The sequence below is a fragment of the Protopterus annectens genome, chromosome 15.part0 (genome assembly GCF_019279795.1).
Source record: "Protopterus annectens isolate FY-2018-M chromosome 15.part0, PAN1.0, whole genome shotgun sequence".
Classification (NCBI taxonomy): domain Eukaryota; kingdom Metazoa; phylum Chordata; order Ceratodontiformes; family Protopteridae; genus Protopterus; species Protopterus annectens.
The window spans coordinates 222,062,465-222,134,553 of NC_056749.1; the positions used below are offsets into that span (position 1 = coordinate 222,062,465).

A 72,089-nucleotide genomic window follows, 5' to 3' on the forward strand; every position below is an offset into this window, starting at 1 on the left:
GAAATGATGGATTAGTTCTCAGAGAAACTTATCTTCAGAGAGACTCTAACTCTATGAAAAATCAAGTATGGACTCTTGATATATAAAGCCTGAAGCTCAGAAATAAGTCTGGCAGAAGTAATGGTGACCAAAAACAAGGTTTTCCATGACAAATGATTGAGGTTGCAAGAAGAGGCTGGTTCGAAAGGTGGCATTGTCAGAGCTTGTAGAACTAATGATAAATCCTATGGTTGAATAGGTTCTCTAAAAGGTGGCTTCAGATGATTCACACCTTTTATGAAGGTCTTGCACAATTTGTGGGACATAAGAGAGGAATCTTGGACACCCTCATGAAAATTAGAAATTGCAGCCAAGTGAACTCTAATGGTAAAGGCCGATAGACCCGATTGGAAAAGGTTGGCCAGATAGTCTAGTATTATCGACACTGGTGCTGAGAAGGGATCTTCTTGTTTATCTATCAGCCAACAGGTAAATCTTTTCCACTTGCTCAGATAAGTAATTCTAGTGGAAGACTTATGAGATGCAATGAGAATATCACGTACTGGTAAAGAAAGATCATTCTGCCTGGCAATCAAAGGAATTGGAGTAGCTAAGCTCTGAGCTTCAGGCTGTTCAAGTTGGGATGAATCAGGTTCGGTGGATGTGAGATCAACTCCGGGGTTGGATGGAGAATCCATGGTCGATCTAATAGGTGAGGCCAAAGGAAGGGGAACCATATCTGTCGAGGTCAATATGGTGCTATGAGGATCACCTTGCTCTTCAATGGACGGGCTTTCTTCAGAAACTGGGGAATGAGTGGAAAGAGTGGGAATGCATAAAGAAGACCTGAGGGCCAGTCATGGACTAGAGCATCCCTGGGTGACTGTCCCGGAGGGGGAATCAGGGTGAAGTAGTTGCTGCATTTGTAGTTGGTCAGGGATGCAAAGAGGTCACAGCAAGGATGGCCCCAGTGGTGAAAGATCTCCGCCGCTATCAAGGGATTCAGGGACCACTCGTGAGGTTGAAGAATGCACCTGCTGAGTCTGTCTGCTATCACGTTGGAAGTCCCGGGAATGTGCCTTGCTAGAAGAAAATGGTTGGTAGCCATCGCCCATTGCCATATCCTCATGGCCTCTTGACAAAGGGGGTAAGATTTGGTTCCACCTTGCTTGTTGATGTACCAGACCACCGCCATGTTGTCTGATTGTATCACAATAGTCCCAGATGGCAGCAGGGGATGGAATGCTTGCGATGCCAGAAGCACCACCCTCAGCTCTAGAACATTTATATGCAGATGGGCCTCCAATTCGGACCAAGTGCCTTGGACGGTCTGTCCCTGACATAGCCCCTCCCACCCCATCAGGGAGGCATCCATGGTCACTGTGGCTTTCGGTTGCTAGGGGGAAAAAGGGCGAGACCATTGTGACAGATTGTGTGTCATCCACCAATGTAAATCCTGTTTGTACCTGTGGGTTACTTAAATCATGGCTGAAAGAGGATGCTGAAAGGGATACCATTGGGTGAGCAGTAGCCATTGTAGAAGCCTCATGTGAAACCTGGCCAGGGGTACAATGGTGATGGAGGCTGCCATGGAACCCAACAGCTGTAGAACTGAGTGAGCTAAGGATTTCTTCCTTGAAAGGATTGGAATCAGTTGTTGCTTTATCCTTAAAATTCTGTGCTCTGGAATTGCAGCTCTGCAGTTCTTTGTGTCCAAGATAACCCCTATGAATTCTGTGGACTGAGATGGGGTGAGATTGGATTTTTGCCAGTTTATGGTTATGCCTAGCCTTTGTGCAGTGAGGAGAGAGTATGCCAGGGCTTCTTTCAGTAGATATCTGGTGGGGGTGGAGATGAGCCAGTCGTCTAGGTATGGAAACACCTGGAATCTTTGAAGTCAAAAGTGGGCTGTGACAATTGCCATGCACTTTGTGAACACTCTGGGGGCTGTAGAGAGTCCGAAGGGCAGTACTCTTAACTGGTAGTGACTGGCTCCCGCACCGAAGCACAGAAATCTTCTTGATGGCCTGTCCACTTTAATGTGGTAGTACGCATCTTGAAGATCTATCGAGCACATCCAATCATCTTTTTCCAAAAACGGGAGGATAGACTGTATTGTGACCATCCGGAATTTTTGTACTCTCACAAACTTGTTCAATACACTGAGATTCAAAATTGGTCTCCAGTCCCCGGTTTTCTTTGGCACCAAAAATAGTCTTGAGTAGAATCCGGATCCTATCTGGTCTGGAGGGACTATTTGGATGACTCTCTTTCTTAGCAGCTTTTCTATCTCTAGTGCTGCTTCTTCCCTTTGACTGGGTGGAACGTCGGGAAGGTTTTTTGAAGGAACAGGACAAAGATCGAAGGGGATATGATAACCTCTGGTAATAATCCTTTGTACCCAAGAATCGGTGGTTATGGTTAGCCAGGCAGAAGGGTACAAGGAGAAACGTCCCCCAACCACCTCCAGAGGAAAGGAGTTGGGCCGCTCTTCAAGAGCACTGGTAGGATTGGCCAGGGAAAGAATCCCTGGAACCCTGGCTATGCAGACCCCCTCTACCCCAAAAGGAGCGTCTTCCCTGTGGGTTTCCCCCTCTGCCTCTTCGGGAGAACTCGGCCTGTGTGTCATGGAAAGGACCCTGAGATTTCTTGAACCATATTTTCCCACTCCTTTGGTTTTGGGAGAAAGCACATTGAGGGGAAGAATAACGGACACCTACGGCAGAAAGGGTCTTACCATCCTGTTCACATCTGGCCAGTGTGCTTTTAACATTGGGTCCAAACAACGAGGAGAGAGGGATTGTGGGTAAGAGTTTAGCTCGAGTGTTTGAAGCTGACGCGAGCTTGGAAAATTGCCGGATCGGTTCCGATACCCATACATAAGGAATGAATGAGGATTAACAATATCAGATCACTACTTCTGTGAGGCCAGGTAACATACCAGGATATGTAATGGCCAGCATGAAATAGGACCTGCCAACCATCCTACAGAGGTTATTCAGTATCAGCCTCCAAACAGGTTTGTTTCAGATGAACAGAGGATAGCAATAGTCATCTCCCTGCACAAAAGTGGGACCTGTATAATTATAGACTGATAAGGTGGACCATCTTCATTTGAAAGGCTATGGAAAAGATCATTATGGAATTAATAAATAAGGCTGTAGGCAACATATAAACTCTTGATCCAAGCCATTTTCAGTTTAGTCAAGGGCAGATCACATCTGTTTCAAGTGGTTGACTTCTTTGAGAAAGTTACTGAAGTAATGGATGAGGGAAAATCAGTACTCACAGCATATCAAAACTTTACAAAGCCATTCCACATCATCCCACACTCTGGTATAGTTGATAAACTCACCCAGCTAAGTATAAATATCCATGTAGCACACTTAGTCTCAAACTGGCTCACTAATAGAAAACAGAAAATTAGGGTGGGTGTCCTTAACTCTTCCAAAAGACCTGTCACTAGAGGTGTACCCCAGGTTTCGGTCCTTGGGCCACTCCTCTTTGGCATTTACTTTTCAGAGGTCAAAACTATCATAAAGGGTTTATGGTTGACCCAAGTTTGTAGGTAACTGTAAACTTGGTGCAGTCATAAACTCTCCAGAGGGACACCAAGATCCTCCAGGAGGGCCTTTCCCAAAAAAATACCTGGTGTCAAATCCATGACCTGAAACTAAATGTTAAAAAAATGTGTAATAGCATCATGATGTCCCCTGTAACTACCACATTGACAATACACTCTTGAAAACTGATCCAGTAGTTATGGACCTTGGAACTTATTTAGATAATGAATTGTCCTTCAGTCACCATGTATCCAGTATTGTAATAAAGTCCTTTTTTTACTTGATACTGAAAATTTCTGCGAGAACGCCGATAAGTACCTCTACCAATAAAGAAATAAACACGATAACCAAGCTGTGTGTCAATCGCGTTTTAATATAACGTAAAATAATAAAGCGGACAACTCCAAACTAACAGACAAACTGATGGCAAAAAGGACAAACTGGTAGAAAAGAACAAGCAAACAAACAAGCTAGTTAAGCGCTTTCACCCAAAAAAACTGGGCTTCATCAGAACTGGCTTTCAGTTATTACATCACCAAATTTAAGCTTTTTTTGGCGCCAACAGGAAGTTACAAATTTAAAGTGATATGAGTACTGCACATGAAGGTATTTCATAGGCATAAACCTCCTGTCAACCATACTGGTACAAAACTAATATAAATACAAATGTAAATAAATAAAACTTGTAGAATACAAAAATGTCTAAATAAAACTACTAAATGCATCTGACTAATATTCTGATATGATATTATTACCACTGATACAATAAATTGTAATCTGTTGAATGAATAAAGTTGATATGAAATAAAATGTATTCTGTGCCAACAATAACATAAATACATAATTGTGTTCAATACACACTATAACACAGAATATAACTCAAAATATAACATATATTGAGCAATGCTGGACACAATGTAATCACTCTATATTATAAAAAAGAACTACATATACTATGCATAAAAAATTCCATAAAAATACATTAAAAAGTATAAATAGAACAAAAATTGATAAACTGATTACTAAAAAAAATTATTATTTAAAATATTTTGAAAAAGCATTTTAAATTTTTTTTTAAAAAAACTCTTTCAAAAAATATATTATAAAAGTAATAATGCATATTTTTTAAGTGATAAAGACTAGATGAAATAAAAAATTTTTTACATAATCTCCAAAAATGGTTTTACTGAAATGTATTCATTCAGTCCTGGGGGAGTTGTGGCATCTAACAAAATTTGCCACTTCGCTTCCTTATATTTCAATAATCCCTTACTATCTCCTCCTTTAGGGTCTGCCTTTATTACTTCTAAAATAAAAAAATTAAATACATGGTCAGACCCTTCCCTATTAATGTGTCTATAAAGAGCATTGTTATTATCTTTAGTCTTTATACAGTATAAATGGTCGTATATCCTTTTCCTAAAATTTCTCTCTGTTTTTCCTATGTAAAAACCAGAGCATTTTTGACATTTACTTAGGTATACCACCATTTTACTGTTACAGTTACCTGCCTTGCTTGTAATTCTACTCCTATGTACATTACCAAGCTGTAACTGTCTTTCTTCCAAAATGTGTTTACACTGATTGCAAGACCCACATTTTCTAGTCCCATTAAACATACTCAGTCCACTAGTTTTATTACTATTGATGTTGTAATTCTTTAATTCCACTAACTGTTTGATGTTCATCCCCATTCTATATATAAAATTGGGTCCATTACATACTATTTTGGACAAGTGGGTGTCATCAGCTAAAATGTAACAAAAATTGCTTATAATTTTCTTAATATAGTCTGTGGCTAAATTAAACTGTAAAATACATGCTCTATTAAATCTTTCAGGGTTTAAGTTTGTTTCTTCTACTGGAGATACATTCCCCACTTGTAAATCACACATAAACTGAAGAAGAAAAAGCAAAGTCACAGAATGAGCACTCTGACTAGAGGAGCATTTAATGAATACTTATATTACTTTTGTTGGGGTGCATAAGCAAAGTTGCAAAATTATTTTTTTTAGTTCTCCACATCAGGCTTACTTATGAAAACAACTGGATAGAGAATCACATTATCATGCTGCTAGTAGTGATGATGTCAATGACTAAATCGTGGGTGTTGTAGCAGCATGCATGCTAAAATAATTATTTTATTTTATATATAGGTTCATAAATTTGTACTAGGCTAACTGCCCTTGCGAGCCATGTTAACCCTAGCTAATTATCCCTTGTGAGACTCAAATGCTGCACCTTGTGTTTGTAAGGCAAACACCTTAACCATTAGGCCACCCTCCTAACCCCTTTATTAAACTTATTTTTATTTTTGATTACCTTGCAAAAATAAAAAAAATGAAATCAGCAGACAAATGCTATCCAGCTAGAAAGATATTTTCTGGATTGATTGGGTAAGTTGTAGGTTTAAACTTGATCTTTATAGAATTGAAATGGCTCCCAGTAACAGATAAGGTGACTTTCCTTTTAAGCATTCTCCTATTTAAAGTTATAAAAAATTGTTATTGCCCCCCCACCCACCCAAAGAGAAAACTGCCATTAAAAGAGCAAGCATACTAAAAAGTAAAACAAAAGAAGCTTACTCTCTTAGGAGTCACAATAGGACAGGCTTTAAATAAAAAGTAGGTGAAAAACTTTCTCCTGACTAAGACCTGTCACTTGGAATCAGCTACCTTTGAAGTTAGATTCTTACCATCTTTAATGGACTTCAAGAAAGCTCTAATAACACATTTGCATGAAGAAGCCATGTGCAAGTAGTTAAGAGGCAATGGCAAGATACCTCATTTTATTCTACAAAGCATTTGAACCAATAGTTGGAACTCAAATCAATACATCATAAAGTAAGCCATACTGTTACATGCCTATGCATTCTGTGTAATAAAAATTGCCTGTGTAATCTATACAATAACTACTACCTACATAATAACTATTTCAGCATTGTATGCACCCAGTACATATAGTCTAAACACAGCTATCTTCATATGCATTGGACAATATGTTACAGATGTAACTTATATGCAATTTTAAGGTGCTCACTAAGCTTTCCAGGCATCATATCATATGCCATTGCAGCTTTATTTACTATACCTGTATATTGGAAAGATCCTTCATAGTAAGGTCAGTGGAAAGACATACACAAACAGATATGCGAATTCTCCATTACCAATCTTGGAAGCTGGCGTTAGAAACCTAGGAAAAAGGCAAAGGGTTTTTGATTGTGATCATTTCTTTGTGTTACAATATTCAGTTAACTGTAGTGTCATAACTGATGCAGTTTTAAAATTCTGAGGTATTCTTATGAATTCTGCTTTACTTTTTGGGACAATTGGAGTGAGGCCCCACATTATTTTCAAGAAATGGTCCAACATCAAAAGGATGTTGGAAAATAATAAATAATACACATATAGGGACCCAGACTGTAATGAAGAAGTGTGGTCTCTGCACAATGTATTTTTATAAATGAGGAAGGGAACAAGGGTATTTTTGATTATATTAACAGGTGGCAAAGTAGGGCAAATTTAATTGTAATACATCAAAAGCTGTAAAACGTGTGCTCTAGGGGAAAACTGAGGTATATTTAAGGAAAAGAATTTAGCAGTGCACGTATTCCATCAAAAAGCAAGATATTTTTAATGCCCTGGTGAAACACATTATTGTTTTCCTGAATTTGAGGGGTTTAGGTTTTCACTCCTGGAAAAATAAATATTCCATGTGGAGGTGGGGAATGGAAAAACAAGTTAGAACACTCTGAATGCTGTGACAATTAAGGTTGAATGCCACAACGTACCCAGGAATGAATGAATTTATAAGTATATATAGTGTATTGAAACACAGGGCAAGTAAAATTTGAGGAGCACCCTATGTAATTTATAATGTAAACATTTTATTAATGATACATAATTGAAGTTATAATGTGCAACATAACACATTTTCATAGATATAGGCTTATTTTTAATTTATTTTATATATGTAACTATTTATTTAGTTTAAAAAATATTTTTGCATTTACAAATATTTGAATTACATTGTTTAGAGGTTATTGGTGGAGACTATAATGTAATGTTTTTAGCGTGGATATTTAAATGCATGCAAGATCACTGTAAAACAGATTTTGGTGAAGTCTTGCTGGAAGCAAGACCTGAAGCACTATCTACAGGGCTTTTTTTTAAAGGTTCTGAATTTTTTCCTGTGTGTGGTTATATTTTTTGTGGTGGTACCATATAAAATGACAAAATTGTAAGATAAACAAATCAGTTTGTTGGAGACGTAAAAAAGAAACCAAGACAGATTAGTAACACATGAATAGACAAATGTAATAAAGCAAGATCAACAGTCCTCATGAATATACCATTTCCAGAAGATGTTGATAACTATCAATCTGTAATGTGGAGTTTAATGGTTGCTGCTAGGAAAACTATTACAAAAAAAGTGGAAATGTGAATCCCCCACATTTATCTTATGATGTTTTTAATTGGCTGCTGTGTTATATAAAAAAATTGTTAAAATGAGATCAAAAAGTAAAATTAATAATTTTGGATGTTGGAAAAAATTAGAAGTCTTTTTGAAGAAATATGATAAAGAATGACATTTGATACCTAATTTGCCAGTCTAGAATATTTTTATTTGACTGGATTGTAACAATATGTATTCAAGTTTTTTTTTTTATTTCTCTCTTTTTTGTATAAAGGTATATATAAATATTTAAAACTAATAATAAATGTTAAAATGATCTACATATTCTTACCACTGCTTGGAACTGTATTACTTAAGTTGGAAAAATATAAATGTTCTAGGGTAAATATTCCTTCTGCCCTAACAAATTTTAGTAGATCAGGAAGGAAATATTACATCTCCTGTATACTTTTTACCCTACAGATGCAGCCCAGACAGACTCCTGGCTATTAACAGTGACTGGAGCCATTAGAAAGTTGTTTTTTTTTACTTTTCTGAATAGTGTTCACATCTTCCTCAGTATTAAGGGACAGGATTTTTCACCTTTTCAAGGGACTCCTGATTTCATATTACCCAATCCCTGGAAGGTTTATTCACTGTGAAATGTTCTTCTCCCTCGCTATGTCACCACTCATTTTTTTCTTATTATATACAACACCCACAGATTGCTCTCTACTGTACTCCTCAGGAAACAAGATATCAGCTCTCCCTACCACAATGTTTCACTGGGGCTGTATACCACTGGCAGGTATTAACTAAAACTTAATTAGTCTTTATTCCCATAACACATGTGCCCATCCTTTTTTGCACTCCTCCTTTCAGGTCTGGTCAGTGGTGCTCACTGATGGATTGGTTCATTAATTTGTTACTGTGCTGCAGGGGTGTGGCTGATTGTGCAGAGCAGTCATATTTTATTTAGTGATGGTAAATCATTATTTTCCTTTTAAGACTATAGTTGCTCTTGATTTACAGAACTAAGGCATACATGTTAGCCAACATCTCTTTTGTTGTATTCTGTCTCCTCAAATGGTCTGTTAGCTCTCCTATTACATTTTCCTTGCCCTTGTTAAATTACCTAGTGCATCCTTGGCTGTTCAAAGGATTATAGGAGGATACTAGGCTACTGGCCTTAAGGCCTCTACAAACCTAGCCATGTTACTCCCTTGTTTCCTTATGGACCAAGATATATAGTCTTTGTTTGCTTGTGAATCTAAGATCAGCACCAGCTGCCCCTGTCTAAGAGGGAGATAGGTGGAACCCCCATTGTAAATTTATGGTTTCCCATCCAATTGTTCAGGTTATGCTTAAATAGGGTCATTGAGGAGCTCTGTTATACATAAATGGGAGTTTGTTTCACAGCAGTGGCAACCTCTGGAACACATATCTGCCTGTCCAGCATGTCCTGCTAATATCGCAGGCTAGGTTAAGATCCCTAGAGTGAGTGAATCTTGTCCCATTGGATTTCTGGATGTACAGCAGCGTCATCAAGGCAGTGTCTCAGACTGCTCTGTAGGGCAGGCACAGGTTGTCTCTAAGCAGTCGATATGATACTGATTAAAGTGATAGTGGCTTCAGTCTGTCCATGTATGACGTGTTGTAGGGCCCGAATTTTCTTGGTGAGAAACCTCTATGGCCTCTCCAGTTTCTGCAGATGTCTGGTGAGGTACATACAAAAGATGGCACTGTACTCTATTATTGATCTGATGAGAGCCAAGCACAGGGGAGTCATAACCTCCTCAGCTTTGAATGCTATACCCTTGATTATGAGGTGTGCAACATAGAAGGCCTTCCTTACTACTGTGGACACCAGGTGATCAAAATTAAGGCTGCTATTGACTTGCTTTCCTATATTTATCACCTCTGGTTTTGAACTTATGGGGATATTATTAATGTTGCAATTAGCAGAGGTTTCTCCTTTGCTGATGGGGATGATAATGCATTTTTTTTTTCATTTAGTTTAAGTCCATGGCTTTGACACCAATCATTTGTCTGTATAAGCCCATTTTGTAATGTACAAAATATACGTAGAACACGAAACCAATGAAAAACCAAGGCACAGCAGAGCAGGAGACCACAATATATGACAGAACAGCCATGGATTCCACAAACAGATGTTTTATTGTAAATCCACTAAGTAAAAATGAATTACTTTTGATCCAAACAATAAAAAACGAGTTACTTAAGTGCTTTTGTCTCTGTCAAATCAGAGACTTCTTCAGAAGACCTTTTCATTGATACACCCTTGGTTTAAATACAGAAAGACTGTCAAACCACGCCCCCTAATTACACTGATGAACCAACCAGCTGCAACAATATATGTATTTTAAAAATCTATTAAAAATACCTAAACAAACACAGAAGAGAAAATATATATATATATATATATATATATATATATAAGAGAGAGAGACAAGAAGCCAAGAAGCAATATTACATAAAAAATAATAAAAATATTTGACAAGCTGACTTTTCACACTCATAAAATCTCACCTTTCCAATGCTTTTAATTTTAAAAAACATGAAGGAGAAAAATAATCATTTAGCCCGGGCCACTGTGTGGCATTAGTTTTTAATTGCCAAAAGGCTTCTTTTTTCTCTAAGTGTAATGCCCATGGTCCACCTCTTATGTCTGGTAAAAGACTTTCAACAACAGTAGATTTAAACGAATGATCACTCAAGTCCATGCAGTGGGTAGCTAGGGCATTTGTATCATTCTTATTTTTTTTTAATATCCCTGAGGTGTTCGTTTATCTGATTTTTTAATCTCCTCTCAGTTTTTCCAATATAGAAGCATGGACATTTTGTGCAAAATGCACAGTAAACCACTTTGTCAGACTCACAGGTACATTTTGTTTAATTTGACAAAAACATTATTAATATTAAATGTACATCCTTCTAAAATATATGAACAAAAGTGGCAAGAACCACATTTTTTCATACACCCATTTAAGGGGCCTTTAGATGTTATTTCTAAAATATTCTTGAGACGTTTTCCTTTTCTATAGACAATGGTAGGTCTTTCTCCCATACATTGTCTAATATCTTTATTATTTGAGATGACCACCCAGTTTTTCACTAAAATATCAGCAATTCTTTTGCTACAATTATTAAAAGTAGTAACAAAGGCACTATTAAAATTACTATTTTCCTGAGTGACACATATGGGTTTATTCAAAATGGGGTATAAATCATTATTGTCAGTATTGGGGTTTGAAACATAACTCAACCTTTCTTGTTGTTATTGGTGAAGCAGGGAAATAAAATAGCCCTTTCACATTTGTTAACTTTTTCCAACATAATTTAATTGATTAAGCTACTAGGATACCCTTTTTTTAAAAACATTCCTCTTAGGAACTCACATTCATTCAAAATAACTGTTGAAGGCCTTCCTTATTACTGTAGACACATGGTGATCAAAGTTAAGACTGCTATCGACTTGTTTTCCTATATTTATCACCTCTGGTTTTGAACTTGGGGGAATATTATTAATGTTGCAATTAGCAGAGGTTACTCCTTTGCCGATGGGCATGATAATGCATTTTTTTTGCATTTAGTTTAAGTCCATGGCTTTGACACCAATCATTTGTCTGTGTAAGCCCATTTTGTAATGTCTTGACATCTTTGGGGAATTCAATGATTGCACTCAATTTGCAGCCATCACCAAATTTGGTAAGCCATAGGCCATCTATTTTCACCTTGACTTCTGAAAAATAGATACCAAACACTAGGGGGCCTAGCACAAATCTCTGTGGAATACCACTGGTAACAGGTCTGCTAGTAGAGTTGGCATCTCCATTTCTGACTGTAAGTGTTCTGTTTATGAGCCAATTGGCAACCCAACTAGTGACATAAGGGTTAATCCCCATACGGGTGAGCTTCTCAATGATACCTGTGTGAGGGATTGTGTCAAAGGCCTTGGATATGTCGAGATTAGCAGTGTGAACTGTTTTGCCTTCATCCAGAACCTTGGTGATATTCTCAAAGAAGTCCACAAGGTTTAGCAGGCAAGATCTGCCCTTAAAGCCAAACTGGGTGGGATCAAATGTTTGAAGGTCACCTATATCCTTGTTGATAAGATCCATGATGATTCTCTCCATGGCCTTGCAGATAAGGCTGGTTAGGCTTATGGGTCTATAGTTCTGGGGTAAATTGAGGGACCTCCTTTGTACAACAGGATTACAGTTGCTGTTTTCCACACAGCTGGGACAAAGCATGTTCTTAGACTGAGATTGAAGAATTTGATCACTGGTTCCACTAATTTCTGTTTTATATCATTTAATAGGCAGCCTGGGTATAGTCCGGTCCCATAGAGGCTGTGTTTTTGGCCTTGGAAATTTCAGGATACACCACTTTAGGTATTCCTCTTCTTATACCCATCCCCTTCTGTAATACCGTTTTCTTGCAACTACTCTGTACTGTTCTAGAATAAATTGATTTTCACTCTAAATTATCTCTGCTCTAGTACTCTCTAACAGATGCTGGAGGAGTGGACCTGGGAATATACTCACTAGGCTCAGCCTTGTTACACTTAGCTTCACTTTGTTCTTCACCCTATCCCCATTGCCACCCACTCCCACATCATTTCCTTTCTACTCTCAGATAGCATCAGTTTCCAGCTATTATTTTATCACATCTTTAAAGATTACTCCTATAAGGATCTTCCAGTACTCTGTATCCACCAACCCCTCTGCTCATTCACTTACCACACTCTCGGATGTTTCTGTTCACTGTGTGTAAATCATTGAGTGTATTGTTCCTGTTCAGCCACTGTAGCTAGATAGCATGTGCATATAAGTACTGAGGATGTGCAAGAAGAGTGCCATTTTGTACAGTCAGCCAGATTGAATGCAGTCATGAATGGAGATGCACATGCGAGTGAGTTTAAAGTAATGAGTGAATCAGTTAGCTTAAATGCAAGTTCTAATTACAGTTCCTGACATATTTATGTACAATAAATACCTTGAACCCATACACCAATTCATCATTTATTTTGAATGCATGAGACAAGTGACATGGTGTCAGAAGTGGGATCCAAAGTTGAAGCAACTCACAAACCATGAAGAGCACAGTTAAAAGAGGAGGAATATACCAGAGTGAACTCACAAACAGGTCAGTGGGTATTCAAAGGTACTTAAACTCATTTAAATGTTTTTTCAGTCAACATACATTTGGTGATGCATTCAAAACTTTGAAAATAATTACCGAGATAAACAAAATGTCTGAAACTGCAACATACTGATAAAAGTATTCAAAATAAATACAAAAGTGTTTGAAATAATTTCCAATGTTTTAAAATGTACAAAAAGGCTAAAACTACGGCATTTCTTTGCAATGTACTACTTTTTCACATTACTAAAAGCTGTTCAAAGTGTCCAAAGTTTCTAGAATGTTTGCAGTGTTTGCAGTGTTAAAGTAAAGCCTTTTCAAAGGGATTGTTGTGCCTTCGAACATAATTACAAGTAGCTGGTATATGCTTATGTTTAAACATATTTTGTTATTATGGCAGAGAGACTTTGCATACCTGAACCACTGGTGTTTGATAACAATATTGCTGAGAACTGGCTAGTGTTTGAACAAGAATATGAAATTTTCATACAGGCTGCTTTTTCCTGATAAAGACGCATGTACAAAGGCATTCATACTTCTTAATTTAACAGGATCAGAAGCTTTTGAGAAGGAGCATTCATTTGTGTATGCGCCTGCCGTGTATGCAGGGGAGGGGGAGAACCGCCATATTGTGATACAGGCTGAAATGTGGGAAGACCATTGGTGCTTAAAATGTAAATTTAGAAAAATATGTGACACTCAAATGACTATTACAATGGAAAGGCACATATTTTACACAAGAAATCAAAAGCCAGGTAAAACTATAGCAGCATATATTAATGACTTGAGAAATAAAGCTAAAACATGCAGATTTAGTGATTTCTGAGATGATTTGATAAAGGATAGACTTGTATGTAGTGTTAATAATGATGCAGTAAGAAAGATTTTGCTTTGAGATAGTGATTTAACGTTGAGCAAAGCCAAAGATATTTGTCAAATATATGAGCTTACAGAGAAGCACGTGAATATGCTCACTAATGAGAAAAACATGTATACATTAACTACCAGTGCAAATATTGATAGTGTACAACAGAAAGCTAAGATAAAAAAGCACTATAAACTGAAAAGATTGGCTGCTACCCCAAACAACCTCATTGCTTACTGTTATAATTGTGGAGGCAACCATGAACCTAAATGAGAAAAGTGATTAGCTTTTGGTCAGCAATGTCACAAATGTAAAAATTGGAATAATTTCAAAAGAGTTTGCAAACTCTAAAGTGGCACATACTTTTATTAAAAGAGAGTATCCAAAGAAGAAAGTAGATCAGATAGAAAGCCATGAGCAAACGTTCTGTGTTGATGGTGTCTCTGCGATTGATTAAACTGTTAATACAATAGATTATCAGTTGGCAGCAAAGGGTGAAATATTTTGTACTGTTCTGATTAATGGAAAACCTGCAGAGCTTAAAGTAGACACTGGGTCCAAGTACAATGTTAGATCAGCATAAATGTTTGCCAAAATAAAAGCTGGTGAGAAACTTGATTCAGCAAAGTGTGCAAAACTTGTTGATTATTGTGGTGAAGAGATTCAAACTGATGGCACAGTAGTTCTCATATGCCATTCCACTGGGAACAGCTATGACTTGCATTTTTATGCAGTCAAAAGACATGTGCAGTCACTGTTAGGCCTCAGAGACAGTTTGAAAATGGAAATGATTACACTTAATGAAGAGATTCACCATGTAAGTCTGAACAACCATGATAGTTTTACACAGAATATTTTTTGTGAATATGCTGATATTTTTAGAGACAAGCTTGGCAAGCTACCAGTCACATACTCCATGAAGTTAAACCATGAAGTAAGACCATTTGTCAGACTAGCAATGAAGATTCCGGTAGCAATGCAGAGCAAATCAAAAACAGCACTAGACAAAATGGTGATTTTAGGTGTGATAACTCCAGTAAAAGAACCAACTGAATAGGTATCCTCCATGGTCATATCTCATAAAAAAAAGCTCAGATGATATTCAAATATGTATTTATCCCACAGATTTAAACAAAGCATTTAAACATTCTCATCATCCGATGTGCACAGTAGAAGAAGTAGCAGCTCTTATGCCAAATGCCACTATTTTTTCGGTCTTAGATGCAAAAAGTTCATTTTGGCAAATTTCACTGTATCACAAATCTTCATTGTTAACTACTTTCAGTACACCATTTGGAAGGTACAGATTGTTAAGAATGCCATTTGGGATAAATTCTGCCAGTGAAGTATTATAATGTGCAATGGAACAATGTTTTTCAGGTTATCCATGTACTATCATAGTAGATGACATTATTGTAGGGGGCAATGGTGAAGATGAACATGATAGAAACCTAAAGGAAGTTCTAGACCATGCACGTGAAGTCAGTCTTAAGCTGAATCCTCAGAAATGTAGATTCGGGCTGAAAGAAGTTACTTATGTGTGTCATTTGTTTACCAGTTCTGGCTTACAACTAGATCTGTCTAGGCAAGCAGCAGTTCTTGAGATGCCATTTCCAGACAATGTCACATCTTTTCAATGTTTTCTTGGTATGGTCAACTATTTAAGAAAATTCATCCCAGACCTCAGTGAGCTTTCAGCACCATTATGAGAGCTGACACGCAAAAATATAAACTGGTTCTGGTTGGAACAACATCAAAGAGCATTTGACGCTCTGAAATGGAAAATTGCCAGTCCACCCACATTGAGATATTATGATGTTCACAAACCAGTAACTCTTTCATGTGATGCATGAAAGCATGGTCTTGGTGCAACATGTCTTCAAGAAGGCATGCCAGTAGCCTATGCATCAAAAACTTTAACCCAAACTGAGATGCAGTATGTGTAAACTGAAAAAGAGCTTTTGGCAGTAGTGTTCACATGTTCGAAATTCAGTGATTATATTTATGGCAAACCTGCTCAAATACAGACTGATTACCAACCTCTAGTGGCTGTTTTAAAAAAGTCAGTACATTCAGTCCCAGCAAGTCTACAATACATGTTAATATTGTAAAAGTACAATTTCAATATTGTTTAAACAAAAGGCCAATATTTATTAATTGCAAATGCTTTGTCAAGAATAACTAGACAAACAACAGAACAGCATGACAATGTGAAAGCAAAGCAGACTTTGAAGTCATGGAAGTCAAACATTTTTTCTCATCACATCTTGATGAACTCAGAAATCACACAGTTTTAGACACTGTTTTGCAGAAGCTGAAACATTTTATCATAGGTTCATAGGTTCATAGGTTGGTACTAGGCTATCGGCCCTAGGGCCTATACAAGCCTAGCCATAACAGTTCCCTGGCTGTTTCTTCCCACACTATTTACTTCCCTGGACCCCTGTCTAGCAGGGCGACTGACATGATCCCAGGGTGAATTTCCTTTCTTCCATCCAATCGTCAAGGTTCCATCAAGGTTCCTTTTGAAGAGTTAAAAGATATAGAGAAGGAAACTCTAGCATGTTCTAATTGCAATAGTACTAAATCGCACCAACAAAAAGAACCACCTCAGCTAAACCAGATTCCTGAATTACCTTTGTTGACAGTTGCTACTGATATTTTTGAATGGAATGGTCAGCATTACTTAGTGTTAGTAGACTCTTATTCAAATTGGTTTGAAATTGACCTTCTTCCTTATTTAATGTCTAGTATTGTCATTACGAAATTGAAGACATTTTTCTGTCCATGGTAGTCCGCACAAAGTTGTATCTGACAATGGTACACAGTTTACAAGTCAGCAGTTCAAGAAATTTGCTGAGTCTTGGGACTTTGTCCATGTTATTAGTATTCCTGAATATCCACAGTCCAATGGATTAGCTGAGTGTGCATTTCAAAGTGCGAAATGTTTGTTAGAGAAATCCAAGAGAAATGGTACCAATATTTTTCTTAACCTACTCAATCTCAGAAACATTCCCTGAGATAACTTGTTTGGTTCACCTGCTCAGAGATTAATGTCTAGACAGACAAGAACAATCTTGCTGATCAGTAAACAACTACAGATTCCAAATCGTAAGAACAACAGAGTGGTCAAGACACAACTTTTGAAAAAACACCAGTCACAAAATTTGTACTACGATAAATCAGGCAGACCTCTTAGTCCATTAAGACAAGAAGAGATTGTAAGGATGCAAACATCTAAAGGATATGACCGAGTGAGAATTATCAAAAATATTTGTGAAGAACCGAGATCTTATATTGTACAATCAAAAGAAATGGATCTCAGAAGGAACTGAAGACATATACTCCCAGTTTCCGAACCAGTGATGCAGCAGGTTGCCTGTGCCAAAGACTCTATTTCTCAGAGTGACCCTACACTTGTTCAGATTACAGAGGACAGTGTACATGCCTCAAATAATCCTGATGCAATACCCAAAGTTCCTACTGAGAAGAATTCCCCAAAGACTGTCCCTGTTGCTAAACCCAATCAAAAATTTTATGTGATCAGATCGGGTAGAATTTCCAGACCCAATCCAAAATACACAGCGACTTGGACTTGAGTTCTGATTTGTTGTTAATATTGAAATGTTATCTAGCTTGTAGATTGTCTTGTTCTCCTGTTGCATGTCAAACAAATTAAAGAGGGAAGATGTAGATCATTGAGTGTATTGTTCCTGTTCAGCCACTGTAGCTAAATAGCACATGCATATAAGTACTGACCACGTGCAAGAACAGTGCTATTTTGTACAATCAGCCAGACTGAATGTGGTCATGAATGGAGATGCACATGTGAATGTGTTTAAAGTAATGAGTGAATCAGTTATATTAAATGCAAGCTCTAATTAAAGATCCTGACATGCTTATATACAATAAATATCTTGAACCCATACACCGCTTCATTATCTCTTTTGAATGCATGAGACAAGTGGCACTGTGTTTACAGCTGACTTTTCTAAACCCTTTCATTACATCTTCAGTTTTCTTTTATGCCACCTCATCAATTTACATAGTTGTAGTCTATTGGCAGTTTACTTCACTTTGCCTTTTTCTCACACCATATTCATTAATCTTATCTGCTCTTCTCTATTGTCTACTTTTCTCTTCTTTGCTCCCTAGGATGGACATTGCAGCATAGTACTAATCGCTAACAGTCCTTCACCTTAAATGTCATTACTGGACACTAGTAATAACAGCTTTGTTTGCTCTAGAACTCCTTGCTTCTTATTCTGCACTCTTTTTCATCTATTTAGACCTATGATGTAAGCATAAACCAATTTAAGAACTAACCTCCAGCTTGGATTTGATTTGATAGCAAACCCTAATGGCAATATATTTCACTCTAATACTTCTCATGTGTTGTGCTATATTCTTTCTCTCTTTTCTAGGGCCATGTTGGCACAATAGTCTGAATGAACAGTTTTTCTTCCTTTCTTTATGATATTGTAGTAGACTTTGGTGTCAGCATTGTCCGCAATGCTGCTTTTCATTGTGTATTCTGCCTTCTCTTCTGGTGGTAGCATAGATTAAATAAAGAGTTCTCCTTCTTCTGATGATGCAGTGGAATTTTTTGGCAGTGTAGACCATTGTGTTTGATAACACAAAATCTTCTCTACTCTTTCACCTATTGTTCATCAGGAGCATTCACCTTCCATGACTCAGGACTCTCCTGGTAGGAAAAACAAAACTCATTCTCCCACCAACATTTTAACTACTGAATTATGGTGGCAGTATAATCCACTCTGCTCTCACTCACTCCATTTTCCAAGTCCTTCTCCCTTTGCTAACTGGCTTAACTTTTTTCTTTGCACTACACATAAACTTTCTCTTGTTTTCAAGTCCCTCCACAGGATGAGTGTAAACCAAACATTAGACTAAAAGAAAAAAGTACCTTTACAGCCACCATATATGGCATGGTGACCATAAGCTCAGATCTCTTAGCCTTGATTCTAGATACAGTCTCCATAATGGTAGATATTTGGTGATTGCTGTGTGTGTGTGTGTGTGTGTGTGTGTGTGTGTGTGTGTGTGTGTGTGTGTGTGTGTGTGTGTGTGTGTGTGTGTGTGCGTGTGCGTGTGTGTGTGTGTGTGTAAAATATAAGCTATCGAACGACTGAAAAGTTGAATATTCCGGACCTCGAAATTGGTTTTGTGGGGGCTGCGATCCCACACCCCCACTAATTATATATACCAAGTCTGAGATCATACTACAGTAAGGAAAGGGTCAATTTTCTGATCTTCACTGTACTGCGATCTCACAAAACTGATTTTGAGGTCCAAAATATTCGACTTTTCAGCTGTTCAATATTTTGCATTTTCGTTGTTCTAATAGGAACCCGTATATATATATATATATATATATATATATATATATATATATATATATATAAAAGAACTGCAAACTGTCAAAAAGTTGTCCAAACACTTATAAATCCATAAAACTATTTGGACATGAAAGAAAAATCACTTCACTTCGTGTAGTAGCTTTGAAATCTTTTAATCCAGCAGTTGAAATCTTTTAATTCGACAGTAAAAAACATCCACCAAGACAACGGTATAAGATAACTTGAAATAAGTTTGAAATAAAATGGAACACTTCTATTTACAAAAATATTACAGAAATAAAATGCAAGAAATGCTGACAGATGTACATACGTATAAAAATATTAAGAAGCAAGATTTGGATAAGATGATTGTAGTATTTCAGAATACTCTTATGAATTTGTTAATGGAGAGACATCTATCTAAGGATTTATTTGATTTTTTTGAAACTAAGTATCCAACCATCCCTAGTATCAGTGGTTTACCTAAAATACACAAGACCTTGGATGACCCCCCCCCCCCCACCGCTAAGACCGATTGTGGCAGGAAGAGCCTGGATAACCAAACCACTGTCCATTTATGTTGACAATGAGCTGAAGAAGGTCCTACCATTGGTGGATAGTGTTATAAAAGACACAGAGAGTTCTTAGAAAGTTTGTCTGAAAATCAAAGACATGGATAGTTTTTCAGATTTAATTCTGGTAACCATGGATGTCAATAGTCTGTTTCAGTTATACCTAATGGCTATGGAGTGGAAGCAATTAGAGAATGTCTTGTACAAACAGGATTCAATTCCAGTCTAATTTGCTCTCTGCTGGAATTAATTCTTGAAAATAATCTTTTTGCTTATGGGAATAACTATTTTTGACAAGTATGGGGGGTAGCTATGGGCACCCCTTGCATTAATAGTTATTCAAACCTAGTCTTAGCACAATGGGAGAAGAATCAAATTTTGAATGCCATCAACCCCTGGTTTGGACATCTGGTGTATTATGGCCGTTTTGTGGATGATATCTTTCTTCTCTGGAAAGGTGATGAAAGAGAACTTGATATGTTCACAGAATATCTGAGAAACACCACAGATTTCCTTGAATTTAAGATAACTTATTCAAAGGAAGATATTGATTTCTTGGATGTTAAAGTAACCCTACGTCCTAGTCTAGTTCTACATATGAAAATACACAGAAAAATACATGGAAGAACCACTACTTTCACATAAATAGTATGCACCCAAGTCACATATTCAAAAACATCATGGAAAATCAAGTGCAATTTATATCTAGGTTCTGTACTGAAGATGCTGACTTTGAAAAGAAGCAGGTCACCCTCTATAAACATTTGAGGAATAGAGGTCAAAAGAGATCTTACTATGAGATGTGCACAACATGACCTAAGGTCCAATAAAGGTCGTCCTTATTTTAATGGAAAAACTATCCCCAGAGTTGAGACTACTGCCTCTAAAGAAAGGAAAGGTTTTGGCCAGTGTTTACAAAGATGCAAAAGTGAAAAATATTATAGGAGAACAACCAAGGTTCGTTTTTAAGAATAGAAAGAATATTAAAAGGCTGCTGTGTGGCAAGGATGGCTTTGAATGAAAAAATGTATACCAGAAGAAAGGAGCTGTCAAATGTGGGAAATGCAAAGCCTGTCCCTATATAGAAAACAGCAACCTTTTTGTGCATCCTGTATCTGGAATCAATCACCTGTTGAAAGCTAGTGCAACTTGCAATACCCAGCATTTGGTCTGCCTGGCAACTTGTCGAAAATGCTCAGTGGTCTATACTGGAAAAACGGACCAGGGTTTGAAGGACAGAGTTATACGACATTTGAGGGATATTAAGCACAAGGATTTAAAGAATGTGCTGGCTGACCATGTTGTATCTTATCCTGATCATAGCTTTATGTTTAAAGCTTTAGAATGTATTGCCACAGACTCAGGGGGCAGAGATGTAAAGAACCACAATGAAATGTGTGAAGTGAGTTGGATAGTGAACTTAAGGGCTGATCGCCCCCCAGGCCTAAATACAATGGATCCGCTCAAACCAATACTAAAGAACAGACATCCTACTATAGGCTGAGTGAAGAAGGCTTGTTATCCCTAAACATTTATGATTAGTTGCTATGGTTTTAGATCGGTTAATGAGTAGGCATTGGCTGCAGCATGTGGGCATGATTTGTTATTTAACTTTAGTTGGAGAGCTATGGAGAATATGATCTGAAGAAGGCTGAATAGCTGAAAGCGCTAATCGTTTAGAGCTCTCTTTTGTTGGAAGTCTTTTACGTTTTGTCTCTATTTTAAAATAAATATCACCCCTAAGTCTGACCATATATGCCCTCAAAGTCTGTGTGTTCTATGTATGACTAAAATTAGAACAATAACTCATACGTGTACCTTCAGGAGATTCATTGTCGAAGCATACAATCTTCTACTTCTGCACGATGCATCTCTAATGTCCCCATTCAGGTTCAGAACTGATTTGCAAAAATATGCTGTTTCTAGCTATAACTGTCTGGAATTCCTGAATTATATGTAATCTCTCTTTTTTCCCATTTCTGGAACAATTTTTGCCAACCTATTCACTTTCTTATTTGCACGTTCTTTCCTCCTTCCCTTCCCCTTCTCATCTACATTTTCTACCTTCATTTTTTTCTTTCACTATGTTTCCCCTGACCTTTTCCCTATAATACTGATTATTTTACTGCTGATGACAACTGTATTCTGTTCTTCCTCTTCTGTTAATATGTACTTTGCACTCTCCCTGTCTTCTGTATTTTAGTTACTATAAATAATGTCTCACTCCACCTCACATTTGTTTCAGTATAAATACTTCATAATCTTTTTTCATGCTAGAGTTATGTATACTTAGGTGGACTATCATATTCTGCATGTTTGTTAACAATAATATTGCAATATGGATATCCCTTTTTGCAGTGTTTCAGGTGGCACTAAAGGTGTAAATGAATATCTGACCACAATGAAAAAAATAAAATGCAAGTTATGTTTTATGATGGAACCATATAATCCAGGGCTCCAGCTACAGAGGATGTTCTATTGCTGCTCAAAAATATTTCAAATAAAATTAAAATGACAGGAGTTTCATTCATCCTTTTTTCTTTTCTTTTTTTTCCTTAAACTTCAGATTCTAGGAGTTGTACCTGTTCCTCATGTAGCTGGTCACCAGAGTCGTATTCCCCAAAAAGATAATATCTACACCCTTTCATTACCCATACAGAGATTTAAAGAAACAGCTGAATGTAGTAGACCTATGCATACAGACAGGCATCAAGGAAATGTTTTATTTTTTTATTTATTTATTTTGCATTTTATTTGCTAGTCATCCCTTAAACATGCATTGGAGAGCAGTGTAAGTGTGGGATTTGCAGTGTGAACAGTGTAGAGATGTCACTTGACTTCAGTACGATATAACCCCAACAAGATGATTTTCTCTCTCTCCTTAATTTGTCTCTAGCCTCTGCAAGACAGGAGATGTGCTCTCTGAGACACACACACTCCCATTACAAGTTTCACCAGTTCCTGTGCCAGTAATTGAACCTGAGTCATCTAGGTCATAATCGAGACGCCTCCTATTCCTGTGCAGTCCTGATCACTTTCATAATTCCCTGTAATTGTGGGACTTTCTTTGGCAGATGTGACTGTTGGCAACCTGAATATGTGACAGTCTCCTCAGTTGCCCCTGAACACAAAGAAATACTACCTATGATTTAATAATTAGAAAAGAAAAGAAACAGTAAATAAATATATACGAGCAATTCTGTGATATAATTTACACTTATAATGTGCATATGTGTTTATAATATGTGATCCCAGTACTGTATTATCTGTTTAATAAAATGATCTGTTAAACAAGACACTTGAGTATACATGTGGTTGTTTAATCATAATGCACAGTTGTCTCTTATGAGTAATTTAATTATCTTACTGCCTTTGGACAAGAATGACAAATCTATCTACCTGTCTGTCTATTTATCTAGTTAGCTAGCTAGCCATTTTTCTACATGTCTAAACTGTCTTTCGGCTTTTCCCGGTTAGGGGTCACCACAGCGGAACTCCGGTCCGCTAATGATTGGCAGTAGATTTTTACGTGCTGGCTTGCCGGGCCTAATGCACAACCTTCAACAAAGGAACACCCATTCATGCATGTCGACACACAGAAGACGCTCTAACTGAGAATCGAACGTGCAACGTCTAACTGTGAGGCGGCAACGCTACCGCAGCACCACCAGTCCTGGGTTTAATTCTCTCAACTTCTACTTGCAAACAGTATGATTTGAGCAAGTCAGCTTAGCCAAGCAGTGCTTCCAGGTCAACTCGAAAAATGAATATTTATGCTTAATAAGCTTAACAAATAACATCAAATAAATGTGTCTATTGATATAATAAACAGGTATGCGGTCTGATTCTAAAATTGGACTTTACAAACTTTTTCAGCCATGACCCAAAAATCCAGATTAATAGAAGTAGAAATAATTAGTTTCTACAGCTGAGACACATGATTTATTTACAATTCCTTAAAATGAGGTTACACTGCTATTTTCTATAAAATACTTGGATTCAGGAAGATCCTTGCTGTCTGTATGATTTTACTGAAATGGAATTTTGCAGTAGTTATGATTTAGGTGAAATAATAATCTGGAAGTGTAGTATGGTGGTGGGGGTTGACATAATTATCTGCCAATGATCAGAATGTTGCAGATGTGTCTTGTGTGCCTGAATCTTACATACTCCATCTGTATAATGTGCAGCTTTGAGCAAACCACTTATTCAAACATGTTACTGAATTACCACAACAGACAGCTGCCTTTATTTTGGTTTTGCCTAGTTAATAAAAGGCTAAAAAAAGTTTTGATTTGGGTAGGATGGCAGAACAGAAGAGCTCCAAAGAGAGTGGGAAAGGACTGGGAAGGAGGCTGCTGAATATTTCTCCAGCAGTATCAATAGTTAACTCTGCTCTCTTTGAATCATAATTTTCCCTGCTGTAGTATTCTTACTGATATGGATGTCAAAAGATACAGCTTGGTACTGGAACTGAAGAGGATGTCACTATAAGACCAAAATCCAATGATTTTTGGTAACTGTTGCATTGATAAATGGTCTTAATCCCAAGCATCTTTGCTGTAGGAATCCTCTGTGTACAATTGTTTGTTTTTTTTTTTTTTTTTGTTTTTGTTTTTGTGCTGGGACTGAGAAAGCATGGTATTTTCCAGCCCTGCATTCCTGGCTGAAGCTTATAAGTAGATTAAAATATGATATATAAGTATTCCAATCTTTTAAGCAGTCAGGCTCAGGGAAATACATTAGTTATGTTTAAATCTTCTTTACTTTGTTACCAAGAGAAAAAAAAAGGAAACAGTTCCTACAGGTATATTTGGTATAAAAATAACAGCAAAAAAAGATGTTTTTCCTAAAGTCTGTAAAGTGTAATGTAGCCTTAACACTAGCATGTCATGCTGAATTGTTTTATGAGAGTGGGGGAGGGACTGAAAGTAGGATGCATAAGAGATCTGTGAAAAAGGAAGCAGAGAAGTTGTTTACTGTAAGGTGGGATGGGCCCTTCTCATTTGAATGCAAATGCCATTTGGAGCAGGCAGTACTTCCTGACGTCAGGCAAGACCTTGGTAAACTGTTACTACCAGCACCTGGTGACACTGCTCTTTAATCATGTGTGACAGAGAGACATCAAGAGGAGCCTGTGTAGTGTAGAGAGTAAGCCAAAAAGCAGTCAAACTAACCTGTTCCCAGGGTGGGGTAAGGGTGAAATAAGGATGTCGTCATAGCAGTGCTGTACCCTCTGTCAGCATGTATGTGAGTTACCTTTTGGAAAAAGAAACCAGCATGTACCCTGGATCTCTACGTCGCCCTGGCATTAACCTGCCTCCACAGAATTTTGCTTCTGCTGCACAATATTCTGACTACAATGGATATCATCAAGTGCCAAATGTAGATTGCCACCACAGTCAGCCTTCAGGGGTATGGGGGTCTGCGTATGGCCCCCCTAGGGATGATTGGAATACTTATGCTGCGGGACCATCTGGTACTACATCTGCAAACCCCTCTCCTGGGCAGGTAGTGCCATACAGTCCCCCTGATTATGGCTCCATGCACTCAGCTGGACCTGGGATTTTATCTCATGTTGATACAATAAATGGGAACCAGATTTCACCTAGCAATGAAAGGCATGAGTCCTATGACTGGATGAGAAAAACAGCACAGTCCATTTCAACAGGTAAACATCTTCTAATTGTGCAGTTGGTGTTAATGCTGATGTACGCTGTGTATATTTTCACTTTCTAGAAATCTTTCATGGAGCATTTCAACTAAAACTGGTCACTTTCTTATGGCATTGGCCTGTCTGATTTGAAAATGTATTATTCTTGTTTCTATTTCCATAATTACAGGTGGCTTGCACCCTTAAAAAAGGAAACCATGTCTCAGTGGGCATGGGCATTTGCTGAATCAATAAAACAAAAATTTTAATTGTGGCACAGGCATTTATAAACCAAGCCCCAACGTACTAGTGTCTTGTGACTCAAAATGTAGACATTGTAGTAAGTGGAGTGTGGTGTTTTTGGTTGTAACAGCCTTCACAAATCCATGCATACTATTGAGAGGACTTTTGTTAAGAAAGATTCTGGGCAGTGACCTTAATTATTTCACTGTAAAAAGTGAAGGCTTTCTCTTAAGTGTCCATCCATATCTGAGAATGTATTATTTTGCACAAGTGAAGCTTTTAAAGGATGTGAGCCAAACAAACTTTCTACAACTTAAATTTATAACAGGAAAATGTAACAGAAAATATTTGTTCAGAGTGCCATAGCATCCAGAACTGTTCCATTTTAATGAAAGTAGTAAGTAAAAGAAAATCAAACTAAAGTGAGAAAAATGTATATTTTTTTACCTGTGCAGCAGTAATGTACATACTTTGTATCGATTTTAAAATGAGATCACTAACTCCTTTTAGCAGGCCAAAATCTAAAGAATGTGCTTCACTATAAATGTCACAAAATATATTTATATGACGGGTCTGTAGTTATTGGCAGGGCTTGATCTATAAAGGAGGTACAAAGCAACTGTCATAACCTACCATTTCCTGTGTGTTACTTTGGCCTTGCAAACTGTGTGTGTGTGTGTGTGTGTGTGTGTGTGTGTGTGTGTGTGTGTGTGTGTGTGTGTGTGTGTGTGTGTGTAATGTTACGGTGTAATGTGATCATGGCAATGGTTTACTTAGCAACACCTTGGAATAGATACAAATTTTGTCAGTTTTCTTCTGAGTTGTACAACCCCTTGAAGCAGGTACTTACATTTAGAAAATGTAGAGTTTTTTTTCCATCTTGTCTAAGTTTTAGTCATCACATAATTACTTCTAGTTGTGTGTAATCGCCTGTTGTAGTTGTGTATATGGATTACATTTTTATTGTAGTAAATGGAAAGAAGGTACACAACACAAGGTAGATCTTGCTTAGCAATTATTTACTGTGGAAGTTGTCAAAGTTAATATTTACAAAGAGTACTTTAACATGTTCTTCATAAAACACAGCTGATATAAAACTTTTGAGGTGTGTAGTGTTCAGTAACTGTAATGTTTGCATGTAATGTTTTGAGTGTACAGCAGAAAGGATATGTTTTAGAAAGTTGGCTAGAAAAATAAACATGAAGGTAGTTCTTGTTTTCAGGTAGGACTCACGGCTATAGAAAGGTTTAAAAGAATTGCTCAGGGTAATTCAGTGCAGGATAGTAGTGGTTTTCCAGCTCTGACTTACCAAGTCCTGCAGGTCTAATAAAAAGTGAAACTGAAAGAAATACAGATGGTAGCTTCTCATACGCATGCAAGAATGCCTTCTGCATAACTGTAATTTTAAAGCTAATTTCTAAGGTTTTAAATATTGCTTCATTAGGAACTCCCACAATATAGTATTGTTATTTATTTTGTAGTCATAATTCGAAAGGCTGTGTAAAAATAATCCTTTAATCATTTTTCTGTAAGTTTTCAAACATGATCCATTGCATGAAAAGGTTGCATACAATGTGACCTATCAAAACACAGTTGATTCAGCTTATGTTCAGCAATCTTAATTTTCACAGATGACTGGTTTTCTATTATTTCACAGACAAAATACACATGAACCAAAAGCTTGGTAAATTTAGGAAAATCCCAAGTAACTTAATAATTTTTGTTTTGACTTTTTTGTAGTAAGGTGGTTATTGCATTGTTGGGGGTGTTAGTCAAATGAGATTGTGTTCTCAATAAAAATAGTGTATTTCTAGTCTGAATTCACCAGGCTGATCTATTTTTGTTGTCTTCTGCAGGTATGAATTTTCACATTTTAAATAACTTTTTTATTATTTTGAAAAAGTTGGTTTTTAATTCACTTAAAAATACAAATTATTAAAAATATAAATGAATGTTTGCAATGTTAAGGCAGTAGTGATTGTGTATTCAGATAATGGTATGTCTCCATATAAATCCAAATTCTCCATAACAAAAGTGAGCAGCATTTCCTTATGGGTACAGCTGTACATCAATTGTTTTGGGATTCCTTTCTCTTTTTTCAGAGTACCAATTAACATTGTTTTATTACAAGTGCCAATATACAAATCCCTTCTAAAAAATCCATGTTTTGGTTAATGCTGACTTTTGCCAGAAAGTATAACACCATTTTTTGCCAGAAAGTGCAACACCATTTCCAACAACATTGAAAAAAGAAGTTAAAGACCAAAGACATGCATCTGGAGCATTTCTTCCCGGGCCTCCCTGAAAACAGGCTCTGTGGAACTTAGTCGGACATTCCCGGTCAACAAATGTTAAATAAATAAAAAAAAAATAAAAATACTTGGAGAAGAGTAATACTTTTGCAATGACACTTTATAGAAGCTATAACACTGTGTTACAGAATGAAAAAGTCTGCATTTCTGTGACAAAAATGAAACCTCCATATATTTTGCCCAGTACTTGAGTTCTAGAGCCTGAAGGTTCTGAGTTTAAGTTAAATAAGGAGGCTCATAATAGTTGAGGCTGACTACATGGGTGTTTTTCAAAATATACTCAGCAAGAAAATAAAAGAGAAAGAGAGAGACAACTTAACTCATGCTAAGTTGATACTTTCTGTGTTTGCAGAGCGAGTTCTTAAAAGTCTGTATGATGAGTTTAAAGGCAGTCTTACAGTAGACATTTGTCTAGATTCATGGGGAGTAGGACCTGCAGATTTCCAAATCCTCCCACCCCCAGTACTACTAAAGTTAAAATAACCAACAGCAAAGGTGTGTGCTTTACAGGGGTTTGGAAGAACGGGAGGTCATCCCCCTTATATACCTTGTAAGTAAGTCCACATGGAGGAGTTTAATGCATCTGTGTTTTATAAGTAAAGAAAGTTAGCAATACTTGGATTGCATTTCTGGATGTTTAACACAATCTTTGGTAAAATCTGTTGACAGTACAACTTTTCTGTTTTCTTAAGTGCGTCTGAGATACAAAAAATAATAAATCTTATGTATATGTTTGATATACAAAAAATAATAAAGCTGCAGAATGCAAAAAAAATCAAAAAATGCAGTTGCAAAAGAGAATGCAAATATGTATTGCATAAACATTTTATATGTTTACATTAAATCTTACTTAAACAGACATTGCTACAGGACGGATTGAATCTGATAATGGTCCATGCGGGTCTATGAGTTAGCTACCCTGGTTAAAAGATACAACGAAACAGAGCAGTATTTCTTGTTATACTAATGTGTCCAGTCACTATGTTTTAGGTAATTAATATGAACAAGATGCTGTTGTTATTTCACTGTTGTATGTCTTATTAAAGATTTAGCACTATGTTCGCATTCTGTTTGTATTACACGTGAAGTATTTTTTTCCTGGGCCATCACTGAAAGGAGGTCAGTGCTTGTTTAGTTGACCTAACCCTTTAGACAAAAGAAGGGGAAGTAGGTAAACAATCATGCAAGCAAACAGAAGTAAAGTAAAATCATATGGTCCACTTTAAACCTGGCCAAAATCTGCAGTTAGCCCAAGGCAGCTGAGCCAGTGATGGTAAAATCTGCCATCTGATCCACCCAATTCTGCACAAAAACTGCAACTATACCCATCCAAGTCCACTTTCCCTTTACACTACTTTTTTCATATATTCAAGTAACCTTTGGACCCCTAAGAAGATAGGTTAAGTGTAACAAATTAGTAGTAACTTATGCTTATAAAACTTTCTGTAAATATAATACTGTTGCAGTCAGACAAAGAAGATAATCACTAATGTAGTAACATGGTAATGGTTGGCGGTAATTAGAATTATGTGCTACCTTCACCTGACTAGGTGAAAAGCATACTCTTCCTTAGTTAACCATATCAATGTTTCCATTCTACCTTTGGTACTGGGATGAATGCCATGTTCCTTTCCACACTGAAGTACCAAGTTAGGATACCTAAGTAATCAAACACTGCAAAATAAGTAGCCCTGAAAATTAATGTTGAAACATCTGCTGTATTGAAAGAGCTCATTTCCAGGTGCCTAATGAGTACAGACTGCAGTACAGATCGCCTTTAAAGTGAATGCTGCACCATTTTTTGTTAAAATAGCTTACATAAAATAATCAGTGTACCTGCTTTAGCTGAAAAGGGAGTAATTTTACATATTCATTCCTAAGAGCAACTACTTTCCATTTTACAGCACAAACCTTTCATCTGTAGGCTTCCTTGAGTTTTGGTCCATGTTAGCTATCCTGGTGAAATGTCTGTTAAAACAGCTCACAAATGAAAATCAGTGTTACTGCTTTAGCTGATTTTTTTATTAGAAGTTTTCCTGGAGTATTAGTATATCACATAGACTCTAGGTACAAGAAAGGCAAAGGTATCCTTTCTGTTTCGAAGGACCAGAAACATAGACTAAGGGTTGCTGGGCCTGGGAAGGATCATGGGGTCTTGCTCTGGCATCCTTAGCCAGAACTAGAGAAATCGGTAGTCTCCAAGTGTAGTACCTCGCACTCAGTTCTGTGCAGCTTTGGGCATGGAGTGGGTGTAACGTACATGATTGGCAGGGGAAATAGTATGAGTGACAGTCACTGCTACTTTGCATCCTGTGAGGTACTACACTTGGAGATTACCTTAGTAAACATGTCAACACAAACGAGACATAAAAGCATTAAAAAGCGCAGCTAGGGTAGTTGTAGGCATCAGTTTATGTCCCGATCCCTGCACTATTAACATCATATATTCTCCAGAGAAGTATACTAGCTAGTTCTCAGACATGTACAATGAATGTACTGGTAGTTTGACTGTTTAACATAATACTTTAGGCACAGGATAGTCGATTTTCTTGGCGTCGTTCATGTTGTTTTGTTAGGTGAGATTTATTTACTGACTTGCTGGGTGGTGTCATTGTATTGGGGTTTGGAGAGGTGGTTAAATGCTGCTACATTTAGTATGCCGTGGTAGTGTTTGACTGACTTGAGATGAGTCCATAGTGGTATGTGTTTACTAAAAAACACGTAAAGAGATGATCTAGGGGATATTTTCATTCACAGCTTTGGCTGTTAATCGTTATATTGAGTTGCTGGTAGTGTGATGCTCACGCTTTTGTTGGGTGGGTTTCTTAGGATGAGGCTGTATATTAAATAGGAGCTGTCTGATTTTGTTTATTACTTAATCAGAGCACACATCTGTATGAGGAACGTTTCTCGTGTTGAGTGTTAAAAAAAGTCAAATGTTTCTCGCAGTTCCACACCAATGGGTTTGTCTTACAGTGTTAATGGTTTTTAACCAATATCTGTAGTAAATCTGTAATAAATATTCATGCGGGCTTGGGCTGGAGGCGTGTTCGGGGCAAGATTTGCTACTGCGCATCCTGCGAGGTACTACACTTGGAGATTACCGAGAAATTCACCTGTCCCTAGAGAACTCAAAACAGTAGAAGACAGTCAAAGCTGTGTGGGCCACAAGGGTCTTTGATCAAATTCTAGCAGTTGTGTAGTATGCACTATGAAAATAACTTTGGTTATTACAGGACAAGAAAGAAGACACAAATTATTGAATTAATCCAAAAGAAAACCTTCCCAAACAATGATAAGAATGCCCTTTTTAAAAAATAATGTTAATGTTCCCAGACTACTGCAGTTCTACAGTTACAGTATTAAAGAGCTATTCAATTATCACATTCAGATTAAATTGTGGCTTTATGTTGCTGTAATGTAAAATTTTACAATTTTCTCAGGACTTTATAACTAGCATGGTGATGCAGTGTTCTCGCAACTGTTCCCAAAACATGGAACAATAAATGAGGTACCTGTAATTCCCAAATTATTTTGCCCCAACCCCTCTGCCACTCCTACAGTTTACAATTGTAAGTCTAATATCTGTTACCTATACAAGGCTGTCATGCTAACCCTAATTTGTATTTTTTCTATTAAAAAAATGTTGCATTTCACAATTCTACATGATACTATTTGAAACATGACATTAATGAAAATTAAATTCTGATAGCTTTTTTTGGGAGGGGGGGCTCCCCCATCCCTCATGCAAGAGGCTTTGCCCTTTGTACCCCCCATTCTTATTCTTACCTCTCACTGACTGCTGATCAAATGTAAGAATCCCCTTCTGTGAATGTTTGATTAAGACAGTCTTTCATGAAGAAGTCTAAGCTGTAGTTTTTCAAAATGATTCCTCTAGTAATAAACTTTCCTTTCATAATTCTTTCTTTTTTGTTTCCTGTTCTTAAATTTTTCACTGTTTCTAAATTTCATCTTCACTTTTTCACAGCAAAATATCCCCTTTACACTTAGCTACACTCCTCTTCAATAAGATCGGGATTTGTGTTAGTCATTTACTTTTCCCCTTAACTAGTCCACTCCTCCCCCGATGCAGTAGACCACTGTGTTTGAAACCCATTCCAGAAGAATCGCCCTTGATCCACCGTATTTTCACTCTGGTTTAGGAGAAACTGGTCCTGTTGATTTATCACATGTCACAATGGATAATGAACAAAACATTCAGATGTGGTAACTATCTGAATGTTTTTTAGCAAGTGATTTTTTTATGGGTGCAAAATCATAGGTGATGGCATCTTAAGGGTGATTCTTTTGAACATATATTTTATTTTTGTTTATTTATGGGTGCAAAATCATAGGTACTGGCATCTTAAGGTTGATTGTTTTGAACATATTTCTTATTTTATTTTTATTTATTTATTTTACATTTGTTTACCAGGATGGCCCGACTGGGACTGTGTCCATTTTCAGTAGAGGCCCGGGGAGAAAAGCTCCAGTCTAAGTTTACATCCAAATTATCACAACAAGTAATAGAAATTATAAACAAAATTGACAAACAAATGAGTGTTAACACATTTACAAGATAAAAATGTAAAAACAAAAATATATATATAGTATCAAATAGAACAAGACTTTAAACACTTGAATATAGACAAATATATGGTTGAATTTGTATATGTGGAAGAACATAACATTAGTTAGGAAATTAAGCAGGGAGAATCACTTGAGCAAAGTAGTGCATATTTAGTAATACTTCCGTGGTAAGAGTTGCAGCTAGGAATGTAACTACTTATAGAGAGGCAGTGTTGTTAGAAGGGATATGTTAACAGAGTTAGTACTACAGCCAAATTGTATAAGTAATGCTAAGTTAACAATTAACCTGGAGTGTTACATGTGCAAAGCTAGGGTTCAAATAAGTGTCTTTTGAGGGATATTTTGAAATGATAGCTTATGGGTCTAATACTATGTGGAAGGGTATTCCAATTTTTAGCAGCTAAGTTCGAGTAAAGAGAATTGCCTGCTGTATTGGATACTTTGGTTACTTGGAGTAAGCCTTTGTTAGGCGATCAAAGAGTATGAATGTTAGAATACGGTTGTAGAAGGTTTTTAGGGACGGTACGTTGTCAGGATTGTGCATTATTTTGTGAGCCATTATTAACTGGTTATAATTCAAAATATGAGGTAGTTCCTTCCAACCAAGAAAGATTTTTTTAGGCATTGACAGTGATGGGTTGAATGTGTGTCAGTCCCCTAGCTAATTATTTGTTCTCATTTCTAAGCACTCACTTTCTACTGCAAATTAACCATTTCACATTTGATAATCTTAAGTCACACTTGGTACTTTTAACGTCTTCCAAAATCCAGTGTCCATTCCCATTTGGTACCACCTTGCATCTTAATTTGCAGCCTACTCACTTCCTGCATTTTTTTTTCATCCTCCACTTGTCAAGCAACTATCCCTGCAACGTCCTGTCTGTGTTTTGTAATAGTTGCCTAATTCCGTAGGTGTAGTACGCCTAATACAAATAAAGTCATTTGCTTATAGGCTCATAGGTTCATAGGTTGATACTAGGCTATATGCCCCTAGGGCATTTATAAGCCTAGCCAGAGTGTGTTTGGCTTTCGCCACCCTTTTAGATTAGTCGACTGTGCCTCTGTATAGTAGGTCACAGAAGGTAGCCCGTTTAAGGTTAGTTTACTGTACCTCTGTCAAGCAGGGGCACAGAAGAGATTCAAGGGGTAAATTTACGATCTCCCATCCACTCGTCAAGATTTCTCTTGAAGAGGGTCAGTGAGGGGCTCTGCCTAACATGGATTGGGATTTTGTTCCAGAGTGAGGGGAGCCTCTGAGATTTGAATCTGTCCCTCCAGCATGTCCTATTTATTTCTGTGCTGAGGTTCAAGTCCCTGGAGCATGTAGCTCTAAGGGATTTGGATTTCCTGAGGTGAAGCATGTCCATTAATTCTGGGTTGGACATGGCTTTATACATCAGACACAGATTGCCTCTGAGTAGGTGGTACGCAACTGAGTAGAGCTGGAGTTTCTTTAGCCAAACTGCATAGGGCATCTGTTTGAGTCCCTTGATCCTCTTGGTGAGGTACTTTTGGGGTCTTTCCAGTTGCTGCAGGTGTCGGGTAAGGTACATCCCAAATGGGGCATTGTATTCAATTATGGGCCTGATAAGTGATGAGTAGAGGGGCACAATGACCTCTCTTGATCTAGATGTGAACCCTTTTGTGATAAGGTGGGCTATATAAAAGGTCTTTCTAACCACTTTGGCAAAGTGATTGTCAAAGGAGAGATTGCGATCTACTTGGTACTTTAGTACTTATACTAGATAAGTAAAATAATTTACTTTATATTATATAAGTAATTAACACCTTGTGGTCTTGCTGTTTTTGCTATTTAAATGACTGTTTTTACAATGTTGTGCCTTGTACTTTTTAACATCTACTAGCTAAATGAGTGCTCAACAATGGAGTGCAAGCTACTTATAGTTAAATGATTGTTCTAAAAGTCTGGCATCTATGTCAATTGTCATGCCTTTTTATGTACGATAACTAATCTGTTATGTAAAATGATTTACTGTGCTATACATTTTTTTCTGGAAAAGTTCTCACATGCTTCTCCTATAAATAGGATTCCACTTACTGGGCAGATGTCCTGCTGTCCAGATTTTCACCTCATATCATTGGTCTCTTCCTCATAAAATTTGTGGTTTCCTCACAAATGATTGCAGTCACTAAATGTTGACATAAAATTGAGTTTTGGACTTCATGTCTTTCAGAAAATGCACCCTAACATTAGCAACTTAAGTTTGTAACAGTAATTTTTAAAATCTGTCCCTATTTTGTTCACCCCCCATCCCATTATTTTAGGATTTATTCAGATTTCTTGTGTTAAGAAGCTGAGAGGTATGTTAGTGCGACTTTTCTGGTTAACAAACAAGTAATTATAGATAAATAATTAAGTAAGATGAATATCTGACATAATCCAAGAGTAGGATCCAGTATCCCAGAGGATTCACGCTGGAGGTGTAATGGTGCTCGAGGCACTAATGCATCTACAATTCATTGGCAAGAGAAGTGGACAACAGCAAAGTAAGACGAAAGCTTCACATGCACAAGTATGATGTATGTTACCTGTTTATTCAGTTGGATAACCCCCCCCCCCTGGTTCAAAGGCTGTTGTAGATAGTCTTTTTGTTCCAGAATATAATCCATTAAAGTAAAATATCATTGAGAGGGGGAGAAGAAGCATAATATACAGTGAAATCCCATTTGAACATGAAGCAAATGTGCAAACTGCATCCAGACATCTTCCAAAGGACAGAAACGAACCTCAAACCCTGAGGGCGAGAGACAGCAGTACTAACCACTGTGCTACAATGCTGTCTCCACTGTGAGACACTCTTATCAATGACATACTGTATTATGATAGGAATTCTCTGGTATGTTAAGGGTACAAGTTATGCATTTCCTAGGAGCATCAACAAGGGAGTATATGCATTTCTGAGGAGGGACCTTCAGAAAGAGGGTGGAGGGTTCACAGTTGTTAATCAGAAATGTGTGGGAAGTAGCAAACCTCGTCAAAACCCTGCCCATGACTGGTTTATGGAGCATCCAAAGTTTAAGCTTCAGGAGGGGAAGCAGGCAGAGTTTTAGGTTTAGGGAGCAATCGGGAGTTTGGGTTTATGGAGGCGAGAGGGATTTTACATTTAGGAAGCAACGGGGAAACATCAAGGGAGAAGGGAGTCCTAGGTTTAGGGGACTTTAGGGTTAGGATCAGGGTTCTGGTAGGGCTACATTGTCTATAATATTTTGTACGGTGGTACATCCAGAGGGTACAAGACTAAATTATAGCCATTACATTTGTAGTCCTGTTCATTATTCATTATACAGGAAAAGGGCTATCCAGTACAACAGTTCACTATGAGGGGGTCGTGTATAGTATTTTCACAGGGGAAAGGATCCTAAAATAACTTGAAAAAAATAAAGCTGGACAAAGCTGTTGGGTTTGATGGGATTCACACGGGAACTAAACAAGCTAAATGAACTGGTAATAACCCTAACTACACTTTTTACACAAGTCACAGGAGGGGACTTGATTCCTAGACTCGAGCTGAAAATTGTCAAATTTGCAGTTCTCAGCTTTATTTATTTAGGTATTTGCTTTCTTGCTTATTTATTTATGCTGAGTAGAGTAGACCCAAGAGCCATCTTTAGCTATGATTTTTTTTATACTGAATACTTTTCAAAATAAGGTACATTAAACACTGCAGAAGAAGGGGTGTACTGTGAATAATCACATTTCATTTAATTTATACTCAGTTATTTCATAGGTTCATAGGTAGGTACTAGGCTGTCAGCCCTAGGGCCTATATAAGCCTAGCCAAAAAGGTACCCTGGCTTTTGCCACCCAAGAAAATTATTTCCTTGTGCTCCTGTCGAGCAGAGCCACAGAGGTGATCCCCGGGGTGAATTTCCTATTTCCCATCCAATTATCAAGATTTTTCTTGAAGAGTGCTAATGAGGAGCTTTGTTTGATATAGATAGGCAGTTTGTTCCAGAATATGGGAAGTCTCTGGGACAGGAATCTATCCCTCCAGCATGTTCTGTTTATTGTGGTGACAAAGCTTAGGTCCCTAGAGCATGTAGCTCAGAGGGATTGGGATTTCTTTAAGTGGAGCATGTCCAACAGCTCTGGGTTTGACATAGCTTTGTATTTTAGGCAGAGATCGCCTCTGAGCAGGCGATATATGACAGAGTAAAGCTGGAGTTTTTTGAGACGGTCTGCGTAGGGCATCTGTTTGAGGCCAGTAATCCTCTTTGTGAGGTATTTCTGTGGCCTTTCCAGTTGTTGTAGATGTCTTGTGAGGTACATACCAAAAGGGGCATTGTACTCTATAATGGGTCTAATGAGTGATGAGTAGAGGGGAACAATGACCTCTTTTTTCCTGGGTGAGAAACCTTTTGTCATGAGGTCTTACACGTAGAAGGATTTCCTGACTACTGTGGTGATGTAATTATCAAAGGAGAGACTACTGTCCACCTGTGTCCCAAAGTCTCTTATTACACTTTTGGTGTTAAGTAGACTACCACCTATGTGGTATCTCATGGGTACAGAGGTTTTAGCAAAGGGGATGACAATGCACTTTTTAACATTGAGCTTGAGGCCATGGCTTTGACACCAGGCATCTGTCTCAGTGAGGCCCTTTTGTAAGATGTCCACATCGTTGAGCACAAAACATCTAAAACATTGGGAAGTCACTATTCAAAATGGCAAAACTGCCAAGATAACAAAAGGCAAAAACAAAAGTAAGCCCCCCCGTACACCGTAAAAGTATAATCGGTAATAATGTCCACTTTATCCATGTTCCAAACAATCATCTACCAGTACGATTACAGTACCAGAATATAATGAGGGACTGAACTGACAAGTGTACTGTAGTGTTTCTAAACTGCATAGTGTGTGCATGGAATAACTGGGGCTTTTCTCCCTAGTCCAGCTGAAAGGGGGCAGTTGTGTCCATCCAGATTTCCCTTGTCAACTAATGTAAAATAAATATATAAGATTCATAAAATTGCCAGCACTGGATCAGAAATTAGTTGCTGCTTCTTCTTTCGGCTGCTCCCCTTAGGGGTCGCCACAGCGGATCATCTGTTTCCATTTCTTTCTGTCCTCTGCATCTTGCTCTGTCACACCAACCTCCTGCATGTCCTCTCTCACCACATCCATAAACTTTATCTTAGGCCTTCCTCTTTTCCTGTTACCTGGCAGCTTCATCCTTAGCATCTTTTTCCCAATATACTCTATATCCCTCCTCAGCACATGTCCAAACCAGTGTAATCTTGCCTGTTTGGCTTTGTCTCCAAACCTTCCAACCTGGGCTGACCCTCTAATATACTTATCACATATACTTATTGGATCAGAAATTAGTTGCTGATGTGGGAAAATTACATTTAGTTGTGGAACAGGTTGATACAAAAGAAAGTACTAGAGGAGCGAGAAGACACATAGCAGGAAGTACTGGAAGAGTGAGAAGACACATAGCAGGAAGTACTAAACGTATGAGAAGACACATAGCAGGAAGTACGTAGCAGGAAGTACTGGAAGAGTGAGAAGACACATAGCAGGAAGTACTAAAAGTATGAGAAGACACATAGCAGGAAGTACTAGAAGAGTGAGAAGACATAGCAGGAAGTACTAAAAGAGTGAGAAGACATGTAGCAGGAAGTACTAGAAGAGTGAGAAGACACATAGCAGGAAGTACTAAAAGAATGAGAAGACACGTAGCAGGAAATACTAGAAGACTGAGAAGACACGTAGCAGGAAGTACTAGAAGAGTGAGAAGACGCATAGCAGGATTAGAGATAATATAATGTGTCTGTTTAAATTCAGTTCCAAAAATGCAAAATGTGTCTGAGAAACAGACAAATGATGAGTAGTACAAGTAACAGAAGAAGAAATGGCACAGAGTAATTTTTATAAAATGACCTAAAGCCAAGCAACCAGTGTGAATCATCAGCTAAGGATGCTGGAGGGAATACCATTCTGTAGAGGAAGAAATATCACCAGTAGAACATGCAAGAAATCATCATTTTGAATCTCCCTAAGTTTTTACTCTTTCACATATACTCCAGAGTATAGATATAAACTACGCTTACCATTTTCTGCAAACTTCACTTTCCCCCTCATCCCATCACTTTACTGCATCATACATACCCACCAGAATTTTGAGTCTGCCAGTATTAACTTTGTAAACAAAATAAAAGCAGTAATTATGTTGATAATTCTATATTCGAAAACTCCATTGGGCCATAACTGGAGTCAGCTCCTGTCTATAATCATATGCTGCATCTGCAGAAATATCTTCAGAAAATTACTCCTCTTCACATCTGATCTTATTGACCCACATCTGACCTTACTGACCAATGCTCTTGTAACAAAGGTCGCACATTAGTGACAGTTGCCTTCATTTCTACTCGTCTGCTTGGTCTGTACAAAATGGTTCACAAAATATTAATTTTACTGTTTTTCTGAATTTTTTCTCATTATGTGGTCCTGCTCTCTTTTATATACCTAAATCTTCAGTTTTTGACAAGTTATACTGAGTGTTTGTACTCTGATGGTACTCATAAATTGTCCTACCACAGTTTTATTTATTGACAAAGTGTAAGAGATTATGTTCATTTTTTTGTCTGTATATGTTTGTATGACTGATAATTTCTGGTTATCAAAACATATACACATACTGAAGTATGTAAACATATTAGCATTTATCTTTATAGAAGGTTATTTGGTACTGGAGACCTCATTGAGGAAGTAAATACACTTGAAGTGATTTAAGAGTGAAGAGGACAAGTGCAGGTTTTAGTGATGAGTGAGTACTGTATTACATTGTAAATTACAAATATTAAAATACCAAATTTTCCACCAAATCAAAATTTCCTTTAGGTACCAGTAGCATGACCTCAGGGTTAGTATCCTCAGTATGTGAAGGATGCAGCTGTTTACATCCATCAAGTGATGCAGGCGGGTGGGGTCCCCTATACAAAGAATAGGTGTTACAAGGGAGGTGTGCACCCACACACTCTTACAAACTAAATATGCAAATAACATACAGTGCAAAAAAACAAGGTATATGAACCTTTGGTTAACTGACATAATAGTGCATATCTTGTGCTGTGATAATTCAGTAGGGAATAGGAAGTAATTCTAAAAGTAAATATTTCATTTTTTTAAATCATTATACACCTTAGTTAGGATAGAATAAGGTTGTTACCTTTTCAAAGCCCAGAGTGTGACATTTTAATGTAAACATGAGGTTTTCCAGGACAAATCATCCCACAGGCCAGTACAAAGAGCTGGATTTTAATGTCTTGCCAACATAAAAGCTCATTCTTATAAAATTCGAGTTGTTTGAACTATTCTGTGCAATGTGTATATGTTTAGATACAAAATAATTGGTTTATGCAGCTGTTAAGGAAACTTAGGAAATAATTTTGTCCTAAATCTCAAGACTTTTTTGCCATTTTCATGTCCCCTCCCGCCATGCCCATACAGGAACTGTCCTACATAAAGAGGGACAGATAATAACTCTTACATTTGTCTCATTTTGTCTCATTACATAATAAAAAAAATATCAGCTGACAAATATTTATCATATATTTAAAAACTTTTAACAGAAGCACTAGAAAATTTATCAAGGACAGAACTACTGTAATGCAAATTAGGTTACATTTGTTGACTCTTTCAAGTTTGCTGTAAATGAAGAACAGTTGAGGACATGTAAAAAGGCTTTTTAAAATTTTAGTTCTACATGCCTTTAAGTCCCAATAAGAAGGGTGACAAAAAGAGAAGAAAACACTAACCCACTTCTAATGCAAATTGAATTCTCTTGTAAACTGGTTGTGAGGTCTACTTTTTTCCTGAGCTACATTGTCTTGTTGGAAGGATTTTTTGAAGGCTATCTGTCATATTCAGCCAGAGGCCCCTTTTAACACTTGGCTTTGCTTTGATATGCAACTTTCGACTCTTCCTTGCTTCCCTTTCTTCAGGAGTTATACTGCGGAAAGGGTGACAATTTTCACAGCATATAAAGGGGTCCTTGTTTTATTATCTTTTGAGCTAAATGTCCTCTGCATTTTATTGCCAAGGTGAATAGGTTTGGCTGCTTTGCAAAACCAGTGGTCATATTAGTAAAGCTTGCTGGGGTCAATGGGGCACACTTGATGAAGGTTTAACTCTTTGCTGGAATACAAAATTTTAAATACCTCACCTTCACGCATTTAATTACCGGCCCTTTCACAACAACCCTCCCACAGAGACTCCCTGATGTCTTAAAAATACTTTGGTTTCTCAAAACTAATTCCAGCACAAACACACACACACACACACACACACACACACACACACACACACACACACATGTTTTGATTATATCTGTCAGTGTATATCTGTTTGTGATCTTATGTTTAGTACCCAAAGAAGAACTAAAAGTCAGAGTAAAGTATGCCTTGTTTGTAATTTCTATGTAACTGCACACTGTAAATGTTCAGATTACTAGTGTCAGCATTTAGAATGATGATAGTTATTTATATATGCATACATGTATTTATTTCATTTCATCTTTTAACTGTGAAGTTCCACATAGGCAGAACTTAGTACAATTCTTTGTGATCCAAATCCACTTCTTTATAAATAGGCTTTGGAACTCCCATGAGGCAAGAAAGTGAAAAGGGGAAAAGGTCAAATAATTTTAAATATATAATGTTACAGTAATATATATGTAACATTTTGCATTCCATTAATATTTACCTGTCATTCCTTTCATGGTGTTCATTATTCTTAATTCTGCATGAGCAAGTTATAAAAGACAAAGCACATTATTCAATGGAATTAAATGCCCAGATAAACAGTCTTCTTCACTTAATATATACAACATGAAGACTTCAGGTCTACATTCAGTGCTCCTTGTTTGAAAGATGAAAGGGAGACAGCATTTGTTTAGGGCCAGTAAATCAAACACCAGTGATCTGAACTTTTGAATCTGAAAAGAATCCATGATAAGATCTGCTTGTACTTCTTTGTGCAGAGCGTGTTCTCTCTTTAGCACCTCTATAGAGTTTGGGTAAGTACTTCAAGGGCCTTTGTTCTCCAGTTTGTCTCAAAACCTACATCAAAAATAACCTGGGAAGATCAGAAAAAAGGGTTGAACTATTCCACAAACTCATTAAGTTAGGTGCCGAAGAGAAACTTCAGGGGGAATGGTGCTGAAGAGAAACTTCAGAGGGAAAAGTTTTGTGTGTGTGTGTGTGTGTGTGTGTGTGTGTGTGTGTGTGTGTGTGTGTGTGTGTGTGTGTGTGTCTGTGTGTGTTTGTCTCTGTTAATTAATATATTATATATTTCCCACTGTTTTGTTGCATACAATGTTCTTGTTTATTTATTTATTTATTGAATGGCATTTTATTACCAGGAAAATCCAACTGGGTAGGAGGTGATTTTCCTTGGACCCCCAGGGAGAAAAGCCCCAAAGTATTACAAAACATTTTAAGAACAATAGTTTTACAGGCATTAAAAATAATATAAAAAAGAAATATAATTTAAATAATTGTATTAAATTAGACATAATATAAAAACATTGCTTAAGAGAAAATACAAGTTATATGGGGATGATTTAACAGTTAGTAAATTTTGAGCCTGTTTATAGGGAAATTAAAGGTAAGTTAGTACAATACAAACAGGAATTGCAATATAAAGCGAGACAAAAGTAGGCTTATGGAATATTTAGAGAATTAGAGATTTCTAAATTAGAGAACTGTCTTGTATAAGAGAAACCTTGTATAACATACCTCCATTCTTAACACACAATATTTTCTTTCACTTCAAAGATATACACAGATTAACTCATTTATTGTAAAACAAAGTATTACTGTAATTAAATATTTTTTTTTATTCACATTACCTTTTTTCTAATTTTAATAAATCAGAGAGCATTAAAGTTCTTTGAGGTGTATATGTGTGTGTGTATATATATATATATATATATATATATATATATATATATATATATATATCAGGCTAACTTGTTGTTTCCTGTGTTCCTTGAAAGAGTATGACCTCTTACATCTCAAACTCTTAGAACAAGAAATCTGGACAAAGACAAAAATAATGGGACAAAGGCCCAAAAATAAGGACAAATGTTAAATACTCATAAACTTAGAAACTTGCTTAAATGAAAGGTTTTGTGTCAGCATGCATTTTCTGAGGTATGAAACTAAAATGTTTTGTCATTGTTTAGTGACTTCAGTCCTCAAAGGTTTGCTAGAAAACCACAAATTGTATGAGGAACAGACAAAAAATATTAGCCAAGATCAATCTAGTCATTCTCAGAAAACCAGTACCGTTGAGAGGTATGTATGACACCACATGTAACTTGTTTGAAGTTTTAATCTTCATGTAAGTGGTTGGTGCTAAGCATTCAGAATGACAGGTTTCTTACACCATGGCAACTGCTGTATGCTATAAATGAACATACCGCCTAGTAATAAATACAGTCTGCACACCTTATAAATCTACCACTTAACATAAAATGTTTGTTTCAGTCTGTGTGCTACTGTAACATGTTTCTCTGTAACTGCTAGATATGTTAACTTAATTTAATTAACATACTCCACATAGCCATGCTTTTGCACCATATAGTTTTTGTAACAGATTTCTTTTTAGTATGAAGCAGTGGTTATAACTAAGCAGAACAATTTGTTTGCCTAATAGAGCATAAAGGCAATAAATTATTCAAATAAGTCAAGCCTGGTTATTAAAAGAAAATACTACTGGTGGAGTATGGAGGAAGTAGGTATCCCCTTACTGTTTTATATGGTGCTGGATGCATTTTCATGGCAGTGTGTGTGTGTGTGTGTGTGTGTGTGTGTGTGTGTGTGTGTGTGTGTGTGTGTGTGTGTGTGTGTGTGTGTGTGTGTGTGTGTGTGTGTGTGTGTGTGTGTGTGTGTGTGTGTGTGTGTGTGTGTGTGTGTGTGTGTGTGTGTGTGTGTGTGTGTGTGTGTGTGTGTGTGTGTGTGTGTGTGTGTGAGAAAGCCCAAATGCGTAGAAAAACAGGACACATGCTGACTGGGCCACTAAGCTGTGAAGTTGGAAATGCTGAAAAAAAATAATTCAAACACTGTCTGAATCTACACTGCTTTATTTCTAAAAACCTGCTGAACATCACATATGTAGTTCCAGTTCCTTAAATTAATGGGGTGTAGGCAAAACAGCCATGAAAATCACATTCAAATATTATTCTAATTCATTTGTTTTGCTTGTATTTATTGAGTTGCAGTTTGCGCAGAGATAAAGTGTATGATCTTTAGTTCCTGTGGTACAGGGTTTGATTCTCGCAGCCCTCATTTCTCTACTGTGTGACTTTTAGCAAGTCACTTAACTCGTTGCTCTTGGGTTGCCCCTGAAAAGGGACTGTGTGTCCAGTGGGTCTACCTGTTTAACAAATAGGTATTATTAGAATTTTAAGAGGAGACCAAGGATTCATGCAGATTGGTGTAAACGCATGTATGTATGTGTGTGCATGTGCATGTGTGTATATACGTATGTGCATACAGAGAGAAAGCCAGAATGCATGGAGAAACAGACAATATCTTTGGGATCTTTAACATCAGCAGCATCAGCTGTGGCCTTAGGTTAATGCCTCTTTAAAGAAAGGCACTTTCATCAGTGCCGCCCCAACCCACCATGCTGCACTGCATTGCCAGCCCTTGAACATGTAGTTCTCAAGAACCTACAGCTTTATAATCTTCTCAAAATTAAAGGCAAGTGTACTACCCTATGCAAAACAGTGTTGCAGTGATTTGTTTAACTGTTTTCAGTTCATATCACTCTACCTCTTAGTACAAGAAAATTTGGACAAAGCCTAAATAAAAGAACGAGCAAAAGGCCCAAAAATGGGAACAAATTTTAAGTAGCCCTCTTATAAAACTTAGAAAGCTGTTAAAATTACAGGATTTGTGTTACCAAATATTTTTATGAAGGATATGAAGTCTGAAACTCAAATGTATGTCATTATTTAGTGACTTCAATTCACATTGATTTGCCAGAAAACCACAGTTTTTACTTTGAACAGGCCAAATATAGGAACCAACATTCTGGACATTCTGCAAAAATCAGGACAATTGAGTTATGCTGTGATTTGTTTTTAAGAATAAATGTAATGCTGCAATTTAAAGCGAGCATACCACACAAAAGCAATAACAAATTAAATTATTGATGTTTATAAAAATATTTGGAACATTTTTTTCTGTCACAGAATGTTGCCTAATGATGTGAGTTGGCAAGTAATGGACACCTTCAAAAGTAACAAAAAATTGCTGTACATGCCATTTTTTCTTATATAAAAATGGCAAGATTAACATACTAGATACTTCAAACGCCTGTTAATGCTGTGTATTGCAAGCATAGTTTACATTCATTGATTTTTCAATTATGAGAGCGTATGTGTATGTGAGACAGGGCTAAGTAGTCTGAGCTTGTTTACAATCTATGATCTATATCCTTCAGGTTTAAAAAATGAAAGACTGTATTGTAGGATACTTTTTGCTACCCTTCTAAAGGCATAGTTTAGTGCACTATGTATAACAGTAACAAAGTAAAACAAACAAATATGTTGTAACGAAAGTTTGCTTTATCATGTTTCTAATGTGTCTTTAATAAAACTCATTTGGAAGAGAGTTTTATTTTCCTGTTTGTCTGCAAATTTTGTCTGGAGCATATTAAGTTACAAAGTTAAAAATGCTAGGAATAAAATAAAATTGAATGATTATTATTTCATCTAAACAGGTAAAACAAGGACAAAAGAAAAATACAGAGTTGTATATACAGATCATCAACGACTGGAGTTGGAGAAAGAGTTCCATTCCACCAGATACATTACAATAAGAAGAAAGTCTGAACTGGCAGTGAGTTTGGGTCTTTCAGAGAGACAGGTAAAATTTATTATTATTTTTTTTCATGTCTTTTTCCGCTGTCTTGTTTTCTTTCATTCTTACTTGAGTACCTTTCTCACAGTGACAGAACTGTATACCTGTGTGTTGATATTTTCCTTTCTCACAGTGACAGAACTGTATACCTGTGTGTTGATATTTTCCTTTCTCACAGTGACAGAACTGTATACCTGTGTGTTGATATTTTCCTTTCTCACAGTGACAGAACTGTATACCTGTGTGTTGATATTTTCCTTTCTCACAGTGACAGAACTGTATACCTATGTGTTGATATTTTCCTTTCTCACAGTGAAAGAACTGTATACCTGTGTGTTGATATTTTCCTTTCTCACAGTGACAGAACTGTATACCTGTGTGTTGATATTTTCCTTTCTCACAGTGACAGAACTGTATACCTGTGTGTTGATATTTTCCTTGTAGCTTATTATCTAGTGTCTATACATTTTAGTATGAAGCATCTTTTCTTCTAACCTTTCTCATACTTTGTAAACTCCAGAGTTCTAGTTTACAAATCGTTAGTGGTGTTTTCCTAGCGTTTCCATGTCAGTTTCAGACAAACGTCTTGTGATTTTTTATTTACAGTCTTTGCAGAAGAGATGGCATAGGCTGAGTATTTTTTTTTCCTTCAGCAACATAACTGTACTCAGTATGGGTTCATAGGTTGTTATTTGTCTACCGATCACTAGGGCCTTTACAAGCCTAGCCACGCACCCAAAATCATTTGAGTCCTGAGTATTATATAGGTGTTTGTGGGGAGGGGGTTAGAGTTACAATAATACTTTTCTTATTGATGGCATTTGTCCATAAGGGATGGGAGGGGGCAGACTCGGGATAAATTTATGATTGCTCATCTAATTGTTAAGGTTTCATTTGAATAAGGTCAGGGATGAACTCTGTTTTTCATGTGTGGGGAGCCTATTCCATAGTGCAGAGATCCTTTGGGACACATGTCTGTCTCTTCAGCACATTCTGTTTATGTCATAAGCAAAGTATAGATTCCTGGATCTAGTGTTTCTGGTGCAGTTTGCTATGCATGTGCAAGAGATCCATCAGGGCTGGGTCTGAGAAAGCATTGTAAGCCTGGCAAAGATCCCCTTTCAGCAGCCTTTAGGACACTAAATATAGAGACAGCGCCTTTAGGTGGTCAGTATAGGACAAGGTGTTTGTGCCCTGATTTCTCCTGGTGAGAAGCCTTTGTGGGAGTTCCAACTGTTGCAAGTATCTGGTTAGATACATGCCAAATTTGGCATTGTATGCCATGATAGATCAGATAAGGGCTGAACAGAGTGCTACTATAACTTCCTTGAACCTGGATTCCATACCCTTACCTAGAAGTTAGGCAACAAAGAATGATTTTCTTACTGCCGTAGCTACTTGTTGGTCAAAGGCCTGATTGCTGTCTGCATATGCTCCCATATCCCTTACTACTGTATTGACTCTTAGGGATGTTTTATTGATGGTATAATTAATTTGGATTGACAGTTTTCTAAAGGGCATTATAATGTATTTTTTGGCATTTGAATTTTAGGCCATGGCATGGCTATGGCACCAGTCATTTGTCAGTGTTAAACCCTCTTGCAATATGTTGGTGTCCTGGAGGCATCTATAATAGCTCCCAATTTACAGTCATCTGTGAACTTGGTGAGACAGAGACCTTAAACATTAGTCTTGACTTCTGAGAAGTAGATGCTAAAGAGGAGCAGGCCCAGCAATAAGCCCTAGGGTACTGTTGCATACCTCTCAATTGTACAGATACCTCTCAATTGTACAGATTTTCACAGAGTGTACAGATTTTTGGCTCATATTTTTGGTCTGTTTCTCATAAAGTTGTGTTTTTCTGGCAAGCCAATGGCAAATTATTGAGGGTTGAAGTCATGATATAAAGACAGACATTTGAGTTTCAGACTTCATACCCTTCAGAAAAAGTCATACCAATGCAAAACCTGTTATTCTATCAACTTTCTAAGTTTGTAAGAGCAATATTTAAAAAGTGTCCCTATTTTTGAGCCTTTGTCATCCCATTATTTATGGATTTGTCCAGATTTCTTGCTCTAAGAAGTTGACAGGTATGGTACTGTGCTATGGAACAGTCTCTTGGTGGAGGTGATCTTACCAGTCCTGATTTTTTGGATCCTGTCTTTGAGTCAGCTAGCAATTTGTTGAGTTATGTAGGAATTTATGCCTAGCTCAGAGAGCCTGTCAACAATGCCTGAGTTGGGTATTGTGTTGAATGTCTTGGCTAGGTCAAGATACATAGCATGCATTGTCTTAAACTCATCCATTGCCTTGGTGACTCTCTAAAAGAAGTCTGCCAGGTTATATAGACATGACCTTCCCTTAACAAACCCAAATTGGGATGAGTTCAGTGTCTATAGGTTGCCAATGTTCTTCTTTATCATTTCCTTGATAATTCATTCCATGACTTTGCATATTAGGCTTGTTACACTGATGGGTCCATAGTTCCCTGGGTCAGCTGATAGTCCGCCCTTGTTGAGGTAAATGACTGTTGTTACAGTCCTCCATTCACTTGAAATGTAGCCTGTTTCAAGGTTGTAGTTGAAGATTGCCCAAGTGGTCCTGATAAGTCATGTTTTTAGACTGCTTTGGAGGCAGCCAGGGATGTTGTCGCAACCCATAGAGGCAGTGTTCTTGGCTTTAGCAGGTGGTGCCAGCACTTTGTCCTTGCTAATAGTCGAGTAGTATGTTGTAAGGGATTTTACCTGGTGGAGCTGGGGAGGAATGGGGGTGAAGCCTGAGCTGATTTTATCAGCCAGTAGATTTGCTGTGTCACCCTGATTGGTGAAGGTGGTACCATTTACCACCAATTCAGTAGACTGCTGTGTGCTACCTTTATGGTTCCCAATATAGCTGAAGAAGGCTTTCTGATTCTCCTTAGCCTGTAGGCTATCTTGACCTCATAGTTGGCCTTGCTGGACTTAATTAGACCTCTTAGTTTCTTATTTAGTTGTATAAGAGAGCACTTGTCTTGAAGGGAGTTGCTTTTCCTGATTTTTTTCATGAGATTTCTTCTTTTATTATATAACATGTTTAGGTAAGAATTCTGCCAGTGGAGTTTGCTTTTTTGTGTTTGTTTTTGTTTTACTGCTGGTAGGTACAGCAGCCACTATGCAGCCATTCACATGTTTGTATAGGGACTCTGTGAATAATTCTGCATAAGTAGCTGCTGTCTGAGGGTTAAGGGGAGCCTTCCATTTTTGACAAACTGTCACTTAATAGGATGCAGTTTTCCTTAGAATGGTTCCTAACTGGTACTGGTTTAGATGGGTTTTTCAGGTTGTTTTTTTTTTTAACTCAAAACAGACAACTCTGTGATCTGACCTCACTAATGAGGACCCAATGTGGGGGTGATGCAACATTCTCCCATGTTGGTGAGTACTAGATCCGGTATGTCTGATCACTATCTGTTCCTCTGTGTTTATGCTAATAAAATCAAGGAAGCATTGTGCCTATGAGTTTGAGGCAGTGTAAGTTTCCTAGTCTATATAGGGGTAGTTAAAGTCCCCCTTGAATAGGGTGTTGATTTGGATGGTGAGTATGGTTATTAGATTTAGATAAAGAATTGTGAGGCTCTAGGGGTATAAAGGTGACCTATAGCTAGCCATGATAAGGTCAGGGATCTTATCTATGGTGACCTGCATGTGGATGAGCTCCCATGATATCATTAACCAACCTACAGGTATGTTTGTTGCTAATGTAGATCGAGACACCTACACCTTTGGCCCTGGTCTGTGCTGTTGTTAGCTTAACTGTGCGGAAGCCTATGTAGCCTTGCACTACTGGAGTACTTTCTATGGTTTTAAGCCAAGTCTCGGTCATGACACAGATATCTACGTTCTTCAGAGTGAGGAGGGTTTGATGAGTGTAGATTTTTTTCCTAGCACTGATCAATAACACCTTTAGGTTGCTTGGAGACTTTTGCACTATGTATACAGTTTTGTCTTTTTTGCACTGCCTAAAAAAGGCTCTAAGTGGTGGATAAAGTTTTAGCCAGTATCCAAAAGTCTAGGTGTGGCAAGTGCAACCCATCCTTCACAAAGCAGTATGGTCTACTGACCATGTCTTACCATGCTGACCAGATATTAGATCCACTTGCAGTGACACCAGTAAATAAACCAGCTATTAAAATCAATCATTTTATGTTCATACTGTGGCATCATCCTGAGTGAAAGTAGAGTGCTGCTCAATGCAAGGCTCATATCTATCTGTGACACATATTCCTACAATTATGTCTCTCTGTGAGGTATGTCTTGGGCCATGTGTACATATGGACTATGAGAGAATGAAAAGTGGTACTTGAGGTGCAGTGACTTGAATCTGCACATGATATTGTGAATCCTGGCTTCAGATAGGCAAAAAGATGTTATCTTGTCCTTGTCCAACCTGGTGAGTGGGGCTTTTCTGTGTTGCCCAATGCAGTCCCCAATGACAAATGTATTAAGCAAATTATATGCTTGCCTTATGGGCTTTGCTCTTGGGGGACGATTGGGTGTATGCTTATGTGAGATGTTTGGTGCTGCTTTTGGTGTGTGTTCTAGTGATTGCTGAGGACCCGTGTTGCTGTTAGGTGGTTTTGGAGGTCTGTGAGATTTGTGAAGGTTTTCTAAGTACCTGTGCATAAGACAATTTGTGTGTGTGGTGAGCAGTGTGTCTGAGTGAAGTAGTATGGGTATTCCTGACAACTTTGTTTGTATTCAAGATTTGTGCCTCCAGGGAAGTTGTGTGTTTGCATCTCTTGCATATTGTGTTATTTTCTTGAAGGCATTAACTGTTTGTTTGAGAACATGAGACAATTGCTACATTGCCTTATGATACCCAAATCTACCAAACTGGCCACAGAGATATTTGGAAATTGCAAGTCAATGTTGTTCAGTCATGCAATATGGTGGATTATTTAGGATTAATGATTGGGTTTTAACAGAGGTCTTCTAAGGTACTTTCTGAGGTTAAGCGTAAGAAGGTCTGGAAGCTAGTTGTTCTAAGTTTAATTCTGAACAATGCCCCACCATTTAACAGGTTTCAGACCTAATCCTTACTTTATAGGGAAGTTTTACTGTCTAGGCATTTGCTGCTATACAAGCCACTGCTAACCACTGCTGCTTGGTGGGCAGCGCTGCAGAAACCTGCCTGATTTTTAACAGAGGAAAAAAATGCAAACTAACTCCTATGCCCACTAGCCATTAAGCAGCCATACTTTGAACCCCCTGGACTGATTCCCAACACTGAGAAACAAGGTAAACATAAGGTTACCATATACTCCTGTCCGGGCAGTTTTTAAAAATTCTGCGATTTGTCCAGGTTTTAAAACCCGGACAAATTACAGAATTTTCAAAAAACAGACATCTCTATTTCAAAGTCTTTCCTCCGCTTTGTTTTTTTTTTTTTTTTTTTTTTGATTGGCTCATATACAAGCCAATCAAAAAATGGAGCTCTGTTCAATGCAGAACTGCCTGATGTTTTGTATTGAATAGAAGAGGGTCCGCTGTGCACATTTTTGATTGGCTCATATACCAGTATACGAGCCAATCAAAAGCAGAGCTCTGTTCAATGCGGAACTGCTTGATGTTCCACATTGAACAAAAGGGGGTCCACTGTTCGAGGTTTTGATTGGCTCGTATACCGGCATACTGGCCAATCAAAAATCCCCAAACAAGGACTTTTTTTTTTTTTTTGCTCTTCAGCCCTAACAGGATGAAAAAATGTGTGCTAGTAGCAGCACATATTTTTTTCGTCCTCTTTTACATACAAACAATTATGGTAACCCTAGGTAAACATTTTCTGGCACAAGATGGATGATCCTGGAATTTCTTAATCTAAAAAGCATAGTAAAAGCAGCTTTCAAGTACAGATTAAACAACAAACAACTACCAAACAACTACGACCCCGGCTAATTCATCCTTCTGTAAGGCAATTTGGAGGCAGACAGAACTAAAAAAAGCTACAAACATAGAAATTACTGTTTTTGTCACAAAATCAAATAAATGCTTTAAAATGCTAAAAAGCGGTAGTATAAAGCAAGTACAAGAGCAGTAAATGAAGAAAATCTTCTTATCTTAGCTTGGATGGCTCTGGTTGTAGTTGAAACAAAACTGTTGCAGAGTTCCCTGAAAGTGAATGTAGAACCTTGCAAACCTGCCTGTTTTATAGTAGAGAAGAAAGCTTGAAAACTGGCAGCTATGATGCCATCTAGCCAATAAACAACCATACTTTGATCTTCCTGGAGTGCTTGCCAACTCAGAGACACCAGGTAAACACATTCTGTCACAAGATGTATTATCCTGGAATTTCCTAATGTAAAAGCACAGCAAAATATTTTTTTTACCTGAATATACTAGGATCAATGAATATATACTTTCTCTTTAGTCCATACATAAGAGTTAGACACAAAATTAGCCGTATATTTCTTCTTCTCAGCAATAACCAAATATGTTTCAATTCATTGCTATTCTTGTCTATAGTAGTCCGAGCGACTGAATGCATAGCTTGCTGCTACTTATTATTTTTGGTTGCTTTCCCATTATGTTATATTACCCATTGGATTTTGCCTCTCAAGATCTCCACTGAAGATTGGTCTTGATCACTTTGATACACTGTAATCAAAATATTAATAAGAAAAAAATATATTTTGTTATACATGGCAACTAAGACTTTCCATTGTTTTAGTAACATAAAATGAATTCCTGTTTAGGATATATATAAACTTCAAAGCAATTGAGTCTCATGACCATTTACACCTTAATAGTACCTGCCCTCAGGCTATGTCCCCATTCTCTAGGAGGACTAATCCAGTCTATTCTGGTGTGATTTTCCTGGTACCCATCCAGTTATCTAATTTAAGTTTGAAAGGTATGTGTGTGTTGCACTGCTTAAACTCCAAGGGGCAGTCTGTTCCAGCGGTGGGGGGAAGGGGAAGGTACTGTCAGGTGACTCTTGTCTCCCCAGTCTCATTTTATTAGCTAGAGTGCCCTAGTTCTATTGTTTGTGGAACTGTTAGACATGTGGAGACATAGGAGCTCCAAGACAACTGCATCTCTAATGAAATGAAATGCAATGCATAGATGTACTTTCAAGAGTCTGTAAGATACTGAATAAAAAGATAATGCTTCCAACCTGTCTTGGTCTTTTAAACCCATAATCTTAGGTGCCTCTAAGGTCATTGTAGATTATGTCTAATGTATTTGATACAATCTTGGAATCTGATGAAGCAGACAAACCTCAGGAAGTTGTAAATCTATCGCAATGTCTATTTGCATGTTAGAAATGAAGCTTAAGTATATCTCTCTCTGACTGAATGCCTGTCTATCTGTTGGTCTAATTCCCTCTTGGTATATATTTTAAATGCACAGATGCAGACGCATGCATACTCATACACACATGCACACACACACACACACACACACACACACACACACACACACACACACACACACACACACACAGTGATAAAGGTTTGTTATGAACTCAGCAAAATGATCTATACTTTTCACATCAAGTAACACCATTTAATTTGTGTTTTAAGCATGTTGTTTAACTGTGGTTACATCCTTCTCCTTGTGAGTGCACAAAGTGACCTGACCTTTGCTATTATTTTTTACTAATCTCACTAGGTGAAAATTTGGTTTCAGAATCGCCGAGCAAAGGAGAGGAAGCTTCAGAAAAAACGACTAGGCCAGTCAGATGGCAGTGGAGGTTCGACACAGAGTGACCAAGGTTCATTAAGTCCAATTCTGGTGTCTGGTTCAGGAAGCCCAATAGAACTGGTCAACTCCTTTTTTCCACCACCCCCAAGAATTAATAACCTCAATCATTTAGGAGGCATACAACAAGTCATCATTGACTGAATATAAACTATTCGTAAACATTTTTGTGGTGGAACTATATGTGCTTAAAAATAATAATGTATGCAAGCACTGCATTTCTTACTATGGCCAGTATTATTTTGTTACTGGATGCTTCTGGTGGAATAAATCTGGAAGTATAAATATGGGACAGCCCAAACACCTGAAGAACTTTGATTGTTGCTTCATTGGGGTTTTGAACGACAGCTTGTTGAAGGATTAAAGGACAATGGACAACCTGACATCTGTTTAAAACAGAAAGATAGCTTGGCCCACAGGATACTCAAGGAAAATAAATAAATGCCACAGTCAATTCAATAAGGTTATACTGTATTGTACAGCAAAGAATGAACATAAAAAACTGTGTTGAAATGGTTCAGAATATTGAAGAATTCAGTTAAAGTTAGGTTTAGATTGTTCATGTTTGAAACATTGCTTTGTTTCATTTTTACTGCAGGGCAATTTGGACAACATTTCCAGAAGATAGGTTATTTTTTATTTACTGTTTACATTGTTTCCATTTGTTTGTTTCTTTCAAGCAATATGTCTTTGGTACAGTCTTGGAATGTGATGAAGCAGGCAGACCTCAGGAAGTTGTAAATCTACTGCCATGTCTACAAACATGTCGATACAGAATTGAAATACAAAACAAAAGTGCGTGTGTGCACGCTCTCGCCCATGCTGTGTGTGTGTGTGTGTGTGTGTGTGTGTGTGTGTGTGTGTGTGTGTGTGTGTGTGTGTGTGTGTGTGCCTGCATGTGTTCATGTACAGTTAGAACTCAGATTTTAGCCACTAAAGAAAGAAGTGCCTGGTAATCAAGGTATTAAGTACATCGGTGTAATAATAAAAATGTAGATTTTGTAAGTTTTATTTAGAGAGTATAGATAATACTTGTCTTTGTATTATTACAAACAACTATTCCAAAACAAATGTTGACATTATTTAGTATATAACAGCACTGGGTTGCCAGGTAGCTTTAACAGTATCCTATCAGTAATTCTGACCTGGTTCGACAGGGGAAAGAGTACAGCTCTTGTTTGCACTGCCATATTAGTGAAGACCTTTGTATTATTTATGATACTGAAATATAAAACATATGTCTATACTAACTCGTTTGAAAAAAAACTCGCACATCAGAGTTGCTAGCAGGTAAAATAAATAGCTGTTAGAATATTTTCATTCAGGTATTTGGAAATAAACATTGTGTCTGACAGTAGCACCTTTTTATAGCTGGCCTCTGTTTAACAGACAAACATTTTGCAACCCACTTATGTTGTCACCTGTAAAATAATCATTAATTCTCTTGAAAGGAATGGTATTTACCAGTTTTAAGAGGAAATGTGAATTTTTCTTTTTATGTTGCTTTGAACTTTATTATAACTATTTTTTGTAAATAAATTGGCATATAAAGTACTTTGGAAGACCACCAGATGAATTATATAATACTTTTTTTTCTTAAACTGGCTATTTTCTTTCCAGAAATGATTAATATTTACAAGGAAAAGCAAGTAAATTGACAAGGAAAATGTAACATCTTAAGTCAAAAGCATGATCATTTAGTTACTGTGATGTATATTTCACAGCTCTTTTACAAAATTTTATTTACCTTTGGTAAATTTTGAGACTATGTTTGCCATGTAATTTATGAGGTTTGTGGCAATCTAGTAATAGTTTTCCAGAACTACATTCTTATTTAACTAAGGTAAACTGAATGCATGATCTCCCATGTCTTAAATCAAAACATAGTTAGATGTGTGTCCAAGCTCACCATTGTTTTAATGGAAGTTTATGTGTTTCCCGTCCACTTGTTCATTCTTCTGGCAACATTTGACACAGCAGTTTTGAAGTTTCCTTTTAGAACTGGTTAAAACATATTTGTAGTTGAACTATTCTTTAAGCAGACATGAAAGCAACACATTTCAGAGTCCCAGCAGACAAACAGCAGGAGGAAGTAACAACAACAACAAAAATGAAATACAGTGCTACACAATTATAATCTTAAACAACATTTTATAGAGCATGCTGCATATGGTTGAAAAAGTGACCACACCTCAGAAATATATTTTACAGGATTTTTGTTAATGTAAGAAGTAGCAAAAAGAGAATGCGTTAACTTCTTTTCTTTTACGAAAAGTATGGATTTTCACACACCAATAATTACACGAGTGTATGGGCCCCTATCAGCCGATCGAATTTTCAGAAACTTGAACTCTATGTGGTCAAGACCATATAATTCATAGGTTAGTACTAGGCTAACTGCCCTTGCGAGCCATTTTAAGTCTAGCCAATTATCCCTTGTGAGACTCAAACCCTTCATCTTGTGTTTGTAAGGCAAACACCTTAACCCTTAGGCCACCCTCCCAACTAATCAAGTAATCAAGTCTTTGAAAACTCAAAGCTTTTGAATGGAGAGTATGGTACAGTGAGTATCAGGAAATTTACCCTTTTTCTCACTGCATCACTGCAGTGTGATCTCGGAGTTGGTATATATAATTTGCAGGAGGTCTAAGGGCACTTACTTCCTGCAAAAACATAAAAAGGGTAGGTTTTTGTGAGCTTTTTTTGATGTTCAAGTTTTCAGAAACTCAGTCCTGTGCTCTCTACCATTTTTTTTTTAATTTCCAAAAAGTCGATCATCTGACGTAGACCCAAGTGTATATGTGTGTGTGTGTGTGTGTGTGTGTGTGTGTGTGTGTGTGTGTGTGTGTGTGTGTGTGTGTGTGTGTGTGTGTGTGATATATGTATGTATGTGTATGTATATGTATGTATATATATATATATATATATATATATATATATATATATATATATATATATATAATACACACACACACACAGTACCAGTTTTTTAGAACCAATATAGTAATGGTGTGAGGTAAGACTAAATTTGGTGCATGCTACCAGTCCTAGTCTATGAAGGATGATGCAGTTGCACTCAATTCAGTTCTGATATTTTTATTTGTTGAGGAATATTTAGATCTGGTATCATAAAATCCCTGAATAAAGAAACCAATATGACTTAAGCTGCAGGTGTAGATCTGATCAACTTACAAAACATAAAACTTTTCCAGGGTTGCTAATCCATTCACCTTGTCCCATAATGCACTGCTTTGTCCAACTTCTACAGTCCTTTCCAGCTATGAAAGCCTGTAGCTGCACTGGGGATGTATTCCCAGGTTGCTTGGAAGCATTCTGACTTCAGTGACATGGTTAGTTTTTTTATATAGTTAATTAATCTTTTTTTTTATAAAACAGAGATGTGAAAGCCTACAGTGTATTATTTATTTGTTTTGATTTTTTTATACTAGAATGGTACAAGAAACCATTTTCAGCAGTGTTAAGGGAGAAAAGTTTCAAAAAATGCTTAAAATGTGCAGCTACATTTTTACATTAAAAAGTAGTGTAACCAAAGTATTTCTACATGAGGTCCAGAGGCACATACTTCTCAACTGTACAGATTTTCCCATAATGTCCAGATTTTTGCCTCATATTTTTCGTCCATTTTTCATAAAATTCTGTTTTTCTGTGAAATTAGTGTCAAGTCATTAAAGACTGATGTTAGAAAATAATGACAGACATTTCAGTTTCAGATTTCATACCCTTCAGAAAAGTCATGCTAATGTAAAACCTGTTATTCTCTCAACTTTCTAAGTTTGTAAGAGCAATATTTAAAAACTGTCCCTCTTTTGGAGCCTTTGTCCCACTTTTATTTATAGCTTTGTCTAGATTTCTTGCCCTGAGAGGTTGAGAGGTATGGCAACAATATAGAATATTACACAAACATGCAGCTCCAGTACATACATAAATGCATACATACATACAAATGTTTCAAGCATTAGCATTAATGCCCTTCTAGCCTGCCAATATACTAAAACATTTGTTCCCATAAAAGTGCCAGGCTGTTCTTAACCATATCTGAACTAGCTTTACTGTAATTTGGTAGTCTGTTCCATGTATCAGCTGCTCTCTCACAAAACCACTTATTACACCTTTCATTCCTACAGAATCTTCTGCTTAGGTTGCCTGATGATTTTCGACTACTTTTTGATCACTTCAAACATTCTCAGAGGTAGTTGTCTCTAAATGCACGCTATAACCATATCTCCTCTTAAATATCTATATAAGACTCAGTACAAGTACAGACATTTTAGGCTTTCGTAACAACTTATTTTCACATCCATAAATGCCCTTGGTATATTTCCGCTGTACTGTTATTCCATACTCAAGTTTGGGTCTAATGTAACTAACAAACAATGGCTTCATGATTTCTGTTTTCCTAGACTTTATAAATCTTTTTATACAACCCATAGGTCTATAACTTATCATTAAACAACTGGTTGATCTGATTAGAAAAACTCAAAGCTGGATCTACTTATATGCCCAGGTCCGTAAATTAATCTACAGTTTCAGTCACTGTGCGCTGTATTAAATATTCACCTTTCAATTTATGTCTCCCAAATCTCCCGTGCTTAGTTTTTGATGTATTTTTCAGAATATTATTCTCCTGTGCTGAAATGGTCAATTAAATCAAGTTCTTTTGCAGACATACCCTGTTTGTAACAGATGTAATCAGTTTACCCATTTTCAAGTTGTCTGCACACAGATTGTACAACAACTCAGATGAAAAATATAGATCTGAAAGATACAGTTTAAACAAGTATGGGCCTAGGACAGAGTCATGTGGGATACCCTGACTGTAACCTCAAATTTCACCTTTCCAGTTGCTGTACGATACTTGCTATGTCCTGTTTGTAAGCCATGCAGCTATCCATCTTGTCAAGACTACATCATTACCTCATTGTTTTTAATCTGTTGATTAGGATTTTGTGTGCATCCCTGTCAAAAGATGAAGTTAAATTTACATAAATTACATCACAGCACAATTTTTCATTCATAACTGTTATTATGTTGTTACAGAATGCCATGCTACTGGTGGTAATAGACCTGTTTTCAACATATGCATGCTGATATATGGTTTTAAGTCCCATCCTTTCCATGTCTGACAATAACTTATCAAATACTCCCTCTCCTTTATTTTTTCACAGCATGAAAGTAAACTTAAGGGTCTATATGACTCTTGGTTTGTCCTAATCCCCTTTCCCTTAAAGACATGTAGTTAAAACATAGCCTATGACCAGATGAAAACGTATTAAATGTATTTATTCATTTTATTTATTTTATTGTTGACCGGGAGTGTCCGACTGAGATAGCCCAGGGAGAAAAGCTCCAAAGATATACAATGCAATAAAAATAGCAATACAGATACATTTCAATAAAAATAGCAATAGAGGAATTTTGGTAGTTACAAAATACATAAATTGCATAAATATATATTGTTGACAGATAAAGCAGTACTGTAAATAAAAGGAGAATATTAGTAAAGTAGAGTAAGTTGTATGTTCTGGTTTAAAAAGAGAGTTTACTAAATATAAGGTTTTCTATGCAGAGTATAGCAAAAACTTAAAAAGTTACATAAAAATTTCAGGGAGCAGAGTGTCAAAGAAGTTTTGGTGGTTGCATAGGAAGCATAGGATAAAGTAGTTAATTGTAAGTTTTAATAAGTTAGTTTGACTGTACTATGAAGGTTGGTAATAATCAGGGAGGGTGAGTACAATGTCAGGTCCAGGGTTTTTTAAAGTAGTCTTTGGTTGCTAGCTTAAATTGTTTGGGGGGAGTCAGGGTCCTTATTTCTAGTGGGAGTTTGTTCCATGCAATAGAGGGATGGTAGCTATATAAGTTGCACCCTGTCTTGGATTTGAGTTTATGGATTTTTAATAGGTCTTGGGTTGAGCTTCGGAGAAGTCTGATAGGGGAGTAGTGAGAGATGAGAGAAGATAGACTTGGGCAGAATTCAGGCTGATATAGGATGGCGTGTATGATTTGGAAGTAAGATTGTAGGAACAGGTGAGGTAGTTCTGGCCAGTTCAGGTATTTTAGGGAGAGGCAGTGGTGAGATTTATATGTTTGTTGAGCTACAAATCTAGATATCTTGTGGTAGGTTGATTCTAATTTGGTAAGTAGGGAGGAGTTCAGATTTATGAGTATTTGAGAACAATAGGTTAAGCATGGTAGAAGGTAGGCATGGGTAAGAGAAATTCTAGCTTCAGTAGTTAGGAATTTGTTATTCCTGTACAGTAGTCCTAGCTTTTGGTGTTTTTTTTTTATACAATTGTTAATGTGAAGATCGAATTTTAGTTGGTCGTCAGTGGTAAAGAAAATCAGTTTTGTGCTACTTTCGACTTCTATAGGAATATTGTTTAGGGACCTTATGGAAAAGAAAAGTTTAGTGTGGTTTGCAGATTTGGGCAGAAAGAGTAGCAATTTTGTTTTCTTAGGGTAGAGGATGAGCTGATTATTAGTGAGCCATGTCTCTACTGAGTTGAAAAATGTCTGGGTGTTTGTTAGGAGTTCTAAGGGGGAATCAGCAGTAGTGATGACTGTAGAGTCATCTAAATATTGGACAGTGTTACTGAGGACAAGAGGAGTGGAGTGAGATGGTGAAGATATTAAAAGAGTAGAGGTCCAAGAATGGAACCTTGGGAACACCAGTTCTTACTGAGAGAGGTGTAGAAAGTGCTGAGTCACTGACTGCATCAGAGAGACAACTGTATTAGGGGAGATGTTTGGGTCTACAAGTTTGCTAAGTAGCAAAGTGTGAGAGATAGTGTCAAAAGCCTTTGAAATATCAAGGAATAGACAGGATATGAGTTTGTGATCATCTTTAGCCAGGGCTAAAATTTTGAGAAATGATAGTAGAGCTGTGGTTGTACTATGCTTGGGACGGAAGCCATGCTGTGTTGGAGTGAGAAGTTTTTCTTGTAAGAGATAATGTATAACTGGTTTGTGTATACATTTCTCAAGGATTTTGGAGAGAGGGGAGAGGATAGCAATAGGTCTGAAATTAGATATCTCTGTGGAGTTACCTCCTTTATAAATAGGAAGAGTGTAAAACAGTTTGCAGATAGAAGGAACTTTAGACTCGGAGATGGAGCAATTGATTAGTATAGATAGAGGCATAGCAAGGAAGTGTGCAGCAATCTGGAGAAAGTAAGAAGGAATATTGTCTGCTGATACTGCATGGCTGCATGGTTTGAGCTTTGACAGTAGAGTTTTGATATAGTCGGTGGAGACAGGTTTGAGAGAGAAGGAGTTATCTGAGTTCATGGTTGAAGGGTGAATAGGGAAGTTTGAAGTGTTGTTGTTTGTGAGGTTGGGGTTAAATAGTTTGGAAATGGATTTGATAAAATAGGTGTTGAAGGTATTGGCAGTGTCTTCAGGTGACTTGTCAGGACATGGGTTTGGTGAAGTTGGGTTACCTGGATGTAGTATTATGTTTATAGCATTCAAGAATTTTTTTGGATCAGATTTTAGTGTTTTAGGGAGATTGTAATAAAAGTCTTTTTTGTCTTTGTTTATGAGTTTTTTGTCTGATTTCTAAGTTCTTTGTACTTTAGGAGATCAGCTGAAAGTTTGGTTTGTACCCATGTTTTCCATGCCCTTTCTCTGATTTTCATAAGGGTATGGGTGGTTTTAGTCCACTAGGGTGAAATGTTTGTCTTTAATCAAACTTTTCTCAGTGGGGCTACAGAATTTAAAATATTTAGGAAAGTTGAGTTAAAGGCATTTACTGCTTCATCGAGTGGGAGTTGAGTAAAGAAATTTCAGTTAACTCTAGAGAGGAAGGTTTTAAAAGTGTCTGGGTTAAAGGTTGAAAGTTTGCGGCAGGTGATAAGCCGGTGTGGTTTGGGGAGGTAGGTGGTGTATGGGAGCACTTTTATAGGTGAGTGGTCACTCAGGGCATCAGGTAGAGTTTCAATGTTATGGTATTTGCTGGGGTTAGAAACAAGTATCCAATCTATCAAGGAGCTTGAAGAATGAGAGTTATTAGTATGGGTAGGTTTGGAGATTAGTTTTGTAAATCCATGGAGGTTTATGTGTTGTGGAGGGTTTGGCTTATTAAGGTTATGCCAGTTAAAGTTTACGTCCCCAAGAAGGATAATTTCACTAGGGAAATTTAGAGGTATGACGGTATATTTTCCATTAAGGGGATACTGTCCCCTGGTGAAATGTATATGGCTACTACTGTGATGGTAGTAAAGTCATTTGGTTTGAGGTCTGCTAATAGTGTTTCAGCAGGTGTAAAGGAGGGTATTTGTTGTTTAGGAAGGGAAAGTGTGAGGTAGTTAGAGTAAACTATTGCAACACCTCCATCTTTTTTCTTTAAGCGATCATGGCGAAGTATATTATAGCCAGGGGAAAGAATGTCTTTGGCTTGGTTTTGAGGTTTAAGCCAAGGTTCTGTTACAGAGATAATGTCTGGGGTATGAAGAGATACCAAAGAGATAGTGAACAGAGCGGGGCTACACCTGGAACAGAGGATAGTACAAAAAAAAAATCAGCCAGTACAATCCAGTGTCTGGGGAAAATAAACAGCCAGATTTAAGGGCAATTAGACAAGCTAGATTCTAAAAGAAAAAAGGTCATTCCTTTTCTTTTTTTATTTTTCTTTTAAAAACGGGAGCTTCAGTTCGCTGAGAAGTAGGAGAATAATGTAGTTATTCCAGGGGTTTTAGGAAAGGGACATGCAGTAAATTAGGAGTCAATAGTGTACTATTTAAAAAGGAATGGAATAGAAGGTGGCAGGGATTTCTATAAAACAGTCAAAGTAACAAGTCAAGAGTGGGTGAGCTAGGAGGGGAAAAAACAGACAAGAAAAAATGGAAACTGGCATTTGGGATAACATGCTCACAACTGGTAGGTTTTTCTACCAATACAAATAGCTGTAGAGCAGTAGAGGTGGTTTTCACAAATTTTCATTAGATGTGAAACATTAGATGTCTGCATACTTAGATTCAGTCTTTTGAGGTAGATTTGCCTTGCACTTATGTATAGGGACCAGTCTGTGTTTATGGAGCACTATGACCGCACTGTGCACAGGGTTGTCTGCTTAAGAATAAGGTTGGGGAGATAGCTAGGAGGAAGGGAAAGAAGGCAAGACATAGAATTAAGTATCCCAAAGGCTATGAAACTTTTACTGTAAAAGGTGTAAGACTGATTTTTTTTTAAAGAGGAAACCTCTGTAAAATCAAAGTTAAAAAGAAAAGCTTGTAGGATAGCTCCACTTATGTATTTAAATATTTGATTTCACTTTTTGAACATAAAAGTCATATGGCGTTAATATCCCAGTGACCCTACCCCGTTTAATTTTATTGGTATCAGAACAGTCCTGCTGACATCCAGGTTGCTATTTCCTAAATTTTCTGTCCTCAGTCCTAATTAACCAGCATTAGAAAGATGAACAACAATAATCAATCAGTCAATCAATTAATTTTCAAAGCACAAGGTCTTGCTTATTATACATGGTGAAGCTGTACAAAAACATAAAGCAATGTGGTGAAATATGTATATAAAACAGAGAGAAAAATATCTGAGCACATGTTAATGTAATTCATGTCATGTGCTAACAACCTACAAGAAATGTAGAAGTGTTCCTCTCCCTACAACTGCTGGTAGTCTGATGACATCTGCATAATCTAGAATCATTAATTGCTGAAATTACCAATTTGGAAAACAAGCCAGCAAAAATTTGTTTAACTAAAAGCATCATTCATTTGTCAGAGAAATACCAAGTGAGAAAACATATTGAACAAAGATGATGGGGCCAGCCTCTTACTTGATCATGGTGACCTGGCTGAAGACAGTTTCTGTTTAAAAGGAGATATCATTAAAAAAAGACCCACCCAAACTTAACAGTAAGTTTAATATGACTGCAGTGTTTCAGTGTAAAAGAACACTTGTTTATTTATTCTTATGTATTGCATAATTTATTCCGTACTATTTTTTTTTTCAGCATTTGGTTGCCACATTCTGTTTTTTAAGTACTGTAAAGTTCTGTGTAGTGGTTAATGTAACCGCAAAGGTTATGGAAGTTTTTTTTTTCTCAGTATGCTTTTCAGTAATAGAAAGTGTATACTTTTTAGTGAAAGTATATTACCCATGAAGGCTTGTCAAAGTAACAAGCCAAAGTTTAGAATTTATGCTCACTTTAAGTGGTTCAGTATATGTCAGCTGTTGAAGCTCTGACTGTCTCCTGTTAGTTTTATAACCACTGCTGTAGGCTGGGACATGTACCGTAAGTACTCCAGTAAAGGTAGTGTAGTTCAAAGTACTGCAATGAAGAATAAGTTAGCCATCCGTGTTTCTTTGCAAGGTTAACATGACTTGAGTCCCAGCAGGAAGCTACAGTTTCTCTGCACAATGTGTCTTAACTGAGGCAAGCTTCAGATAGTTAGTCTGAAGTCATTCTCTGCCTCGTACATCACATATTTAGCTTTTAAGTGCTTGGGGCAGGATCGCAGTCTCAGACTTGGAAGTTAGCAGTCATTAAGACAAATGATTAACTAATAGTGTGTTTCATCATCAGCAGCAGCTTAAATACAGAAGTGAGTCAGTCAGGACTGCAAGCACTTGACTTCCCAAAGGTTAGTTCAAAACAGAGCAGTGTTTCACAATATCTCTAGCAAGCAGGCTTATGGATGGTATCCGACAATGCGATGGAAAAACACCAAAACTGCCATCACAGCAGGAAAAAATCTGTGTGAAATAAATGAGCAAACGAAAATGTAGGGAAAAATCAATATGATTTTCAAACAAGGTGGCATTTGTGGCTAAAGCAAAATGAAATGTGTTTTAAACGTTTAGGAAAAAAATAGGAGGAAAAAAAATCAAGAATAAAATGGATTGATGCAAGAAAGATGCAGCAAAGATGGTCAGAAACGTTAATACAGAAACTAAAGAAAGGAGAACAACTTCAGTTGTAAATGAATGTAAATCATTTTAAAGATCCATAAAATGGCAAAGAAAGGCAAAGAGATAGATAATAAAATGAAGGGAAGTGTAAAGCAGGTGAGCAAGTAATTATGATGAAAAGTGTGGAGATATGAACACTTCTGTAGGTTATTCATTTGTTAAGGCCGTGAGTAATAGGTAGTTCCTGTGGTACAGGGTTTGGTTCCCTCAGCCCTAATTTGCTTACTGTGTGACCTTAAGCAAGTCACTTAACCAGATAGTGCTTGGTAACAACTGGGACTTTGGGCTAGGTTCCTCAATGGTCCCTTGGACTGCAAATCTAGTAACGCACTTTCTCCTATGAACAATAGAAGAGAAGTGTGGTGCATGGAATCCAGCTGACAGCACTGTCCATGATAAGGGAAATGGTCCTTGTTCTTTAACAGAAGAAAGGGTCCTGAAAGAGCTAAAGATTCAAAAGATAACTAGGACCAAAAAGGGATGTGTCCTAGCATTCTAAGAACTGATGATAAACAGGTAATACCAATACATTTTAAACAAAGCAGTGGGAGACCAAGGTTTCTGAAGACTGAAAAGGGCACATGCCATAGCAATACAAAGGATGGAAATTACCACCCAGTTTGATCATTTTAAAATAATGGAGTCACTACTGAATAGACACTTTAGACAGAGTATATGGAGACTAGTGTGACACTAGGACCAAGCCAGATTGGATCACAAGAGGAAAAATATTCCACAGAAACCTAAGAGTGTTTGACTGACTATATAATATGAAAATGCATCAAAATGGGATTTACTGTGTTCGCACCCTTTGTGTACAGCAGGAATGTTTAACATGTGGCCCTAGGGCCACAGTCCAGCTCACCAAAGCATTTTATCTGTCCCTTGGTAGGTCCTAAAACAAACTGTTTTGAATGGACAGATACATGTTGGACATCATAATGTGGCCCCCAGACCTAGCCAAGTATGGTAACTGGCCACAGAGCTAAAAAGGTTGGATAACCCAGGTGTACAGGGATAAAGCCCTGACTACAGCCCTGGCAACTCAAGTTTGACTAGCAGCTCAGGTGCCTAATGGTGCAGGTAGAAAGGACGGATGGGTCCCTCTCCTGGGGGGGGGGGGGCAATTCCTGTGTGGCTTACACAAATGTACTAATGACTGGGTCTTGGCAGAGAAGTATGAGGCCTATTATGATGCTAGGAGCCATTGCTGGGAAAATCATGGGTGTGGCTGCTGAAGCCAGTGATGGTAGCTTCTGTTGGTATGTCGATGAAGCAGGCATGTCCAAACAAAGGGGCATAGGCAATCCTTGTAATAATGGTAAGCGTTTGTGTCATCAAAACGGGAGAGATGTAGGTTTAGATTAAAATAAAGAAAAGTGGGATGCTGACAAGTGACAGCACAGAGAAGTCTCATGGCTGCTGAATGATGGTCCCCTTGGACAGTGTAATGTCTAATCAAGGGGAGATTTGATGTTTGACAGGCATAAATGAGATTCACTGTGGCCAGCTTAGATTTTAATAAATGTTCAACACAGTACTGTAGTGCACAATAGGTTAGTGAGTATACAAGAAAGACATGAGATGGAACCGACAGTGGTAATCTGGGTAAAACAATGGCTGCAGAACAGGACACAAAGGGTCATAATAAGCATGGTCCTTTCAAATGAAAGGAAGGCCAATGGCATAACAATGATTTTGGGAATGTATGCCATATTCTAGAATGTAGCCCATACCCCTGTTAGTGATCCCCAGTTATGAATCTTTCTGCACAGCGTATCTTTAAATGCAGAAAAAAGACAGAAAAAATAGCCAACCAGGATTCTTCAAAAAGTTTTCCTAGCAAAAATCTACAGTATGACAAAATATAACCAGGGTAAATACATGCAATATTATTTTAATTCTAGCACATCTCACTCCAGGGGATATATATATATATATATATATATATATATATATATATATATATATATATATATATATATATATATTGACATTAGTTCTAGCATATCTCACTCCACTATATATAGTGCTTCAACTACATACCGACAGTGGCTGTGGTGTGTAATGACACATGCCCCTTGACAAAGGTGATGAGTGGTGGGGAGTTAAATGGGTACATCAATCAGTAAAGAATTATTTCCTTATTCAAGACTGAAAGGAAGTTGCAGCAGAAAATGTGAAAAGAAACTTAGATGGGGAAAAAAGGCCTGAGACATATCAGACTGTATTCATTGTATAAAAAAAGGAAATTAATACACTAAGGAGGCTAAACCCAAGAAACAAGTACACAGTTGGAGAGGTACTCATAGCAACAACAAAATACAGAAAGGAGGACTTTGAAAAGAACTCTCATCGGATGAACAAGCACTGTAAAATGGCAATTGGAAAGGATAGTGCATTGTGACATGTAGGAGCAGGCATCACTAATAGAAAATAAAGGAAGTAAACAGCAACAGGGAAGGATAGTGCATTGTGACATGTAAGAGCAGGCATCACTAATAGAAAATAAAGGAAGTAAAATGATCTGAAATTATAGATCTCTTCCTGCAGGGTAAGCAGGACACTTTATTGGAAGTACTAGGACTGATTTGCAGTTGCAGTTGTAGCTGCAGTTTTCACAAGCTGCTTCTTTTTCCACTGTCCCTCAAAGGCTAGCTTCCTTCTAGGCATTGTGAAAGAGACTCAAATTGCTTTTTCTGATTTAGCAAAAAATTCTCCCAAGAATAAAGTCCTGACTACATCCCTGGTGACCTAAGGTCAACTAGCAGCTCAGGCACTTGACGGTTCAGGCAGGGAGAATGGGATGGTGATCCTAACCCACCACTCCTCTAATGATGGAACCTCAGCTGGAGAGTGGTAACCCATCATGGTGCAGCAAAGCAGGAAAGACATGAACATGACTGCCATGACACAGGTGAGGGAGCACACATACCCAAACAATGGGGCATAAGCAGCCTCTTTGGTGATGAAAGGGCAAACATCACCACCAGGGGCAAAGTGCAGTATCAGCTAAAATAAAGAAAACAAATGCTTTAATTGCAGAATGTTGGCCCAGATATCTGTTCTAAATGTATACAAAGGAGCCTATTCTTTCTCCCCCCTCGGCTATTTAGTGAGAGAAATGTAGTGTTTCTAGTATAAAAACTTGCATGCAGTAATTCTCACCCCCCCCAACCAGGTAAGTGTGACTGTGGTAAACTGGCAGGCACACCTGATACTTTGTTTACCTTTGTTTAGAGATGTTAATAAATGCAAAAATGTTTTGAGTTTTATAGTGCAAGAATCAAAGCTTTTAAAAATTGTCTTTTTTTAAGAACCTTGAAAACTACAAAAAAAGAACCAGGTAGGACTACCCCTCTACTTCTAACTTCCCAGGCGACCTTACTACAGCCTTCCCAGGCGACCTTACTACAGCTCTGTCCCACTTCTTAAGGCTAAGAAAGTTCACAAAAGCTTCCATACAGCTAAACCAAGATGAGTCTTTCAGCAGTAAAGAAGTTATGAGTCAAGCTGAAAGTGATGGAACCTGTACAAGATGTGGTAAATGTTCCTACCTTGCTGATTGTGAAACCAGTAGTTGCAGTGACTGCCACTCCCTGACTAATGACACAAGAGAAATTGTCTCCCGCTATGCTTTTGTATTCTCCTGTGTTAAGAAGAACTTCAGTGCCACCAGTTATCAACTACAACCAATTAAATGTGACAATTAAAAGGCTAAACCTAAAAGTGTCGCTAGAGTACAGAGTCTGCCTCGTCTGAGCTTAACACACCAGGAGTCCACCAGTTAAATATCTGCACAGTCATTGCTCTTTTTCTTCATGCTAGGCCATCAGACATTTGTCCCTCTTGTGTTGTAACATGAGGTCTTGATATCCCTAGCATCAAAAATAACGAGGGGTGCCTTTTGAAATTTGATGAGCATAATTATGAACCTCACAGCGTAAGAAGTGAAAGTGGGTGAATGTATGCTAAGTATGAGGTTGCACTTCCTCAGAATATACATGTTAGTCTGAGAGTAGGTGTGGATGTACAGCCCCTACCATGTGGAGGGAGGCAAAGTCTCCCAGAAACATGCATTAAAGTTTTTAACAGCCAATTCTGAAATTCATTATTCTTGTTGTAACCTTGTTTTATGCTTCTCAATGGCAGGACTCTCAGGTGTGGTTTTAGCACATTCTGATAGGGAACCTGGAGCAGATAATTATGATGGTTTGGGGGAGATGCTCCCTCAGTCCCATTTAGGCACGTTTATTGGTGGGAAGTTGGCATAATGGTTAAGGTGTCTACCTTACAGACACAAGGCTCAAGGTTTGATTCTCGCATGGGATAACTGGCTAGGCTTAAGATGGTCCACAAGAGCAGTTAGGCTAGTAGTAATCTCTGAACCTGTTTCTCTAATGAATGAAGATGCATGAAAAGGAATGTAGTGAGCCAAGGATATTGCTCAAGTGTTGTCCTCCCTTCTTTCCCTGCCCCAACATTTGTTATCTTCTCCCACAATTAAAAAGTTCAGGCAAGTTGAGAGGTAGTCAGCCTCCTTGTAAAAAGAACCACTTAAGAGGGCCTACAAACCAGTCTGATAGAGAATTTGACATTCCAGATTCTTTATGATGCCAAAGCAATCCCAAGTGTTCATCCATCCATTAACATCCTCCTTTTTCCCATTCTTACACAATGGATCAGGGTGTCACATCAACAGTGACCATCATATGGCGCCAATGAGACCAGCTCAAGGTCACCCTTCAATCAAGCCTTTTGCATTTACGCAGAGTAGACTAGGATGCGCTATTCTGATCTTCTGGATATGCATCTATCAGGATAGAAAAGCACTCCAAATGATTCCTGAACTTTTGCATTTCCAAATGTTTCAACTGGGACTTTCCACAGCCCCTCAGTATGCTCACCAGGCTGGTGTCCATGGTTGACAATCATTTTTGGTTATGGGGATTCAGGGCTTCATGGCATTACCATGATAGTAGAGTCCCAGCAGGGAACTACCAAGATTATCTAATGCAGCAGTGGGAATATCTGTGACAAATGTTCTACTCTCTGAGGATTGCTAAGAACATAAGTCGCAGATGACCATCCCCTTTCAGCTAGTAGTGGTCATTTTCTCTTACCTAAATGCTAGAATTTGTCAGTCTTTACCCCTGGAATGCCTTACTGACCTTGTTGCTGCACCTGACCTTCTGTTATAGAATGAGATTACCACCAGGAATTCCCCCGTGACCTCTAGGCTCCATAAAACCACACAGGAGTACCCTAGTTTATGTGAGGGTGCAGACCTGAATAAAATCTGTCAGTCATACAAGACTTCAGTAAGTGATAGACATTTCCTTCCATTTTTAGTTTTGGTAACTACACATCTTGTCCCAGGATAGGAGTGTATTTGGAGCATATTCAATGCAGGACCTATGTCAGAAACAAAAAGCAAAAGTGCACATAAATGTACTTGAGTTGTTCTACCATTTTCAAGCTCTTCAACCCAACGTAAACAAGAAAAAGGGATGTACACATAACCCTTATGTAGAGACACCATGAAACTGAGACTGCGTCTTTGAGAACAATTCCTTTCAGCATCTACATCTGGAAAATTTCACCTCCCTGATTGACAGACTGAACAGGCAAATGCCGATACCCAATGAACATTTGCAATCTGGTTGTCTCAACTATTATTGCTAAATGCCCACAATTTATTCCCATTCCCCTTATGGAATACTCCAGCTGTAGATACAGTGACTCCCTACCCCACACACATACTGACTCCCAAGTGTCTTCTCAAACAAAGAGACAGTCAAGTGTCACACTGATTTTTGGGGAAGTACATGGGCCAAGACAAATATGGTTTCTTCTGTTAGTTATATTCCAGATAGCCCCTCCTTTTAGCCCACCTTGCCAACCCAGACTCCTGACACGCCTATTTACACAGTTTCAGGCTGACTGCACGGCTTCTCTAATTTTCTTGATCATTTGTTCCCTGGAATTCTTGGACAAGGCAGTCTCCTTTCTTTCCTCAGTCCACTGGCCCTCTACACAGAAAACATGCAATGACAAATGGAAGTGGTTTACCCTTTGGGTGATGAGAAAATGGGCAGATCCTAATTCCATATCTGTTACTATGGTTCCCACCTACCTGTCAGAAGTGTTTGATTAAGTAATCTGCTTCTTCTTAATCAAGGTACACCTGCTAACAATGTAAAATTTACACATGGGTCATGCCACACAAAACTTATACTTGCTCAGGGTATGCAAGGCATTCATTAAGGGGCATTCCTACTCAGACCAATGATGAGAGAGCTGTTCCTAACATGGGCTATATTGCCTTCCTAATTGAAAAACTCAAGCGTCAACAGCCTGAGCCAGTGCACTTGTACAGCTAAAGTACTTTTAGGAAAGTCGCTGTTTTCAGGCACCCACCACCTTGGCTAGATGAATCTCAAATCCACAGGCCTCCCATGTTTGACCTTCCATAAAGTCAGATCTGTTTGCATAATAACCTTTAATCCAAAAAAAAAAATTGAAACAAAGGGGCCACATTAAAACTGAAAACAAAACCCATAAGTTTTCAACCCTTCATTCATGCTGAAGGAGGTCCCAAGAATTCAAAACAGCTTGACTCAAGCACTGCAGCTGCCCTGTGTTTTTGTTTTTTTCGTTTTGGTTCAGTATTTAAATAAGGGAGAGTTCATGTTACATTGCATGAATAACCATTTGTAACTCAGATTTTACATAAACAGGAGAAAATCATTTGTAAAGATCAACCTCTGTTTGTCTGTTTACCAAGAGCCAGTATGAAAGAAAACTACCAGATAATGTCTTTCAAAATATATTTCTAGTTGCATGTTGTGCCCTTACCAAAACTCCACAAAAGAGTTACTGGCCACACACACACATTAATGGTATTCTTCCATAATGTCTCTTTGATGATATCTATGCCACAACAGCTCTTTACCATTAAGAGTACATTTTATACTAACAGAAGACAGTACGCATACCCACCTCCATCCTTGGCTAGAGCTTGCTGGACTCCCGACAACTAAGAAAGAAAGTGATTATTGTGGACTGCCCTTTACTATTCAAAGTACATTTTATATTAACAGAAGACATTATGCACACCCACCTCCATCCTTGGCCAGAGCTTGCTGGACACCTATCAACTAAGAATGAAAGCGATTCTTGTGGATTGCCCTTTACCATTAAGAGTACATTTTATACTAACACAAGACAGTACGCAAACCTACCTCCATCCTTGGCTAGAGCTTGCTGGGCTCTTGCCAACTAAGAATGAAAGTGTTTCTTGCAGACTGCCCTTTACTATTAAGAGTATATTGTATGTCCTCTGTTACAACACCAGTATATTCTTGTGAACTGTTTTATTTTAGTAATTAAAACTCTTTGGCTGAGGTTGTAGTGGCACACTAATCTCATTGGTCCACCCCCCCCCCAATTACGAACTCCTACGCCTCACAGTAAGATGCTGTCTGGTTTGATTCTCAGCTAAAGCGTCTTCTGCGTGGAGACATGCGTGAATGGGTGTACCTTCGTTGAAGGTTGTGCGTCAGGGCTGGTAACTCGGCACATAAAATCAACTACCAATCATTAACGGACTGGAGTTCCGCTGTGGCGACCCCTAACCGGGAAAAGCCGAAAGACACAACAACAACCTAGCCCACTGCTTGCCACTACCAATGGGCTATGTTATGTTTTATGTTTAAAGTAATTTCTTTTTACATTATTTGGCTTCCACTCCTATATGTTTACCTACCCTACTTTGGCTAGATATCCCAGTTAAATTTGTATAT

At 37.6% G+C, this 72,089-nt stretch overlaps 1 protein-coding gene across 1 annotated transcript; it reads left to right on the plus strand.

Moving 5' to 3' along the window:
- Positions 1-25,144: 25,144 nt before the first annotated feature.
- CDX4 (caudal type homeobox 4) lies at positions 25,145-54,216 on the plus strand. Its single transcript, XM_044057586.1, has 3 exons — positions 25,145-25,571; positions 45,456-45,601; positions 53,245-54,216. The coding sequence occupies exons 1-3, from the start codon at positions 25,145-25,147 to the stop codon at positions 53,476-53,478; spliced, it is 807 nt and encodes a 268-aa protein (XP_043913521.1). The 3' UTR covers positions 53,479-54,216.
- The last annotated feature ends 17,873 nt before the right edge of the window (positions 54,217-72,089 follow it).

Excerpts from the sequence above, each read along its gene's own strand:
- CDX4 (XM_044057586.1), top strand. The coding sequence starts at position 25,145 with ATGTATGTGAGTTACCTTTTGGAAAAAGAAACCAGCATGTACCCTGGA. Across the intron at positions 25,572-45,455 it reads AGCACAGTCCATTTCAACAG|GTAAAACAAGGACAAAAGAA; the intron begins GTAAACATCTTC and ends TCATCTAAACAG. Across the intron at positions 45,602-53,244 it reads TGGGTCTTTCAGAGAGACAG|GTGAAAATTTGGTTTCAGAA; the intron begins GTAAAATTTATT and ends TAATCTCACTAG.